The sequence below is a fragment of the Gymnoscopelus microlampas genome (genome assembly GCF_963454915.1).
Source record: "Gymnoscopelus microlampas genome assembly, chromosome: 6".
NCBI lineage: Eukaryota > Metazoa > Chordata > Actinopteri > Myctophiformes > Myctophidae > Gymnoscopelus > Gymnoscopelus microlampas.
This window is the reverse complement of record NC_139943.1, coordinates 27,610,393-27,682,481: the sequence shown is the minus strand read 5'-3', so window position 1 is coordinate 27,682,481 and position 72,089 is coordinate 27,610,393. Positions and strand designations below refer to the sequence as shown.

At 40.3% G+C, this 72,089-nt stretch overlaps 2 protein-coding genes across 4 annotated transcripts in view; both read right to left on the bottom strand.

The window, feature by feature from the left end:
* Positions 1-34,490: 34,490 nt before the first annotated feature.
* On the bottom strand, positions 34,491-62,662 carry lonp2 (lon peptidase 2, peroxisomal). Its single transcript, XM_084061094.1, has 17 exons — positions 62,341-62,662; positions 60,899-61,034; positions 57,101-57,208; positions 54,949-55,080; positions 54,734-54,856; positions 52,723-52,886; positions 52,106-52,200; positions 49,726-49,844; positions 49,429-49,568; positions 46,388-46,529; positions 45,627-45,777; positions 44,147-44,273; positions 42,742-42,884; positions 39,013-39,098; positions 37,940-38,147; positions 36,926-37,116; positions 34,491-36,648 (listed from the first exon to the last, which is right to left on the bottom strand). The coding sequence occupies exons 1-17, from the start codon at positions 62,571-62,573 to the stop codon at positions 36,418-36,420; spliced, it is 2,529 nt and encodes an 842-aa protein (XP_083917220.1). The 5' UTR covers positions 62,574-62,662; the 3' UTR covers positions 34,491-36,417.
* Positions 62,663-68,156: 5,494 nt separating this feature from the next.
* il34 (interleukin 34) overlaps positions 68,157-72,089 on the bottom strand; it is a 27,924-nt gene continuing 23,991 nt past the window's right edge. For all 3 annotated transcript variants that reach the window (XM_084059963.1, XM_084059964.1, XM_084059965.1), the window contains 3 exons: positions 71,848-71,955; positions 70,949-71,132; positions 68,157-69,829 (listed from right to left, as the gene is read on the bottom strand). In XM_084059963.1, the coding sequence (XP_083916089.1) occupies positions 69,771-69,829; positions 70,949-71,132; positions 71,848-71,955 (351 nt within the window). In that variant the 3' untranslated portion in view covers positions 68,157-69,770. The remainder of the gene's footprint in view (positions 69,830-70,948; positions 71,133-71,847; positions 71,956-72,089) is intronic.

The window sequence follows — 72,089 nt, the reverse complement described above, 5'->3', positions numbered from 1 at the left end:
AACGTACTCCTAACAGGTTTTTGAGGGAACATTTTTTTTTCCGTTTCGGTAGTGTCACTAACGAAACGGAAAAAAAATGCTGGTGACGAAAAATGACGAAAAATGCTGGTGACGAAAAAATGCTGGTGACGAAAAATGACGAAAAATGCTGGTGACGAAAAAATGCTGGTGACAAAAAATGACGAAAAAATGCTGGTGACGAAAAAATGCTGGTGACGAAAAATGACGAAAAATGCTGGTGACGAAAAAATGCTGGTGACGAAAAATGACGAAAAATGCTGGTGACGAAAAATGACAAAAAATGCTGGTGACGAAAAATGACGAAAAATGCTGGTGACGAAAAAATGCTGGTGACGAAAAATGACGAAAAATGCTGGTGACGAAAAAATGCTGGTGACGAAAAATGACAAAAAATGCTGGTGACGAAAAAATGCTGGTGACGAAAAATGACGAAAAAATGCTGGTGACGAAAAAATGCTGGTGACGAAAAATGACAAAAAATGCTGGTGACGAAAAATGACAAAAAATGCTGGTGACGAAAAAATGCTGGTGACGAAAAATGACAAAAAATGCTGGTGACGAAAAAATGCTGGTGACGAAAAATGACGAAAAATGCTGGTGACGAAAAAATGCTGGTGACGAAAAATGACGAAAAAATGCTGGTGATGAAAAAATGCTGGTGACGAAAAAATGCTGGTGACGAAAAAATGCTGGTGACGAAAAAAATTTGGTGACGAAAAATGACGAAAAATGCTGGTGACGAAAAATGACGAAAAATGTCCAGAGCTCGATGAATGTTAGGGACCAAAAAAAAAGTCACTACCAATCAACTTTAAATTGCCTGAAACGTACTCCTAACAGGTTTTTGGGGGAACAATTTTTTTTTCGTTTCGGTAGTATCATTACCGAAACGGAAAAAAAATTACTAAGTCCAGAGCTCGATGAATGTTAGTGACCAAAAATAAAGTCACTACCAATCAACTTTAAATTTGCTGAAACGTACTCCTAACAGGTTTTTGAGGGAACATTTTTTTTTCCGTTTCGGTAGTGTCACTACCGAAACGGAAAAAAAATGCTGGTGACGAAAAATGACGAAAAATGCTGGTGACGAAAAAATGCTGGTGACGAAAAATGACGAAAGATGCTGGTGACGAAAAAATGCTGGTGACGAAAAATGACGAAAAAATGCTGGTGACGAAAAAATGCTGGTGACGAAAAATGACAAAAAATGCTGGTGACGAAAAATGACAAAAAATGCTGGTGACGAAAAAATGCTGGTGACGAAAAATGACAAAAAATGCTGGTGACGAAAAAATGCTGGTGACGAAAAATGACAAAAAATGCTGGTGACGAAAAAATGCTGGTGACGAAAAAATGCTGGTGACGAAAAATGACGAAAAATGCTGGTGACGAAAAATGACGAAAAATGCTGGTGACGAAAAAATGCTGGTGACGAAAAAATGCTGGTGACGAAAAAATGCTGGTGACGAAAAATGACGAAAAATGCTTCTGACGAAAAAATGCTGGTGACGAAAAATGACGAAAAATGCTGGTGACGAAAAATGACAAAAAATGCTGGTGACAAAAAATGACGAAAAATGCTGGTGACGAAAAAATGCTGGTGACGAAAAATGACGAAAAATGCTGGTGACGAAAAAATGCTGGTGACGAAAAATGACAAAAAATGCTGGTGACGAAAAAATGCTGGTGACGAAAAATGACGAAAAAATGCTGGTGACGAAAAAATGCTGGTGACGAAAAATGACAAAAAATGCTGGTGACGAAAAATGACAAAAAATGCTGGTGACGAAAAAATGCTGGTGACGAAAAATGACAAAAAATGCTGGTGACGAAAAAATGCTGGTGACGAAAAATGACGAAAAATGCTGGTGACAAAAAAATGCTGGTGACGAAAAATGACGAAAAAATGCTGGTGACGAAAAAATGCTGGTGACGAAAAAAATTTGGTGACGAAAAATGACGAAAAATGCTGGTGACGAAAAATGACGAAAAATGTCCAGAGCTCGATGAATGTTAGGGACCAAAAAAAAAGTCACTACCAATCAACTTTAAATTGCCTGAAACGTACTCCTAACAGGTTTTTGGGGGAACAATTTTTTTTTCGTTTCGGTAGTATCATTACCGAAACGGAAAAAAAATTACTAAGTCCAGAGCTCGATGAATGTTAGTGACCAAAAATAAAGTCACTACCAATCAACTTTAAATTTGCTGAAACGTACTCCTAACAGGTTTTTGAGGGAACATTTTTTTTTCCGTTTCGGTAGTGTCACTACCGAAACGGAAAAAAAATGCTGGTGACGAAAAATGACGAAAAATGCTGGTGACGAAAAAATGCTGGTGACGAAAAATGACGAAAGATGCTGGTGACGAAAAAATGCTGGTGACGAAAAATGACGAAAAAATGCTGGTGACGAAAAAATGCTGGTGACGAAAAATGACAAAAAATGCTGGTGACGAAAAATGACAAAAAATGCTGGTGACGAAAAAATGCTGGTGACGAAAAATGACAAAAAATGCTGGTGACGAAAAAATGCTGGTGACGAAAAATGACAAAAAATGCTGGTGACGAAAAAATGCTGGTGACGAAAAAATGCTGGTGACGAAAAATGACGAAAAATGCTGGTGACGAAAAATGACGAAAAATGCTGGTGACGAAAAAATGCTGGTGACGAAAAAATGCTGGTGACGAAAAAATGCTGGTGACGAAAAATGACGAAAAATGCTTCTGACGAAAAAATGCTGGTGACGAAAAATGACGAAAAATGCTGGTGACGAAAAATGACAAAAAATGCTGGTGACAAAAAATGACGAAAAATGCTGGTGACGAAAAAATGCTGGTGACGAAAAATGACGAAAAATGCTGGTGACGAAAAAATGCTGGTGACGAAAAATGACAAAAAATGCTGGTGACGAAAAAATGCTGGTGACGAAAAATGACGAAAAAATGCTGGTGACGAAAAAATGCTGGTGACGAAAAATGACAAAAAATGCTGGTGACGAAAAATGACAAAAAATGCTGGTGACGAAAAAATGCTGGTGACGAAAAATGACAAAAAATGCTGGTGACGAAAAAATGCTGGTGACGAAAAATGACGAAAAATGCTGGTGACAAAAAAATGCTGGTGACGAAAAATGACGAAAAAATGCTGGTGACGAAAAAATGCTGGTGACGAAAAAATTTTGGTGACGAAAAATGACGAAAAATGCTGGTGACGAAAAATGACGAAAAATGTCCAGAGCTCGATGAATGTTAGGGACCAAAAAAAAAGTCACTACCAATCAACTTTAAATTGCCTGAAACGTACTCCTAACAGGTTTTTGGGGGAACAATTTTTTTTTCGTTTCGGTAGTATCATTACCGAAACGGAAAAAAAATTACTAAGTCCAGAGCTCGATGAATGTTAGTGACCAAAAATAAAGTCACTACCAATCAACTTTAAATTGCCTGAAACGTACTCCTAACAGGTTTTTGAGGGAACATTTTTTTTTCCGTTTCGGTAGTGTCACTACCGAAACGGAAAAAAAATGCTGGTGACGAAAAATGACGAAAAATGCTGGTGACGAAAAAATGCTGGTGACGAAAAATGACGAAAAATGCTGGTGACGAAAAAATGCTGGTGACGAAAAATGACGAAAAAATGCTGGTGACGAAAAAATGCTGGTGACGAAAAATGACAAAAAATGCTGGTGACGAAAAATGACAAAAAATGCTGGTGACGAAAAAATGCTGGTGACGAAAAAATGCTGGTGACGAAAAATGACAAAAAATGCTGGTGACGAAAAAATGCTGGTGACGAAAAATGACAAAAAATGCTGGTGACGAAAAAATGCTGGTGACGAAAAATGACGAAAAATGCTGGTGACGAAAAATGACGAAAAAATGCTGGTGACGAAAAAATGCTGGTGACGAAAAAATGCTAGTGACGAAAAATGACGAAAAATGCTGGTGACGAAAAAATGCTGGTGACGTAAAATGACGAAAAATGCTGGTGACGAAAAATGACGAAAAATGCTGGTGACGAAAAAATGCTGGTGACGAAAAAATGCTGGTGACGAAAAAATGCTGGTGACGAAAAATGACGAAAAATGCTGGTGACGAAAAATGACAAAAAATGCTGGTGACGAAAAAATGCTGGTGACGAAAAATGACGAAAAATGCTGGTGACGAAAAAATGCTGTTGACGAAAAATGACAAAAAATGCTGGTGACGAAAAAATGCTGGTGACGAAAAATGACGAAAAATGCTGGTGACGAAAAAATGCTGTTGACGAAAAATGACGAAAAATGCTGGTGACAAAAAAATGCTGGTGACGAAAAATGACGAAAAATGCTGATGACGAAAAAATGCTGGTGACCAAAAATGACGAAAAAATGCTGGTGACGAAAAATGACGAAAAATGCTGGTGACGAAAAATGACGAAAAATGCTGGTGACGAAAAAATGCTGGTGACGAAAAAATGCTGGTGACGAAAAAATTTTGGTGACGAAAAATGACGAAAAATGCTGGTGACGAAAAATGACGAAAAAGGTCCAGAGCTCGATGAATGTTAGGGACCAAAAAAAAAGTCACTACCAATCAACTTTAAATTGCCTGAAACGTACTCCTAACAGGTTTTTGGGGGAACATTTTTTTTTTCGTTTCGGTAGTATCATTACCGAAACGGAAAAAAAATTACTAAGTCCAGAGCTCGATGAATGTTAGTGACCAAAAATAAAGTCACTACCAATCAACTTTAAATTGCCTGAAACGTACTCCTAACAGGTTTTTGAGGGAACATTTTTTTTTTCGTTTCGGTAGTGTCACTACCGAAACGGAAAAAAAATGCTGGTGACGAAAAATGACGAAAAATGCTGGTGACGAAAAATGACAAAAAATGCTGGTGACGAAAAATGACGAAAAATGCTGGTGACGAAAAAATGCTGGTGACGAAAAATGACGAAAAATGCTGGTGACGAAAAAATGCTGGTGACGAAAAATGACGAAAAATGCTGGTGACGAAAAAATGCTGGTGACGAAAAATGACGAAAAAATGCTGGTGACGAAAAAATGCTGGTGACGAAAAATGACAAAAAATGCTGGTGACGAAAAATGACAAAAAATGCTGGTGACGAAAAAATGCTGGTGACGAAAAATGACCAAAAATGCTGGTGACGAAAAAATGCTGGTGACGAAAAATGACGAAAAATGCTGGTGACGAAAAAATGCTGGTGACGAAAAATGACGAAAAAATGCTGGTGACGAAAAAATGCTGGTGACGAAAAAATGCTGGTGACGAAAAATGACAAAAAATGCTGGTGACGAAAAATGACGAAAAATGCTGGTGACGAAAAATGACGAAAAATGCTGGTGACGAAAAAATGCTGGTGACGAAAAAATGCTGGTGACGAAAAATGACGAAAAATGCTGGTGACGAAAAATTACGAAAAATGCTGGTGACGAAAAAATGCTGGTGACGAAAAATGACGAAAAATGCTGGTGACGAAAAATGACAAAAAATGCTGGTGACGAAAAAATGCTGGTGACGAAAAATGACGAAAAATGCTGGTGACGAAAAAATGCTGGTGACGAAAAATGACGAAAAATGCTGGTGACGAAAAAATGCTGGTGACGAAAAATGACGAAAAAATGCTGGTGACGAAAAATGACGAAAAATGCTGGTGACGAAAAATGACGAAAAAGGCTGGTGACGAAAAAATGCTGGTGACGAAAAAATGCTGGTGACGAAAAAATGCTGGTGACGAAAAATGCTGGTGACGAAAAATGACGAAAAATGTCCAGAGCTCGATGAATGTTAGGGACCAAAAAAAAAGTCACTACCAATCAACTTTAAATTGCCTGAAACGTATTCCTAACAGGTTTTTGGGGGAACAATTTTTTTTTTCGTTTCGGTAGTGTCACTACCGAAACGGAAAAAAAATTACTAAGTCCAGAGCTCGATGAATGTTAGGGACCAAAAAAAAAGTCACTACCAATCAACTTTAAATTGCCTGAAACGTACTCCTAACAGGTTTTTGGGGGAACATTTATTTTTTCGTTTCGGTAGTGTCACTACCGAAACGGAAAAAAAATGACTAAGTCCAGAGCTCGATGAATGTTAGGGACCAAAAAAAAAGTCACTACCAATCAACTTTAAATTGCCTGAAACGTACTCCTAACAGGTTTTTGGGGGAACAATTTTTTTTCTCGTTTCGGTAGTGTCACTACCGAAACGGAAAAAAAATGACTAAGTCCAGAGCTCGATGAATGTTAGGGACCAAAAAAAAAGTCACTACCAATCAACTTTAAATTGCCTGAAACGTACTCCTAACAGGTTTTTGGGGGAACAATTTTTTTTTCGTTTCGGTAGTATCATTACCGAAACGGAAAAAAAATTACTAAGTCCAGAGCTCGATGAATGTTAGTGACCAAAAATAAAGTCACTACCAATCAACTTTAAATTGCCTGAAACGTACTCCTAATAGGTTTTTGGGGGAACAATTTTCTTTTCGTTTCGGTAGTGTCACTACCGAAATGGAAAAAAAAAATCACAAAAAAGTCACTACCAATCAACTTTAAATTGCCTGAAACGTACTCCTAACAGGTTTTTGGGGGAACATTTTTTTTTTTCGTTTCGGTAGTGTCACTACCGAAACGGAAAAAAAAAATCACAAAAGTCACTACCAATCAACTTTAAATTGCCTGAAACGTACTCCTAACAGGTTTTTGGGGGAACATTTTTTTTTTCGTTTCGGTAGTGTCACTACCGAAACGGAAAAAAAAATTCACAAAAAAGTCACTACCAATCAACTTTAAATTGCCTGAAACGTACTCCCAACAGGTTTTTGGGGGAACATTTTTTTTTTGTTTCGGTAGTGTCACTACCGAAACGGAAAAAAAAAATCACAAAAAAGTCACTACCAATCAACTTTAAATTGCCTGAAACGTACTCCTAACAGGTTTTTGGGGGAACATTTTTTTTTTTGTTTCGGTAGTGTCACTACCGAAACGAAAAAAAAAGCTTAGCTATGTATAAAGTAAGTTTGAATCAGGCATAAATCCATTTAAATAAAATGAATTTCACTGGTGGAAAAAGTACTCAAATGTTTGACTTAAGTCAATACTGCAATGTAGAAGTTTACTTGAGTAAAAATGCAAAAGTATTGGTATCAAAATGTGCTTAAAGTACCAAAAGTTAAAGTACTAAAATGTTTGAAAATAGCAGATCTAAAAGCTCACAACGCGTCGCATCGGCACTCCCCTCTAACCTAGTGTTACTAGCATAACATTACTGCATTTGGAAAGGACCCCATCATTGCATGTAAAAAAAACCTGAACATTCTGAACACAGAACAGACTGTAGGTCTGAACAAGTGTTTCAGGACATGGTGATGGAAGGTGCAGTGCGAGGCTTCATAGCTGAATGGAGAGAGAATCCACCTGGAGAGTTCATCGGAGTGTGTCATCGTGTCTATGAGCAAGGCATTGGACCCCTAACTGTGGTAAACCATCAGCTGGGTAAAGCTGGAAACTGAGTCTACGCCACAGGATCAAATAGGTCAAATTATTATTATTAGGGTGATGTAATGGTATTTTTTATTCCCCTAAATTCACAGGACAGCAGTTTGTCTGGTTTCCTCCTCTCTGTAAATTAAAGACACACACACACACACACACACACACACACACACACACACACACACACACACACACACACACACACACACACACACGTCACACACGATATGTTGGGGTCTTGTAGATCGCTTATTTCTGCTACTTTTGACACTGAGTTTTAACTGACCATGATACTGACCATGTTACTGACATATGTCATTGAGTGAGTGAAAGTGTGAGGAGGGATATACACTTTTATGAGTATGAATTTATCTTGATTTTGTTCACCTGTGTGATACTCATAGCTGCACGTTATTATATGGGCATACCTAACAATAGATGCCCAAAACAAATTAAACTAATTTTTGTGTATTTTTGTATCAAAAGTCCCTTAAAAAACAATCTTAATTACTCAATCTTAAAAACGTGCTCCTTGTCAGAATGTAGTTGTATAAAAATATCAGAAAATGTCATTGCACCGGACCTTTAAGATTCAAACCCCCAATCATCAGATTTGTGAAGCATCTCCACCTTATCTTGTGCAGCCAGGCCTTTCACATCGATGAGATGTTTAAGGGCATATTTGAGGTTGAAGGGGGAGGTCAAAAGATGGTTTGTGTGGATCGGCAGATTCGTCACTCCGCTAAATAATTCAAGATGTAAACTCCCGACAATGGCGTTGAGTGATGCTAGCGGCGGCGATGATATTTTGACTGCAATTGATGTTCTCTTTCTGTAATCAAACTGGGGAGGTTGTGGCTTCATGTGGTGTTGCTTTTACACTATGGAAACATCCAACGTAGTATGACAGCATATACTTTCTTTTACAACATAATATAGTCTTGACTTACTTGACTTAAGTGTCCTCCATTTCACTCGGTTCTTAGCGGTTCTTTCAAGATCTCCCCAGTTGAGCCCACTCTCTAGTATGGAGCCTTTCTTTACACTCACATACACAATGCACTTTGCAATGCTTTTTTAACACATGTTTTCACCTCTTTCTTTCATCTTCGCTTTTATGTGTATGCTTTTTACAACGCTGCCTTTTCCCCATGCTAATTCACACCCTTTCTATTGCGCATGTACGATTGTCTTTACAACGGATGCACGTTCTTTTGCCTCTATTTCATGCCTCTTCACATTCATGCCATAACATGTTTACAAAGCACCACAGCACACACCACTTTCACACAACGCCACTACAAATGTTTCTCATGCTATCACGCCTTCACAAACCAACAATGTAATGTGTAATGCCTTTTTAACACTCATGTTTTCACCTCTTTCTTTCATCTTCCCATCTTATCTCCATGCTTTTCACAACCTCGCATTTTCTCCATGCTAATTCACACTCTTTCTATGCACATGTATGATTGTTTTCTAAACGGATGCTGCTTTTTTCCCCTGTATTTCATGACTGCTAACATTAATGCCATAACATGTTTACAAACCACCTCAGCACACTGCTCTTTAACACACTGCCACTACAAATGTTTCACATGCTATCACGCCTTCACATACCAACAATGTAATGTCATCTCATGCCAAGGCAGTACATCATTCAATACAACATCTTCACACACAAAACTATACTAAGGAGCCGTTGCGCACCACAACTGCCACCATGTCTCCATCTAACTGAATCACAACAACGCCATACACACCCATCACCTCACACGCTGTCTGTGGCCCCACTTACTGCACGTGTGTTTCTAAGCACACGCCGACACTTCTTCCTTCACTCTAGCACTCAGTTCCATTCCTCTCTTCCCACTCTCTATGTTCTAATTCATCTCTTCACTCTTTGCCTCACTGCCTGTTATGTTGTCTTGGACCCATTACTTTCAAGACATTGTTTTCTTCGGCCCTCTTTTACGTTGTCAATCCTATTGTGCCTTTTGCTGCTTCTCGTTGGCCACAGCACTTTGCACAGCATGTCTATGAGGAACGCAGCTGTATTGTACACACCGTTATTACATTTTCATTTGCCCTCACAAGGTGTCACACCACACTTACACTGCCTCACAATGTTCCCTACTTCACAGTTTACCTACAACCACCCCACTCCTGCTTGGGACCGTCACATTGTCTGGCAGTCATGAAAAGGAAAAGGCCTGCATTGGCTAGACGACGCAAGCGGCCACACTTGCCACACACATCAGGTAATGCAGTACTTCCATTTCACCACCTTCTCTGTACGTCTCTTTCACTATGCAGTCCCCTCCATTGCATGTCCTTAGCTCTTCCCTTGCGCATATCATTACACATCATGCCACAGCCACTATGTATACATATGTGTGTGTGTCACCACACATGCAGTCAATCCTATTCAACACCTATTAACATGCATACCTCACTTCTCAGCTAACAAGCACGAAGTGAGTCCACATCACCAGCCCTACCTCCCACACCTTCACCGCAGCAGCCTGACAGCCAAGGTAATGACTTCTGTTGTCCTCATCCCTTCCATGCAGTCTTTCCACTCTACACTATTTCCCACCTATAATCTCTCATCACCAACATATGCTCTGCCCAGCACAACAACACACCACCACTTCTTTTGTCTCACTGATTCACATATATCGCATTACTGCTCATTACTGGCGCACACTTTCCCATCATGACTACACTCACCTTCTCGCACATTCTATGTCCACCCAAAGCACGCCACGTCTCCCACCTGCACTTAATCCTTTTCATCCAATGTGTACCTCATATACTGTACATGCCACATCACTTCTCAGATGCCGGTCATGATGCCACACCACAACGCCAGCTTCACACCCCTTCATTGCAGCTGCCTGACAGCCAAGGTAGACTTCACTGCATTCCCAAACTTCCAGCCATTCTCTTCGCAAAAGCATATGTACAACCTTTTCCCTCACATCACCAACATGCACACAGAGGAACACTGCCAGTCTGTGTGTCTGTCTATGTGCGTGGCCCTTTATCGTCTGCAACACGCAGCCGTCCTTGCAATAATCACATCCACATGCCATTACTGCTCATTCCACTACCTCATCTCTAACTATCTTCACTTCCCAGCTCAACTCCTCGCAAAGGACACACACCCGCACGACCAGCAACAGCCGCCAGACACACGGACACGCACATTCACCCAGCCCCATGCCACAGGTGATGAGATGACTCATGCTATTACATTGACCTCCAACACATTCTCTTCACTTCAGGGACCTCTTAATTTCACATCCTCACCACATCACCCTCACCTACTTCTCTTCCACAGTACACCTACCGTGTCAAAAACACATTGCTCATTGATGCCTTTACTTGCCTTTCCAATGCAACAAATATATCCACCTCAACTGTCTTCCATTATTAGGTGCAGACCATCAACCCAATCGCCTCAGCACGCACCTGCCTACTGGCACAGAACAACAACACCATCAACACAGTCACCACACACCGGAGCACGCTGCACACACAGCAGGCCCTTCCTTGCAGCTGCCTCACAAGCAAGGTACTGCCTAATGCAATTCTCATTACTTCCACTCATGCAGTCCACTGTCATCCATGTACTACCTACTCTTTCACATCACCACCATGCACACACAACTACAGCCTGTGTGTCTGTGTGCGTGTGCGCGTGCGTGTGTGTGTGTGTGTGTGTGTGTGTGTGTGTGTGTGTGTGTGTGTGTGTCTGTGTCTCTCTGTCACACAGAGTGTCTGTGTTTCACTCTATTGTCTGCATGACACAGACGTCCTTGCGCACATCTGTTGTCCTCAGGTGGACGTCCTCTGCTGTTGCATTGGCCTTCACATCACACTCTTTGCCCTCATTGCCTTTCACCTTCACATTGCTTCACCTCCACAAACTGCACCACACACTATATACACCGCAACATACATGTGTGTGCAATTCTTTCCGTCTCCACCCCACATTCCTATGTACATCTTCACACTGAACACTAGCTACCTACTACACCAGCCCCCAATATCTATCACTTACATCACACAGACTGCCTTACTGCCAATTCACGCACCTCTCATCCACACTGCATAATTGCTCCTCACACTTCTTCATAGCCAACTGTCTTCACTTCTCAGCTCAACTCCTCGCAAAGAACACACGCTGCCAGCAGCACCAACCGCAGCCCAACACACAGAGACGCTCCTTGAGACTTTTGCGCCAGGCTGCAGCCACAACACAACCTTCCTTGCAGCTGTCTCCCAAACAAGGTAATGACTTATGCTCTTCTCCACTCTTGCACACATTCTCTCCACTGCACTGTCATACACCCTATACTCACACACCACATACATGCACACAGTCTGGGTATGTGTCTCCCTGTGCATTGCGTGTGTGCGTGTGCATGTTCTGTCTGCAACACACAGCCCTTTTTGCCCTTATCTCTGCTCCTTAGTTGCCCCTCCTCTGCACTTCCATGCACTTCACATTCCACATGACGGCAGAGTCATTTCACACATGCCCTATAACTAATACACTGCTTCCCCCTCCACAAACAGCACACCACACTACATACACACCAACATGCAACGCCTGCATGTACTACTCTCTACACCCACACCCCTATCTACATTTGCCTGCCAAAGGGCATGACCGTGCAATGGTATCTGCTGAAGCGGATGGCGTCCAACCGGCACGTGATGAGATTCGCGAGTATGTGGACATGCGTTCAGTTGGATCCAGTGAGGCCTGCTGGAAACTCTTCTCCTTCAACATATCAAAGAACCACCCTCCTGTCAAAGCCCTCCGCCTGCATCTGAAAGAGCAGCAGCAAGTCTATTTTGCCCATGGTCATGAGGAGACTGTGGTGCAGCAGGAGAGGGCCACAGAGTTGACTGCTTTCTTCGACAACAATGACAAACAGAAAGCCCTCGCAGGTCCACACTTCGACCCTACAACCATGCCGCGCTATGTTGACATGCCTCAGAAATACACCTACCTACCACAAACCAAAAAAGGGAAGCTCAGAAAAAAAAAGGCAGTCCCGCCACATCATCACCCTCAAGCCTGGAATGCCCTTGATGCTACTCCGCAACATCAGCCCTAAAGACGGACTGTGCAATGGCACCAAACTCTTCTTCCAGAGGTCCCTCAACAACAAGCTCCTGCTGTGCACAATCGCAGCCACACAACAGGAAGTCTTGATCCCTCGCATCAAGTTCCTTCCTGAAGCTGGACAGTTCCCTTTTGACTGGGCCAGACGACAGTTTCCGATCCGCACTGCTTTTGCCACCACCATCAACAAGTCCCAAGGGCAGACCCTCAGAAGAGTGGGAGTCTGGCTACAGTCCCCTGTCTTCAGCCACGGACAGCTTTATGTTACCAGTTCAAGGACGGGTGACCCAGCAGCCCTGACGTTTGCCATACCGCACCAAACAGACCACACTGAAAATGTGGTTTTCAAACAAGTGCTTCTTCCACATTGAGGTAAAAGTCTTGCATTCTTCCATGTGCCATTTGTAATTGCTCTACATAATTGACAATACCTACCGCACAAATCACTGTCTTCACTGTCACATGATCCATGGTGGACGTCTCACATTGTGTGCTTCCTTCCCGCCTTCTCCATTTCTCCCATTCTGCAGCCTCTGTCATGGATGACTATCTGTGTAACCTCAGCCTGTTGCAACTTCCCTTCATGGTCAAGTGCTCCTTCACAAAGAGGTACGTCTGCTGCATTGTCACGTGTGCCATTTCTCATTCATCTACATAAGTGCTGCTGACAATGACGCAAATTACCACTTCACAGACATTTCACTGCCTTGCCCGCACACCAGCGCCCGTTCCACAGACCATCTCACAGCAGTCCTCCACCACCTGCAGTGGCCCCCCGTCAAACAAACAATCCACTACTATTACTACAGTTTTCCCCCCTAATCAACGTGACGATGAGCTGACCAATTGGTGGTTGCCAAAGTCGTTGTGATACAGGGATACACTTTTATCCCGTACTGTTCCAACAACTTCTGGCACCACATAGGTCACAACCCCCTTCTGCTTATCACACAGCACCACAACCGCTGTCATCAAAGTCACCGCTGCCATTCAGCCATTCTGCAGAGCCTCTCATGACAACCCGCGCCACCTGCCGGCCTTGCTGCTTCTTTCCTGGACTACTGCTTCGTCCCCCTTGAGGCAAGGTTCATGCATTGTTACATTCCTTTCTCATAAATCCACATAACTAATAGTGCTGCTGCTTAACACTTCACACACATATCACTGCCTTTCCTTTCACATAATCCCTCTTCAACATGTCACATTGTGTGGTTGATTCCTGGCTGCTCTTTCACTCCCATTCTGCAGGCCCTGCGTTGCCAATCTCTGGAACCTGATGACGTGCCAACTTCCTTACATCATGGACATCTGCTTCTTCCCCATTGAGGTAAATCTGTTGCATTCTTCCATGTGTCATTTATGCTTGCACTACATAATTGTCAAGGCCTACCACTTCACACAAAAGACGCTTCCTTACACTGTTACATCTTTTCAAAATATCCATTCCTATGCAAGGCCCAGTAGCAAACAAAAAAGCACACAACCCCGCAAGCTATTCCGCCCTACGTACACACAACACTCACTCACACGATCAGGTGGCAATAAGGTGAGTCTGCAATGAGACAATATTCACAACGCCTCTTTGCAAACAACAGAATCCCACGATCCACCTCCCTTAAAGGAGCATACATCCCATCTTAATGCCCACTCTGTGCTACAGCGACACAAACACAAAGACAGACACACGTAGACACCAGCGAACGCAAAGCCCCGCGCAACGGCTGGGGTCTCGGGGGGCGTAGTCCCCCGAGACTCTAGTAAATGGATAAAGTGGTTAAAATGTTTATGATGCTACCTTAACTACTCTAGCTGGGAACCCCCTGAAATCCCCCCAAGGACCCCTGGGGGTCCCCGGACCCCACTTTGAGACAGGCTAAGAGCTTGTAGCTGCGTTAGCATTTGGAACCGTATCCATCACACTAAGAGCTGGTGTGTGGACTTCACGTCTGATAAACCATTACAATACCAGTGGTCTTCGAACTTTTACGTTTCAAGGACCACCATAACGGGTCCATTTGGTTCCATTTGTACACTAAAGAGTTACAGACCTGTAATGGTCCATTTGGTCATCAACAATTATAATGATAATGAAGGATCCCAACCCTACACAATGAACATAAAGAATAAAACAAACCATGTAAGGGTAAATACAACACAATGAACATAAAGAATAAAACCGTAAAGGGTAAATACAACACTATGAACATAAATAAAACAGACCATATAAAATGGTAAATACAACACTATGAGTAGGGCACTGCAGGGAATTGAACCCCATCCCGGTAAACCAGGAGAACCACACCAGAGCCTTTGTTTTTATGTTGTTATTTACAAATCACATGGTAACATTCACTCATTTACATTTCAACAGTAAAGTCACTTCACAATTTTCAATGTAGATATTCATCTATAGTCTTTGTCCAGAGTGACTCACAATAAACAAGGTAAACACATACATAGAATACCATCACATTCAAATACAGTAAATGGAAGTTAAAACAAAACATACATTACAACTGAAATATTTTTTGTGAAAATATTACATAATTTCCAATGATATTATCCATCAAGACTAATGCTATTATGTAATTTTGACAAGCCTATGAAGTCATGACGACCAAGAAGAAAACAGGAAAACAATAACCCAAAATACATGTCAATAATTAACATTACAACAATAAAAAAGGAGACCAGCTACAGTCAGTAAATATTCCTCTTTTTCCTTTTAGTTTCCTACAATAAAAAAAAAGAAAGAAATGTACAGAAATAAAACGTTATTTTTCAAAGGAACCTCATATATTTAAGGAAACATGGAACAAAATGGACCCTTGTCCACTGTTTCCCAAGTTATGGGTCGGGACTCAATAATGGGTCGTGGACACATTTTCTTGGGTCATGAGTAAATAACCCCCCCCGACCTGTTAATTAAGTATTCAATCAAAGCTTCCAGCAGGTTATTGGCCTGTGGATTACGGTTCATTGAACATTGTAATGTATTAAATACATTTGAGATGACATTGGTTTGTTCTGAATGGATTAGATATGACATATTGGAATATTGTTGATGTCCAAAAAACATTATAAAAAGTGAAAATAGCCGATCTACAAGATCAATGTCACAAAAATAAAGAAAAACATTCAAAACTAGACCATACCCGGTCGGCGCAGCGCAGCCGTGGGGGGATATGCGCACATGATCTGGCAACCCGGGAGGCAGTTCGTCCCATAGCTGGGCAGACCCGTAACCATGGCGATAGTGTTCGACACAAAAACGCTAATAAGAAGCTGAGATTTGATGAAATTGAAAAACGGGCTTCACAGTTGTGTTCAGATGGTAATGGTCAATGGCTGTGTGCAAAATCAGAGCAATTGGTCCAGCCAGTGAGGAGAACCGGGTAGCTTCACGTACTCACCACTACAGAGGTTACTAGAATTATAGTAGGATAATGCCATTTAAGAAAATGCTAAATAAGAAATTCCATAAAGAAAAGAAAATAATGAAAATCTACAAGAGTGAAGATCTACAAGCTCAAACTAATTTCATAAAGTAAATTAAAAAAAGAAAAGCAATTCCATAAAGTAGGGGAATCATTTGTTTAACATACAACTTACATTTAGTTGAAATTTAAACCAGTGGTTCTCCTCCTAAATATTTGGCAAAAACATTAAGATTTAATATAAAAAAGTTATACTAAATAAATAATTTATACTAAGTTAGTACCAATGGATTGATTGGTCTTTAAACCATGCTCTGAAAAGGCCCACCCATCTGTCCACTTAACACGGCTGCCATGTTAAGTGGTCAGATCCAGAATAAGGTTGAGAACCACTGATTTACACATTTCAAAGATCTACAACTACAGCAGAAATGAACATTTAATTAAAGATCTACAACTACGGCAGATGAAAACCTAACCCTATGGATTAAGTACATGAGCAACATGTAATTAAGTTTCACAATTAAGATTGACATTTTTAGAGGAACTTCATTTTATTTAACACATTTTTAAAGCTCTGTGGACATTGTTTTAATAAAAACCTGATAATGCTTTTAATCGGGTAAATGACATATAGATCATATTTGTTATCAAAAAACAAAAATGTCCACAAAACTTACAAGTGTGAAATAAAATCTTGACTCCTCTAACCAATTTTATATTTTTGAAAATTGTAATGTAATCATTTACAGACCATAAATGGGTAGCTATGTTAACATCTTTATAAAAAATAAAAAACGGTTGAAGAAAAGACTCAGTCCACAAAAAACTTATGGAAAACTCCTTAGACAAAGACTAAGTAAATATATTAGTGTTTTAATTTTTTATGCTCATAAAGAGCTCCAAGTGCTAAAAGTGAAAAGTGCAGCAGCAAACGTTTGGGTCAAAGGACCATCGTCAGTGCATCGCCTACTGACCGCTGTGAATAATGAAGCTTTACCCACAAATGACAACACATAAATCCACATCACATATAGCGCCTATGGTCATATGTGATGTGGACTGACGTGATGAAGACTTACCTGCAAATGACTTATAAGTGACGTGAAATGATAAGACGAGACGCAAATCAAATTACGAGACATAAATCCACATCACATACTACACTACACTACACTACACCAGACATACACTATGGTCATTATGTGATGTGGATTGACGTAATGAAGCTTTAACCGCAAATGATTAGATCTGATGATATAGCACTGACGATGGTCCTATGACCTAAATGTGTGTTGCTGCACTTTTCACTTTGAGCACTTGGATCACTTTATGATCATGAAACAAATAAAACAAAAATAGATTTTCTTAATCTCTGTCTATCAATCTCTTTTTCCTTTTAGTTTCCTACATTTTTTTAAAATAAAACACTTACAGAAATAAAAAGTTCTCATATTTCAAAAGAACCTCATACATTTAAGGCAACAAATGAACCCTGGTCCGCTGTTTCCCAAGTTATGGGTCGGGACTCAATGGTGGGTCGTGGACACATTTTCTTGGGTCATGAGTAAATACCACCCTCCCCCCCCCAAACCTGTTAATAAAGTATTCAATCAAATCAAAGATCTACAACATCAAAACATAACCCTATCGATTAACGCTCTGTACATGCGCAAAATGTAGTTCACAATTAAGATTGTTTTTAAAGGAAAAACTATTTTATTCAACACTTTTTAAAGCTCTGTGGATTTTTTGTTTTACTTTTTTTTTAAATGACAACCTGATAATGCATTTAATCATCAGGTAAACAATACATCATATTTTTATCAAAAAAACAAAGCAAAAATATCCACAGAACTTACAAGTGTGAAATACAATCTTGACTCTTCCAAACAAAAACATTTAGAAATTTGTAATAATTTAATCATTACAGACCATAAATGTGAAGCCATGTTAACATCTTTATACAAAAGGAAAACCGGTTGAAGAAAAGACTCACTCCACAAAAACCTTAAGAAAAACACCTTAGACCGAGACTAAAAAAATATATTAGTGTTTTATTTGTTCATGCTCATAAAGAGCTCCAAGTGCTAAAAGTGAAAAGTGCAGCAGCAAACGTTTGGGTCAAAGGACCATCGTCAGTGCCTCGCCTATTGACCGGCATGAATAATGAAGCTTTACCCACAAATGACAACACAGAAATCCACATCACATACTACACTACACTACACTACACTACACTACACTACGGTCATTATGTGATGTGGACTGACGTGATGAAGCTTTAATTGCACTGACGATGGTCCTACGACCTAAATGTGTGTTGCTGCACTTTTCACTTTGAGCACTTGGAGCACTTGATGACCATAGAAAAAATAAAATAAAAATATATGTTCTTAGTCTCTGTCTATGGAGTTTTCCTTAAGGTTTTTATGGAGTGAGTCTTTATTTCTGCCAGTTTTCATTTGTTTTTGAGATCAGTCAGTAAATATTCCTCTTTCCTTTTAGTATCCTACATTTGTTTTACATGAATAAAATAACATATTTAGAGTAGTAAAACGTTCTTATGTTTCAAAAGAACCCGATACATTTAAAAACAAAAATCAAAGAAATTCCATTTAAAATATTAAAATAAGAGTAATGAAAATAGCAGATCTACAAGCTCGGCTTGTAGATCTGCTATTCTCACTAGGTCCCAGGGAGACATCACATTTCTCTTTTGGGTCTCGAGCTAAAACGTTATGAAAATCTTTACGCTGAAATGTTTACATTCCAGTGTGTTTTTGCCATGGCTTGTTTATTGATAATTTCAGATCCAGATTCAAACAGTGACTATTTTTCCTGGGGTCAAATAGTAAAATTAAAATGAATTAAAAGCACATACAAGAAGCAAACAAAATAGAACATGTGCTATTTCGTGAAAACAACAAATCTAAGCAATAAATTAGAAAAGAAAAAAAAAGAGGTTGTGAAAATAGATTTACATGCTCGTTGTGAGCTTGCAAATCTATTATCTTCACTAGTTTGGGCCCTGGGCTAAAAGGTTTGGGAACCTCTGCAGTGGCACAATGCCTGGTAGCTGTTAAATATAGAGCTTACACATTTTGAATGACATCAGTTATGACTGTAATGTTTAGAATGCAATCACACAGTTATGACTAATGTTTATTTTATTTTCCGGGAGTAATACAGTCTACAATGACTTAACTGCCTCTTACACAGTGTCACAGTGGCTGCTAGCTGATGCCTATGAGTTCAATTCAAAGTTTACAATTTTAAATGGTGCATTTATCTATAGTACCTTTAACCAAAGCACTTTGTAATGTGCATTACATTCACCAACATACTTACCAGGGGGAGAGATAGAGAGATGAGGGATAGAGAGACAGAGAGAGAGATAGAGAGACTCGTATAATTTACATCATTTGTGTACGATTGACATAAATTATACGAGGCGCATATGACGCAATGGCAGCAGCATTCTTTGCTTCATGTTCTCTGCATCAGTCTCAGTCCAGCATCAGTCCATTTTCTTCATTATTCTCCTGCCAAATGACGAGCATTGTACGCAACCAACGTGAAACGAAGTCCACATCACATACTGGTCATATGTATCGTTTATATTATTATTATTATTATTATTATTATTATTATTATTATGATGTGATGTGGATTGACGTGATGAAGCTTTACTCGCAAATGACGGCACAAATAACGAGTAACTATACGTGATGCACATGCCGACATCCGTCAAACACCTTCACATCACATACTGGTCATATGTGATGTGGATTGGCGTGATTAAGCTTTAACGCAAATGACGCAACGCAAAATCAATTGTGCCAATATTTGTCAGCAATACAGCAACAGCATGAGTGACATTAGTACACAACATACAACACTATGAATGACATTAGTAAACATACAACACTATGAATAACATTAATACACAACATACAACTGGTTATTCCTGTTGCTTGTGTTGTATCATACAACACAAGCAACAGGAATAACCAAAGTCATTAAATGCATATGATATGAATGATGGCCCTACATCTCTCCCTGTTCTGACCTACTGTAAACAACGGCGTGTACCTCGCCTAAAAGAAAAAATTGCCGACCGATGTGAATGACGAGCTATCCGCAAATGTCGTGAAATAATCACAATATCACATAAATCCACATCACATAAGACCAGTAATGTGATGTTATTATTATTATCATTATGTGATGTGGATTGACGTGATGAAGCTTTACTCGTAAATAGCCTGAAACGGTACAACGGCAATTAAATTACGCGAAACGACACACGACGTAAAGGACGACATGCATCACATACCTCCACATATGTTCATATGTGACGTGGACTAACGTGATGATGTTTTACCCGCATATGTTGTGAAATGACACAACACAACACATACATCACATCAATGCACATCACATACGGCCCCCCTGTACGGTCATATGTGATGTGGGCTGACGTGATGAAGACTTACCTGCATATGACGGAAGCGACGTGAAATCAAATGTAATTTTTACCCGCATGTGTTGTGAAATGACAACACATACATCACATCAATCCACATCAAATACTACACTACACTACACCATGGACTTATGTGATGTGGGCTGACGTGATGAAGACTTACCTGCACGGATGTGACGTGAAATCCTGAGACGCGACGCAAATCAAATTACTTAACGCAAAATGCTACGAGACATAAAATCACACAAACGCTGGCCGTGACCCAATAATAAAAAACACTGGTCCAGTCCCTTCTTACTTATTCTTCAAGAATGACGGGCATTGAACGCAAACGACGCAAACCGCTGGCCCGCCACCCGTTAAATGACGCAACTTAAGCGGCGCTACACGAACGACGCTGATAGTGCAAATTTTACGGTTAAAGCTAAAAAAATGTTTAGTTGATACTCAGACAGGGCAAAAAAAGCTATATTTTTTACTTTATCAAAAATAGATAAAGCACAAATAGGTTTAACTATGCGAGTTTGCTATGTGACCAAGAGCCACATATACTATACCCTGTCACTATATTATACAACCTAGTATACATATACTGTACCCCGTCACTATATTATACAGCTTAGCGTAGGCCTACACTGTACCCTGTCATTACATAAACAGCCTGGTATACGTATACTGTCAGTACTACAAATGGAACCAAATGGACCAGTGACGGGTCCATTTGGTTCCATTTGTACACACAAAAACCACAAGACAGACGGAAACAAAAAGGTTATAACTTTATTCAAGCAAATAATGAAGAGAAAAGAGGGGAAGTTAAAGTATGGAGGTCAGGCAGAAACCGTGTATGTCCAAAATTGTTACTTTTTAAAATGGACACAAAATAACCTGTGTTCCAATTGATCCAATGTAATTATCATGATCTTTGCGTTGTGAGCTTGTAGATCGGCTGTTTGTACTGCTTTAGTGTGTGACACTGTCACACGGTATGACCAAGTAAAGAAATGTATTTAAGACAATATACATATATATATATACTGTATATAGATACAAGGTTTCTGCCCGACAACCAATGATAGACCGTGTCACTACTATCACTTACCTTGAACAGCAGCCACGACTCAAACAGCAAATGAAATTAAAAAACACTAAGAAAGAAGCAAATGACACATCGCACATCATTTGTCTTCTCTTTTAGTTTGCACAGACCTACAGCATAGATGACTGTAAACACGGTGTTAATGGGGCTACATGCTACCATAATGATACCAGACATAAATCACATAGCTCCACATCACATACATTTGTACACACAAACCACTAGTGAAGAACTAGTGCAATAGACAGGCAAGAAGAAAGAAATGTGTTTGTGAAAAGAAAGATAGACAAAAACAAAAAATCGATCAAATAACTCGGACACAAAAGTAAATAAAAACAAATAATTTTGTTATTGCTTTATTAAAGCAAAGAATAGAGAAAAAGAGGAGAAGTTACGACCACATATGGTCGTATGGGATGTGGACCGATGTGATCAAAGCTTTGGGCGCAAATGACGTGAAACAATAAATAAAATCACATAAATCCACATCACAGAAAGGCACATGGTCCTATGTGATGTGGACCGACGTGATGAAGCTTTACCCACAAATGACGCGATGCAAATGACGTGAAACGATAGACGGCGCAAATGACCACATACATGGTATGGTAGCATGTAGCCCCCTTAACAAGCAGCAGATGCAATCAAAAGGTTCCTACCTTCCTGCCATCTTCACTTACGGACGTCTTCTTCTTGTCATCTTCGTGTTCTGTAAAGACACAAAAAAGAAAACAAAAACGTTGAGTTGAGCAGGCCTTACAGGGTGACATTTTGGAAGCCAAGAAGATGGTCTGTAGAGCCATAAGCTGGTCACTGACAGGGCTGTGCCACCATTATGGCATTTTACTTGAGTAATTGTCACAAATAATTGCGATTAAGGATTTAATTGTATTGTACATGAACATTGAACATGTTTGAAAATAAATCAACATTTTGGTAACCAGAAGAGTGGGCACCCGGGAAAAGTGAGCACTTCAACGTGTAATTGGCCATTTCTATTCCTCAAAGTAAGTAATTAAGTAACTTAAAGGAGTAGTTCACCCACAAAATGACTTATTTTCTATCAATTGCACACGCCATGAAGCCTTGAATTCATGGATTTGTTTTTGTCACATTCCTATGCCAATAATTAGATTCCCGTCTCCTAGCGGCTAATGTATCCGGTACCGGAAATACACCCGGTCATCAAATTATTGGCTTAGTAATGAGACAAACTAAAACAAAATCATGAATTCAAGGCTTCATGGGGTGTGCAATTTATAGAAAATAAGTAATTTTTGGGGTGAACTACTCCTTTAAGTACATGATTTGAAGATGCTTGACTGGCCTACAGCCACTGTGGGCATAAAACAATACGTTTTAGGTCTGATAATGATGTACACACCCGCACATGTTCACATCATGTATACTTTACATTACTTAAAAAGGGATAGTTCACCCAAAAACGTACTTCTTTTCTATCGATTAGTCACCCCATGGAGCCTTGAATTATGGACCGGTAGGCAGCGGTTCCGGTAGGAGACACAAAGGAGACTCTTTGTGTCTCCTACCGGAAACCGCTGCCGGTTATCAAATTATTGGTTTAGGAATGAGACAAAAACTAAAACATATCCATGAATTCAAGTCTCCATGAGGTGACTAATCCATAGGAAAAAGTGTTTTAAACTATCCCTTTAAGACAGGGGTCTTCAACGTTTTCAGGCCAAGGACCCCCTAGCTGAGAGAGAGATGAAGCAGGGACCCCCTCTATATTGTATGAAATTGTGTGAGATAAACTTTTGCTGCTCTTTTTTCCCTCTACACCTATAACTCTTTGCTAAAAATAGCCGATCTACAAGCTCACTACGCCTTGCAGCGCGAGGCGTAGTTAGCTTGTAGATCTGCTATTTCTTGGCTTAAGTTCTCCTCAGCAAAGGGATGCTAGGGTTCAAGTGGTTAATGTAAAAAATATTTGGCGGACCCCCTGTAGTAACCCCTGTTGAAGGCCCCTGCTTTAAGAACATTTAGCAAATTCGTCATTTGTTTTACATTTTGGGAGAAACATTGCCAATTTAGCAAAGAGGTGCCGTCTGTTCCTGTATCAAACACCAAGTAAAGTCTACAATGCTTATCATTTCATCAAGTTCAAGAAACAACTAAAGACGGTGGCTCTCAAAAGTTTCATATCAAGGACCCCCAAATGAATATGCATTTGGCCAAGGATTGGGCCTCTTCCTTACTTCCTTCACATGTGTTACCCATGATACTAATGAAGGCTCTGTTCTATTTAGTGTAGCACAGTGGTTCTCAAAGGACACCCATAACTCTGAGTGTACAAATGGAACCACATGGACCTGTGATTTGTTTACATCTGTACACTCAAGAGTTACACACCCCGTAAGGGTCCGTTTGGAACAGAGCCTTCATTAGCACCATTGGTAACACCTGTGAAGGGAAGTGAGGAAGAGGCCCAATTTATTTCGAATATGGCCGCTGATTCCAAAACTCCAGTTTGTGCCTCCTACCTCCAGCATGGTGTTGTGTTACGGTGAAATTGGTGACCTTCAGAAAACATGCGACCATCTCGTGGACTTCACAAAAACATCACCATGTCCAAATGTAAATAACAACCGTTTGTTTGTTTATGAACAGAGCAACTCTGTTCATAAACTAACAGCGATTGACTTTGGATGTTTGACATGTGAAGTCCACAAGATGGACACATCTTTTGTCAGGTCACCAATTTCTCCATAACACTGGTGGAGGCAGAATGTTGAGGGTTGGGATTCGGCTTGAAAATAAAACCACAGGCGTCTTGGTTCAGCTCTCAGCCGCTAGACCAGTGGCTCTCATAGTGTGGTCTGATACCAGTCATCAGTTACCATGAGTATAAACTCATATATATAGCTAATCCCACTATGAATGTATTTTTTTGTAATTAAATAATGTATATTATTTGTCATATCTGCCTTGTGCAACTTTTATTTACGAAGCCCTAAAAGCCAAAAATAAATTACATTTGTATTCATAATGTTCCAATGATCAACGACTAACACAGTTAAATCTTTGATCGCAATCATTTATGTGACAATGAATCGTCAACTTACATTTTGTAATGGTGACACAGCCCTGGTTTATAATGGCCAGCAGTGGTGGAAAAATACTGATTTGTTTTTACTTAAGTAAAAGTATCACTACTGCCATGTAGAAATACTCTGTTACAAGTAAAAGTCCGGAATTCAAAATTCACTTGAGTAAAAGTACAAAGGTACTGGTATCAAAATGTACTTAAAGTACCAAAAATAAAAAGTACTCATTATGTATATCCCGTTTCACAAGTTTTCAAAATATATTAAAATCTTTTGAAAATAGCAGATCTACAAGCTCACAATGCGTTGCATCGCAACGCATTGTGAGCTTGTAGATCGGCTATCGGCCGAAATGTATATAGGGCTGAAGTGGTTAATAAATTTTTTGGTAATTATAATCCAAATCTACAAAGTAACTAGTAACTAGAAAAACTAGTTTTCAAATAAATGTAGTGAAGTAAAAAGTACAATATTTGGATCCGAGATGTAGTGGAGTAAAAGTAAAAGTATTGAAATACTCAAGGAAAGTACAAATCCCTTGAAATTGTACTTTATACAGTGCGCAAGTAAATGCACCTAGTTACTTTCCACCACTGCTGGCCAGGTGTGATCCAGGTACGTACCGTGTGGGGTCTCCCGCCGCTCGGTTGAAGATAGCTGGTATTAATAGAGCCGCGTAGGTTGTATGGCACCACGTCCCGAGCACCGTACGCCTTGTATCTCCAACGGAGAACGTTCGTTGGCACCGTTATACGTTTCAGCTCTCAGGGCTCGTTGCTGCATTGTCGAGGTTCCATCTTCCTGCCCCTTGTCCTGAGTTACAGACACTCTATTACCAGCTATCTCCTGATGACTCCATCCATCCTTTGAACCTTCCCTGAAGCATTCATACAGCGAGTCAAAAGCTGAGTCATAGCTAGAAGCCATGACTCAGCGTTTTCAACTCACTGTATGAAGTAGATTTAGTCCACTCTGCAGAAGGTCACCACATGATTAACCTGCAAGACACAGATATACACCAACATTACATTTAATATATTTTATAATAATAAAAACAATAATAGAAAATCGAGTTTTTAAGTAGGCTATAGTGCAGGGGTGATGCAACTTTGATGATGTAGACTAGAGGGCCACTATATTTCCAGACTCACTCCAGAGGGACACATTGCATACTGTTACTGTCGGACAGAAAAAAAAATAGCTGATCTACAAGCTCAGAGCTTGTAGATCTGCTATTTTTGCTATTTCGGAATCCTTAATAATTTTTTGGTATTTTTTAATTGGAATCCTGAAACGTATATTTTTTTATTTAATTTCAAATACATTTAGTTATACTTAAGTTAACTTTATGAACTTAAATACAAATACATTGGACAGTCATTAAACTAATAATATCAGACTGAAGTAATTAAAGCGGGTCATGATTGCATGTTTGGAATTGGAACAGCTGAAATCAATAATATATCACTATTAACTTGCGGCCGCACTAAGTGAAGGTGAGGGCCGCCAGTTGCCCATGTATGCTATAGTGTTAACCCTTTAAGACCGGGAACGAATCAGTGTAACCACTTTAACCATTATCTTACACTTTGGCTATTCAAAAATAGCAGATCTACAAGCTCATAGTGAGGCACCGAGTGCCGCGCTATGAGCTTGTAGATCTGCTATTTTTTGAAAAATCATGAAAATGTGCATATTTATTTTATTCAAATATTTGCTTCTGGGGGGTCCCTGGAACAACATTTTGAGATGGGGTCCGCAGCCAAATACATATCATTTTGGGTGGTCCTTGTCCTTGACATGAAAAAGTTTGATTATAGCAACATAAGTTCTTCTCAAAAAACTGTTATGATTTAGAAGACATTTGTAGAATCCCCCCAGAAGCAAATATTAGAGTTAAAAATGTAAATCTTTAAAACATATTTTGAAAAATGTGCAAAAATGTTCATGATTTTTTTTTAAATAGCAGATCTACAAGCTTGTAGATCTGCTATTTTTTGAATGGCCCAAAGCATAAGATAATGGTTAAAGTGGTTCAACCTCTCGTCCTACTTTATTATACTACAGCGTCGCATAAAAGCATCCACAGTAGCAGATCTACAAGCTTGAAACGCACAAAACACGGTTTGAGCTTGTAGATCTGCTACTTTTGCCATTTTTGAATCCTGAAAAGTAACAGTTTTGAACATTCTGAGGTTTCCTGCCGATAAAGACTATATTATAGTTTCATTTTAGCATTGGATCAAGACTCAAATTTCTTCTTATCGATATTTAGTTTAGATTACTTATTCTCCTGCCTGAGTGTTATGTTATGTTACAACTTAGCTCCGTTATCTATCCTATCCTTAGGCTTTTACATTTGTTTTGTTCTAGATATTTTATGACAAGTATGAAATGTGAAAAGTGCTGCACAAATAAAACATTATTATTATTATGATCTCATCTATGACATTCTTGAACTCTCCAAAATGGTGTTTGTAGTTAGTTCCATGTTAAAGTCTCAAACATCTCCATAAATGTATCAATTCTAAATATAAAGTGTTTATCTCAAAGGCACAGATGTTATCCCACCATACGGACCCTTTATGTTCAGTAATATTCCGTATTATTCAATGAATAAATGTTTCAATCTGGTCTGTCTGAACATCACTGTAGCTGTTGCAGCAGGTGAACGCCGGTATTACACCCCATGTAATCCAGGAAATACAATGACGTTCATCCACATACGGGATTAAAACACTTCTTTATTAAACTATACTGAATATTAACTGAACACTAACAGCCCGTGTGTAAGGATAACATCTGTGGCTTTCAGATAATTACTTTATATTTACACTGCATACATAAATGTAGACGCACGAGCCTTAAACACAGAACCACAAAATATTTGGTAAAGTGTGGCTGTTGCAGCAGGTGAACGCAGGTATTACACTCCATGTAAATTTGGAAATAGAACTGCGTTCCGACCATAGAGGTATAGGTTCCGACACACGGGATTGAAACGCGTCTTTATTCAACCTTACGTAATATTACGGAACACAACAGACCCGTATGGACGAGTTACATCCGTGTCTTTGTTTAAACACTTTATGTGTTGGATTGGGTTCATTTATGGGGATTTATGAGCCGTTAAAAACTACTAACAAACATCAGACTCGATCACCATCAATAAAATCCCTGACCGTCTTCCAAGGCTAAAATAGATTATAATTTATAAACGCACATTAATGTATATATGGCGGGGTTAGATCTACAAACCTCACAGTGAGTGTGGTTTAACGTTTAAACTTGTGATCATTTGGAACAAATATGTATGTTTGATGCTATATCCTTGAATCAAGACTAATAGATGAATTAATCGATTTAGACATTTGCATATTATATCTATGAAGTAAAAGTCAAGACTCGATAAAAATGACTAGTTTGATGCATTTTCTCCCTCGGTTATAAAACACAATATTTCTTATAGGCCTATTTGTCCATGTTTGGTGTCATAATAATTCACAGTCCTACAACACCTCGAATACTTAAATAATAATTGTGTTAAATATTAGTGTATAAAAACGTGTCATGTTGATATAAATCAAACATTAGTTACCTTCTACACAGTGGCACAGTTCACACCAAACTTTTCGAATCAAGCAGGCGTTGAGCGCCTGCGTCCAATTTAAACACCTATTCACATCCGGTCCAAAGCCCCGCCTACTGGATCCGATGCGCTGAACAAGACATAGACGCATCATTTCCGTTTCCGTTTTCTGACCGGATGTTGATCCCCAGACTGCTATCAGTCATCATCAACACTAAACCATCTACACCTGTGTAGTCAGAAAGCTCCACATTTTATACTTTGGCTTTTCAAAAATAGCAGATCTACAAGCTCACAGCGTCAATTCGTGGCTTGCTGTGAGCTTGTAGATCTGCAATTTTTGAAATGTTTTGAAAAATCTCGAAAATGTTTGGAAAAGTTTGAATAATGTTGAATTTCTTAACATAAATCTTCTCTTCTGGGGTCCCTGGCACAACATATTCTCAGATGGGGGTCCGTGGCCAAATGCATACATTAATGTGGGGGTCCTTGACATGAAGAAGTTTGAGAACTGATTTATAGATCCATAATAATCTCCATACACATGTAGTGTCTGATGATGGACACTAGATGGCGTCCAAACAGCAGTTTTCCAGTCTGTCCATGATGACAAGTCACTGTTTTTTATAAAAATTCAAGCGGGTGTTATTTATTTTGCCATAACACCCACTTTTACTGTGTGGAAACAACGCCCCCACTGTACTGAGTACATCCATGAGTATTGGCTTCGGTGCCGGTGCTAGGCTGGACTTGAACTTGTGGCCTTGCTTGCAGATATGGGAATTGAACCTGTGGCCCTGGTCGCCATGTGGCTTTCTGTGCAAAAGCCCACAGAGGTGTCCACCAACTATCCACTGCCTTAACGGCACCTCGACACATTTAAGTGTGGTTCCTGGATGTCAGTGTTCTTATAGGCCTAGTGTTACTCTGAAACACATGCTTCAGAGTAAAGATGCAGGAGGAGGATTCGAACCCACAAGCTTTGGATTATGTAGACAGTGTCCTATCACCGTGAGCCACCCTGACCCATTAAGACCGGGAACACACCTGTGTCATTTTTAGATTTATTTGGCCCCTGGAACAACATATTTTACAAATGTTTGCTTTAAAAAATGTATATTCAAAGATGGTCATAATTTTTCAAAATAGCAGATCTACAAGCTCATAGCCATGCTATGAGCTTGTAGATCTTCTATTTTTGAATAGCCAAAGACATCTAAAAATGACACACATGCGTTCCCGGTCTTAATGGCTAACAACAAACTAAATATATCAAGATATGCAGTTAATTTTTTTATTTTTGTTTTTGTTTTTTGTTTATATGCTTGAATATGGAGACAGCACTATGGAAACAAGCTTCTATAGGCTTTTTTGTGTGTGTGATTAATCTATTTGGCTTTAGACACACAGCAAGCACAATAGCTCACTGTGTTTAGATGCTCTCTAGTCTCTACATGTCCAAAGGTCCTGTGTTCAAACTCCATAGATAACAGATCATTATTTTAAAGTTTTAAACACAAATCCTTCTCATGGATTTGATTGGATCAAATCGACAGGAAGTGATGCCCACAACGCCCTTGTGGATAGTAAAACTTAAACTTAAACGTTATTTAGGTCAATTATTTCCCCCCTTCATTAATACCAATTGGAATTGCATTTTATATCGTTGGAATTTCTTTTACAATATAGACACCTATATCATCATCATCATAGCCTTTATTTCAGCTTGGAGTACAGTTGAGGGGCAGGCCATCATTTTCAATGTAGCCGAGATACAGAACACAGTAATTAACAGGAATGGACATTCATTTCACATACAGCAACATAAAAAATATGAATAATGAATCAGAATACAGAAGCACTCAAAAAACTAAAAGAGAGAACTAGAACAGATATGCAAAAATTAAATAAATAAATAAAGCAGTTACAATTCTGAACAAAAATATTGGAAACCATTTCTCTGAAATAACCTATAAGGATTTAAGTGATTTGATTTTCAAGGACCTCTGGAGCTCATTCCAGGCAGATGGAGCACTGACAGAAAATGCTGTCTTGCCTAACTCTGTCTGCGCAAAAGGAGGAGATCACTCGAGCAGGTCTGGTATGTAGTAGGGTTCTGATCCAACATAGAACAAAAAGGGGGGAGCATTCCTGAGATAAATATATACTAATATAAACATCACAAAACCCAGTTATGTCAGATAACTCACGAATAGATTGAACCAATATTATAGACCGAATATAATAGAATGAGAATACAAGTGTGGATGTAATATTTTATTTTGGCGTTCAGGCTCTGCTATATTCTTTCTCCCTGCTCAGCACAATCATACAACCATCATTAACCATTAAGAGCAGGGAGATAGATATACATAACAACCCCCCCTGGACAACAGAACCAATAGCAGTGCCCACTGGTGGTGCTGGGGTGGTGGTGGGAGCAAACGCTGCATGACAACACCTATGAAACACAAAGCAGACAGAACACAGATGAAGTGAGCTTAAATAACCCGCCCGATTGGACAGCTGACTGGTGTGACTGCCACGTCAGAGTATGACGTACTGTATGGGTCTGCATGACGCTTTAACCAGCCCCATAGAATGAGCAATGCATGTAACCTCTCGAGTGTATGCTGCCAGAACTAACTCGCAGGCTACGTATAATTAATCTTAATTTGTTTTTTTAAAGTCAACTTCCTGCTGATTTTGATTGATTGATTGATTGATTGATTGATGTACTTTATTTAGTAGGACATGAGAACAACAGTACATAGAAGTACAAATTCACAATACAAGGTCTACTAAACTGGAAGACTCATTAAGCACTGAGCTTGTTTAAGATGAGATCCCCATGCACACAAACGACGCCTTGGTTTGATTGATTTATTGAATACTTTGTTTGGCAGTTTGCAAAAAAAGCACAGAAAGTACAGTTAAATACAAATACAATGCTAACTAGACGCGTCGCAATTCAGGGCAATTGCAAAGTGTGGTTGCGCCGACGCCGGTCGCGGGCTGCGGCCGCCGGGACTCGAGGAATACGCTGGGAGGAATACTGTCGGAGGCTGCGCCAATTACGTTGTCACGTCTCTCATGAGATCACTTGCGTTTCATTTTGAGAGGATCGATCCACCCCGAAATAATGTTTTTGCATCAAACGGTTACATTTTGCGCATTTGTGGCGCCCCCTATGGATCAAAGTGGAAATGCTTTTGGGGATCCGTTGAGTAAACCACCCTTGACATGTGATTCAAATTTGGGATTGACTGGAGGTTTCGTTTGTGATTTTTGGCCTTGTTTGTAAAACGGGCCCCTCCCGCTAACTTTGGAAGCCATTTAAGGACGAACCGTAAGGACTATCAAAATTCTGCTTGGAGATGTTTATCGCATGGGTCCAGAGATAATGTGTACCGATTTTTGTGAGATTTGGACAAAATATGTGGGAGGAGGAGCTAAAAGTGTGTTTTGAAGAAAATTCAAAATGTCGGAAAATCTATACTTTAATGGGAATTGCAAAAACTCCCATTCAAGTATTTTTTTTCTCGGAAACCGTAAGGGCTACAGTTACAAGGCTTGGAGGGGAGGTTCATAATTTATTGCAAAATTATTTAAAAAAATAATCACACCAGTCGGCCACATGGTGGCGCTATAACAGCCCACTTTACGTTTTGGCTTATAACTCATGAATCGTAGGTCGTAAAATCTAAATTTATTTTTCCCTGGATTCCTTGGGTCATGACGCAACTCCTTATATAGACCACGCCCATTTGCGTCAGGATAGATTTTCAGCCATTTTGAATTTTCTGCAAAACACACTTTTAGCTCCTCCTCCCATGCGGTAAACATATCCAAATGGCATTTTGATAGTCCTTACCGTTCGTCCGTAAATGGCTTCCAAAGTTAGCGGAAGGGGCCCGTTTTACAAAAAAGGCCAGAAATCCCGAACGAAACATCCAGTCAATCCCAAATTTGAATCACATGTCAAGGGTGGTTTACTCAACAAATCCCCAAAAGCATTTCCACTTTGATCCATAGGGGGTGCCACAAATGCTCAAAATGTAACCGTTTGATTCAAAAACCTTATTTTGGGGGATCAATCCTCTCAAAATGAAACGCAAGTGATCTCAGGAGTTACGTGACAATGTAATTGGCGCAGCCTCCTACGGTATTCCTCCCAGCGTATTCCTCGAGTCCCGGCGGCAGCGACCCGCGACTCGCGTCGGCGCAACCACACTTTGCAATTGCCCTGAATTGCGACGCGTCTAGTTCATCTTACTGTGGACACAAATGCTTGAACTTTTTACTTTGAAATGTTTTGTAGTTTTTGAGATATTTAACTTTAAGCGCCCTAATGCATTGTCAATGGCAATGGATATAGAGCACCGAAGTGTGACGTCACTGCCAGTAGAGGGCCAGTAGAGGGCCCAAGACTCAAGACCCAAAAGAGTCTTGAGTCGAACCTGTTAGATCCAGGGAGACATCAAATTTCTCTTTTGGGCCTTAAGTCCCAAGACTCAAGGCCCAAAAGAGAAATTTGTCTCCGCGGGAGTAATTGGTTCGACTCAAGACCTTGAGTCTTGGGACTCAAGGCCCAAAAGAGAAATTTGATGTCTCTTATAGGCTGTAACCATCAAAAAGTCAGAACTCGTTACAAAATTATTATCACTATTATTATTATTCATGAGTAACATGACTATCAAGTATATTGGTCTCATGTTGACATAATTTGCTCAATTACTGTATTCCCCCCCCACTGATATAATAATAGTATTCTGTATTTTCTGTGATATAGTGTAGTGTAGTAGCCTACAGTGGTTCTCAAACTTTTTTATTTTTTAATATATATTATCAAGGACCCCCGAATTAATGTATTTGGCCGTGGACCTCAATACAGGATTTGTGTTGACTAATTATGGGTCCTGATCCTACCCAAAAGTTAGCATATTGGGGTGCCTGCTGGCCTAGCGGTCCAGGTGCATGTCACATATGCTGGTGATCCAGCTTGACTGCGTGTCATGGGTTCAGCTCCCGATCCGATCCCACCGACCTTTCCAATAGGAGATCTTTTCCCAAGGGGGGGGGGGGGTTCTTGACCACGCTGGGGGTCCCCCCCAGGACATTTTTAACAGAGTAGATGTAATTCCCAGTATTCTGGTGGATTTTGGGAGTTTGACATTTTTATCAGGCTTTACTTACATAGGATCCATTAAAAAGTTAAAAGTAGCAATAAAAGTGCCATATTTAATAATACCATTTCGCTGGGGACCCCCTCTATATTGTATACAATTGTTTTTCAGATTAACCTTTATATTTTACTTGCTCAGCTCTTTTTTCCCTCTACACCTATACCTCTTTGCCAAAAATAGCAGATCTACAAGCTCACAACGCCTTACTCTTTTTGTTACTCTTTTACTATCGCTTTGTGTAAACTCCAGTCCAATGCAATTTTAAAGAGACATTTTTAAATAATCAGGCTAGTGGTTATTATTAAATATGGCTCTTTTATTGATACTTTTAACTTTTTAATGGATCCTATGTAAGTAAAGGCTGATAAAAGTGTCAAACTCCCAAAATCGGGTGTGGTCAAGAGCCCCCCCCCCCCACCACCGGGAAAAAAAATCTCCTTTTATCGGACGGTCTGAGGTTGGCAGGTATGGTGTAGATTGAGGTTCAGATTCTATGATATTCTGTTCTGTTGGAGTTTTCACTCCAGCGCTACCGCTACGCCATCTAGCGGTGATGTAAAATAAAGGAGGGGTTTCAAAGTCTTTCATGCTGTTTTATGGATCATAATAGTCATGGATCATATTAATAACAATAAACCTCTGTCCCCTCAGAGGACAGAGGTTTATGATGATGATTATTATTATTAATATTATTATAGAACACAATGATAGTACACACTCTTCATTTTGTGATTTCAAGTCTTTAAGACTGGGAACGAGGCTGCTATGTAGTAGTATGTATGTACCAGCGTGAATATGAGAGTGACGACACTAGCGTTGACTCCCATTGTTTGATTGATTGATTGAATACTTTATTTAGAAGTTTGCAGAAAAAAGCACATGAAAGTACAGTTCAAATACAAGGTTAACTAAATAGGATTTTTTTTTTAAAGTATTCTTCCTTTGTTCTCAATCCATAGTGACATTATTGTGTGACGAATTCAACCAGCTTCTTTATGCCAAATCTGGGTTGGACGTGATCAGTGGACCTACCGCTGGTGTTGTGATTATGGACTCAAAATTGGAACAACAATCTCAATGATTTTAAACATTTTTAATTTACGGTATATTAAATCAACTTGACAGTCAAATAAAACAGTGGGTTATCTTACATTTTGCATCTTAACATGTAATCACAGGAAAAATCATTGTAATATAAAGAATGTTTGAGATTAAATTACACCTATACTGGATTTAGAATAGAAGAACATCCAAGATAGGACGGTTTTGTAGGTTAATTACATGTTCCTGGTTGCCATGTGCTATGGGTCAGTCAGTTGTCTAGCAATACTTCATGGATTCGGTCAAGAAGCCTTTCCTTTAGTCTTCCTAACATGTGCATGGCCTAAGCACTGATGAATTAAAGTAAAATATGTGCCGTGTACAGTTTCAATTCCAGTTGTGCAAACTCATGCCAGTTGAAGCATCAATCAAACAAACTAACCTCACACATGGTGAAACAGATTCATGTGATGAGCGCGAGTTGTCAAATGAGGTCCTACCAGTAAGACTCCCTAATCGGGAGATAAGCGACCGTAGGTCACATGTATACAGAAGAGGGCTGTAACGGCGATTGGTTCCTAGTTGTGTGGGCAATGTATAGTTTTGTTTGGTGGTCTAAGAAATGTGGTGGCAGGCATGTTGATGACATGAGTGTACACATACTGTGTAGTGTGTAGCAATTTGCGTGTTTTTAGGGGCCAAACTGTAGGAGTAGTGGGCAAAAATGTGTTGTGAAAAGCGGCCTGAAGGTGGCGCTAGAAGAGGGCCATGTGAGAAATTAGGGGTGGGGTGTCCGCGTTGCCTTGGCGGACGAATAGGTACCGGCCGCGGCTCTCCCGGACGCTCCTAGCCCGAGTTACGGCATTTTATGTGAGCTGCAGTGGCAGGGGGTCCTCCACTGGGGGCGCCACCACTTTTGCATCCGTTCTGGCGCACCAGGAGTGGGTGGTCCCCGGGAATGCCCCGTGAGCAGCCCCGTTGGGGTGGTCATTTGGTAATTTGTCCACATGTGCTCATTTTTTACACTTGGGGGTCCCCGAGGCAGCTGGGGGTCCCTGGAGCTCCGGGGGTCCTTGGAGGGTGTAGTTTGGCAGGTAAGGAGTGTGTGTGCAAAATCTGGCATGGATCGGGGCAACGGGTGCGGAGATATGAGCAGGGCAAAAGTGTGACGGGACGTGTGTGACGGAGTGACGGGACGTGTGTGACGGAGGGACGGGGTGACGGACGGACACCTGGAGCAGGTTTCTATAGTAAATGCGACCTACGGTCGCAATTACTCTATCAACATGTACTTACAGCACTCAATGCTGTATTATATGCTGACATGAGGTTTTCACCATCTTCATCTTCAGGAGTGGAAGTCTCACCCCCACTCCTTTCACAACACTCAATGAATGTTCTATTAGTTGATACTTGGCTTAATGACTCATTACACACAAATCAAGATAAACAAGTTGTGCTTGTCAATGCATGCCAGGCCACTGACAAAGGGAGAATCGTGAGTATGACTAGTGACACCACATGGACTAGTGATCAGTATCGGACACCTTAATATACACAGTATTATACTTTTAACACCATATTCCAGTGCAAACGTGTTGTTGCTGCACACCATGAACATACCAACAGAATATTGATGAAATACAATTAGCTGAGGAAGATGAAGAATCTGAAGTCTCTGTCTTCTATTTTGGACTCTGTCAAGGCCACCACAGTGGTGTGAACACTGCATGAAAGTTAAATGCGTACATACTATGCGTATATACACTGTATTTGTAGGTATGTGTTTATTTGTTTTTATTTTTTTGCCATAGCAACCAGCTTGTCGTCCTGGGGGTCCAGCTTTATTTCACAGCTTGCTGGTCAGCTGCGTGTGTGTTTGTGTGTTGGCTGTCCCGGGGAACCCTCCGTCAAAGGCTGCGTTCAACACCTCTTCCAGGTTGCTTGCGGTTATGAAGTCAAGTTCTGCTCGAACATTGGCCGGTATCTCGTCTAGATCCTTCTCGTTGCGCTTTGGAAGAATAATGCGCTTCACTCCTGCCCTATGAGCTGCTAGAACTTTGTCCTTGATCCCGCCCACCTGAGAACAGACCAATGCAATCACTCAACAAAAATAATGTATTTTTCACATTCATTTCACAAGCCTCAGATTGACCTTCTTGTGGTGCTGTTTTACTATAATATCAACTACTAGATGTACATACACCATACTGTTTTACTATAATATCAACTACTAGATGTACATACACCATACTGTTTTACTATAATATCAACTACTAGATGTACATACACCATACTGCTTTACTATAATATCAACTACTAGATGTACATACACCATACTGCGTTTGAAAACTTACTGGTAGCACCAATCCACGGAGCGTTATCTCTCCTGTCATGGCAACGTCTGATCTGACCAATCGACCGCTGAACAGTGATGCCAGGCAGGTGACAATGGTGACTCCGGCAGAGGGGCCATCTTTGGTGACAGCGCCCGCAGGGAAATGGAGATGGATGTCTGTCCCTTCCAATGGGTCACTACCCCCCACCACTATACACACACACACACACACACACACACACACACACACACACACACACACACACACACACACACACACACACACACACACACACACAGAAATATACAATGTATACTGTATGTGTATTTGAATTAAGGTAGTAAAAGTTTCATAATGCATTTTTGTGATTGCATGAATCCAAATTATGTCACTACCAACTGATTCAGTTCAGTTGGTAGTATTATATCTTAGTTAGCTAATAGACAAATGAGCATGCACAAGGGGTGTGTTCATATGATTATTTATACAAGGGGACTGGTGATTAAAAACGTTTTAAGACTCTGCCTCTAGTTTGAGGGCAGTAAAGCAGCACATTACTAGCAGCACAGTATTTTCCCTGAGTTTTATGCAGGCACAAATGAAGAATCCTGTCACCGCTGAAATTCCCAAGTGCTGTGAGCCTAAACAAAATGACTTTGAACGAGACAGTCATGTTGTATTTACCATACATATACAAGTAGATACTATGCCATATGTTCACACAGACTTACTTAGCTGGGGGTACCTGATAATAGTAGATATTATATCTGCTATATAACCAATGCATCTATCAAACAAATGCATCACAGAGGCCCTCATGGATTGATTATTTCCTCCTCTGTGTTTAGAAATGTCCATTCTATACATGTATTTCTATGTTTTTTACACTAGTCTCTAAAAAGTATTGGAATTTTCCAATCGGTCCTCATACATGTATGTGTATCAGTATTCCTATGTAGTGTGCTTGCCTCTTCTGTATCAATCCATGTGTGTGTATGTGTTAATTGCTGTATGAGACGAGTTTCCACACACCGCTTGTCAGCTGATAGTTCTTGGCATTAGCTCTAAGCCAGGTGATAGCCAGTTGAGCTGACTCCTTCATCACGTCTCCTAGCTGGCCAGTCAGAGTGAGTTGGCCCTCTCCCTCCATTCGACTGGCCTCCACAAACATGATCTCCCCTCCTAGAGGAGTCCAGGCCAGCCCCAGGGCTACGCCAGGCAGGGTGAGGTGCTCAGACACCTACGAACACACACATATTACTACATACAAGGCTTTACACTGCATGATGGGTGGAAAACTGTATTGTGTTAGACTGTATTTCACAGCACATGATAATAATACTAACTTGACCAGCATTCCGGTATTTTCTGTTTTATTTAAAGGTAGGGTAAGTGATTTTCTTTGGTTAAAATAAGTGTTAAATAGCTCTATATTCTGATAGTACTCATTGGTATAGAGTGTTTGTTCAGTAAAAGGAGTCTCCTTGTCTCTCCTGCTCTTTATAAAACAGAAAATGCATGTTAGTTGCAGTTTCAGTTTCATTTCCAATTTTATCCAATCAGGATAGATAACTCAATCAGGATATAGATTAAACAAGTGAAATTGGAAGTGATGACACTAAGAAATGAGCAGGCAAAATTTGACCTGGAATACTATAAAAATGAAGCTTAAAAATGGGTACTTTCTCCTGATTGGCTGAGATTTTGACACCTACTGGAAAATGTATTTTCTGTTTATTAAAGAGCTGGAGAGACGGGGAGACTCCTGTTACTGAACAAACACTCTATAGCAATGATTACTATCAGAATATAGTGCTTTAACCTTTAACAAAATACTTTTTGTTTTAACCAAAAAATATCACTTACCCTACCTTAAACTTATGCACACTTAGCAGAACATCTGCCGACAACAATCACAGCCAACAGTACTGTATATTCAACACTCAGTGGAAGACCTAGATACAAGCTCACAATGCGTCGCATCCATGACGTGTTGTGAACTTGTACTGTAGGTCGGCTATTTTCACCGTGCGATGAAGTATGAATTGAGCATAAGTCTCCATGTTCCACTCCTGCCCAGTGACTTTCCTTTCTTATCTCCTCACCTCCATTTCAAACAGCGGTGGTCCCAGGATGTCTTTCAGGGCGACATGATCAATCACTATCGGCATCTCTGGGGGTGCTGCCATGTCTGCAGTCATGCATCCACGCACGCGCACACACACACACACACACACACACACACACACACACACACACACACACACACACACACACACACACACACACACACACACACACACACACACACACACACACACACACACACACACACACACACACACACACACACACACGAAATAGTAACTTAGACAAATTGTAAAAAAAAAATGCATGCTAGTGAGCAACTCCTGGTTATGGTTGCATAAACTTTTGGTTTGATGATTCTTGAACATTACAGATCCACAAAGAGAAGGTGGCAGAAGGTGGGCGTGAGTGTTCTTCCATTGTCTTTGTGTATGTATGTGATGATCTGTAGGTGGGTACCAGCTTGGCCATCAAATAAGACAGACAGACAGACAGACAGACAGACAGATAGGAAACGAGGGCAGGACAGACAGATGGAAGGGGCGTGGCTGGAGGGCAACAGCTGCCGACCTGGTCGTGACATCTATCCCCAACAGAGACTAGAGGAACAGCTGGTGCACACACATCACATACAGTGAACATAGAAGGACATAACAGAAGCACACCAAATACCTACCGCAAATGCAGTATTACACACACACACAAACTCACTCAAACATCATCTGTTTTTCCTGCATGCCACTAATACCAGTTACCTGGCAACAGAGAGGCCTTAACACAGAAAAAAGCAGGGCATTTTAACAGTGAATACTGTTTTTTGTTTTCACTTTCTCTTATTTAGTGTGGTTGCCCGAAAGGGCAACTACAATACTTGGGCGACTTTATTTATTCTAGATAAACTTTATTTTGCCGTGCTACTTCTCCCAGTTTTTGCGGCACACACTCGAGCCATACGTAAAATCGCATGGCTCCATCGGGAATCTTGTGCTATCGTTTTGCTAAGCGATATGTTGTATACTTTAATTGATATTAATTTATTAGTGAATTAAGTTTCCCCATTTACTTATAATAGGAAAATGCAAAGACTCCCATTCAATATTTTTCTCTTGGAAACCGTAAGGGCTACAGTTAGAACACTTAGAGTGGAGGTTCATAGTCCAGTGGCCTAAATACAAAAAAAATATTACACCAGTCGGCCTAATGGTGGGGCTATAACAGCCCGCTTTATGTTTCGGCCTATAACTCTTGAACCGTAGGTCGTAGAATCAAAATGTATTTAACCCTGGATTCCTTGGGTCATGAGTCATGACCCAAGGAATCCAGGGTAAATACATTTTGAAAGTGACCAGAGAGAGAGGAGTGATGATAGGTTAACAGGGGGTAAAATGTCAGCCTAAGCCAATCAGAGACAGAGTTGGGCGGGTCTTTGCCATACACAGACCCTCCCTTGCTAACACACACACACACACACACACACACACACACACACACACACACAGTGTCTCAGCTGACAGCGCAGCGTTAGTTTGCAGCTTGGAAATATAACCATTATTTAGAATTTGTGGGGATAAAGGGCGCTAAAGACATTGCAGTGACAGAGAACATTGTCCACATCGAGTAACAGCAATGCTAATCTCCTGAAGCACCTAACTAAAGTACATGGGGTTATAAAACTAGTCGCCAAAGAAGACCCCTCCGTCTCCACCGGCAGTTATCTAGATAGCTACTCCATCCATCTAAACACCCAAAAAACGTTTTTTTTTAAATCGCCACAGCATGCCACCCAGACTCAACTAAACAGATTGATTGCCAGGTATGTTGTCGAGGAGGACATGCTTCCCATCGCAACGGTTGAGTTTGTTGCCTTCAGAGAACTAGTCAGCAAAATAGCAGTGAAAGCAGCAGGGCCACTACTACAGTGCAGAAAGAAGTTTAATTGTTCCACTACATTTCATAATGACTACAATGGTCTTTTCTCTCACTGTGCCACAGAGCAACACTAAAACTGTGTGTGTGTGCGTGTGCGTGTGCGTGTGCGTGTGCGTGCGTGCGTGCGTGCTTGTGTGCGTGCGTGCGTGCGTGCGTGCGTGCGTGCGTGCGTGCGTAATACAGTACACTGGCATAAGTGTGAGAGGTTTTTTATTTTGAAATTAAAAAAAAAGTTTGTCAGTTAAATTAAGGCCACTCACATCTATATGCAAATGATCAAATTCATTCAAACTGATAACTGACTGGGAGTGTGGGAGATAGGTGGGTTATTGTATTGCTCATTGTATTGCTCTGAGTATAATGATAATTACATTAGTGGTGTCAAAAATAATCGAAAAATCGATTCATCGAATGCGGACATGGACAATTATGAATCGATTCACAAATGTCAATAATCTTTTAATCGAATAATCAATTTTGAAAAAGAAAATATGTTTTTTTTATTACATTTATTTAATTTTATTTTTTTAATCAATTGCACAGAGAAGCAGGCAAATGTATATGTCGTTCAGTATATCTGACTGCTTGTATTGACTGATGAAAAGGTTTCCATGTTGTACAATAATATAGAAAAGTGTGATGCATCGCGATGCATCGTCGAATCGAATCGAATCGAATTATTACAAGGTTAATTGTAATCGAATCGAATCGTTACCTGGTGAATTGTAATCGAATTGAATCGTGAGGGCAGTGCCAATGCACACCTCTAAATTACATCCTGATGAGAAAGAAAATATTTCTAAAGAAGAAGAAACAAATAAACGTTTTTATGTATAGCCTATCAAAATCATTTGGAAATAATATATTTTATTTTATTGTATAAATTTTTTCTTCTTTTAAAAAAAAAGTAAAGTAAAGTAACTAGTTACTAGTTACTTTCATAATTTAGTAACTACCGTAAGTAAAGTAACTAATTACGTTTTTGGAGCAGTAACTAAGTAAAGTAACTAGTTACTTTTTAAAAGTAACTTGCCCAACACTGGTCATGACGCAACTCACACCCATTTGCGTCTGTATAGATTTCCACCATTTTGAATTTTCTTCAAAACACACTTTTTGCTCCTCCTCCAACAGATTTTGTCCTGATCTCACAAAAATTGGTACACACAATCTCTGGACCTATGCGATAAAACATATACAGGCGGAATTTTGATAGTCCCTACCGTTCAGACTATTGTACAGATCGTCACTGTCAGGCAGAAACCTTGTATGTCCAAAACTGTTACTTTTCAGGAAATGGAAAAAAGTTGCTACCTTTGAATGACAGTATGACAAAAAACAAACATAACACGTTGAAATATGGAGATAGAAGGTTTCTGCAAGATGGGATCTAATAACGGCGTGGCTTCCCTGTTGATCTCGGACATCATGCAGCCAGTGTATGACATTTGACATCTACGGTGTCATACTATGATATCAGTAATCTCCATATTTGAGCAACTTTCAGCAAAAGTCAGCATCTGTTATGAATAATATAAAATCAGTAAAAACATGTATTCACAATATGTAAAAAAAAAATCTGGGTTGTATTTCCTTGGCCTACTGACAGCGTGCTCTGGGAATTCAGTGCACACACACGCACCCTTTCTAGGGTACAAATCTACCCAAATGGACACATTTGCACACTCCGTGTTCTGTGGATTTTACTGTGTAAATAAATACATAGAAAATTAAAATATGGAGATACAAGGTTTCTGCCCGACAGCAACGTGTTCCTGCGGTGACATTGAAAATGCCCACACAGCTGAGACTCTTACCCCCCTGTTCCTGCCCTGAGCCCTCAAGGGTCGCACCCTCAGCCTTTGGGACTTTCTGACCTTCAGCGACTTTGACAGCCACAGCCCGGCAGATTGCTCCGATCTTCCTCTCCAGGGAGCGCACGCCTGCCTCCCGGGTGTAACTGCAGGGACAATAGACACACACACAGGTTAATTTATTAATTTGTAGTCTTTAATGTTGCGTAATCAGTGTAATCCTGGGCGCTACTCTCCCTCTGCCAGCCTGGGGAGAGCCCCGAACTCAGCTCATGCTTCCTTCAACGCATGAGGAGTTAGCAGACCGCTAACTGTTATCACCTGACAGGGGGGGGGGGTTTCACCGGTTGGACATAGCGCACGAAAGGAACACGTTATTCCAACCAGTTCCTTTCCCCTCCATCAGGCGCCCCGGCTGACCAGGGGGAGGCAGTATAGAGACCAGGACTACTGCATGTTTTTAGTGAGGGTACCTACCCTGGGGGACACGCTAGGGTACCTTTTCGCCAACCCCACCTAGGGTATGGGCTATATTAGTACTTGGTATTAGTGTTCCTGCTTACCAACTAGCCAATGTAATTTCATAGCGTGGACCTTATTTGGGAAGGCAATGGCAGCATGGAATAGCCAGATTCATAGTACAAAATCACTGTCGAGTCATAAGCGCTCAGCTGCTGAAGCCCTACAATACTCTAGGGTCCAATTTTGTGCTTTACAGTAATATAATGCTTAGGTTTGAAACCAAACACCCGTGCCCACTTCGACAGTCGATGACACTGACATAGCCGGATGTGGAACACTTACATTTCACCTATTAGCTGACAGTAGGCCAAGAGTTCTACTCTCCCCTGTCAGACCTTTGGATAGCCTCTCAGCTCCTATTACTAGCAGCGTCTCAGTGGCGTCATCTAGTAACATCATGCAGACTGCAGAGTGCACCATGGGGCCACCATGGGGCCAGTAGGAGAGTCGTGTGGTTTAGTAATGATCTTTAAACATTTAAAAGAGCTTGATGTGTATACCTGATGATCACATCAACACTGATACAATCAGTGTTGATGTGATTACCTGGTGATCGTATCCAGCGTATTGATGTATTTACCTGGTGATCGTATCCAGTGTATTGATGTATTTACCTGGTGATCGTATCCAGTGTATTGATGTATTTACCTAGTGATCGTATCCAGTGTATTGATGTGATTACCTTGTGATCGTATCCAGTGTATTGATGTATTTACCTGGTGATCGTATCCAGTGTATTGATGTATTTACCTAGTGATCGTATCCAGTGTATTGATGTATTTACCTAGTGATCGTATCCAGTGTATTGATGTGATTACCTTGTGATCGTATCCAGTGTAGTGATGTATTTACCTAGTGATCGTATCCAGTGTATTGATGTGATTACCTGGTGATCGTGTCCAATGTGGTGTCATGAGGTATCTGTAATTGCTGAGGTGTTAAACCATGCTGATCTAGCTGGTGAGGGATCAGATGACGGTGGGCAATCTCAACCTTCTCTTCTTGGGTATAGCCTGGAACGCGTGCATGTGTACACACACACACACACACACACACACGGCAGAGATTATGCTTTCGCCCGTTTCGTTGTGTCTGTCCGTCCGTCTATGCGCAGTTAATGTTGTAAACAACTGGATCAACTGGCGTCAAAGTTTGCACACACACACACACACACACACACACACACACACACACACACACACAGAAGAGCAGAGAGTTCTTTTTATTAACAGATTGTCAAGTTGCAACTTGACCACAGGTGTTGTGGCTATTGCACCCTGACCGTTTCAATTGTTCAAATAAGTAAGGGAACTGAAACAACGGCAATAAATATTGAAGGTGAATGTAAAATGTGTGAACATTTTTGATTTGCTGACAGGAAATAACATGTGAACTCCTGTCAGACAGGTACTGTAAAACCACCATAAGCAAGTTACTTTTTTTTTTTCAATTTAGTTTGATTTAGTCTAATTTATTTTAGTCCTGATGGAATTAGTATTACTGTAATGTCAATCTGGGAACCATTAAATGGGTTCCCAGATTGACCAGATTGATTATATTTTTACCAAATTTTGGTAAAAAATATAATATATATATTTTTCCCCCTTTGCTTTTGCCTCTGGAGGCACCACGTCCTTTTTAATGTAGAAACAGAAACTCGGTTTGCCTCCTCCCCTTTCTCAGTCCACTTCCTCCCAGGTGCTTCTGTGTTTATTCCTACTAACAACAACATTACATTTTTGGGGCAGTGGTGCTGACAGATTCTGCAGAATCTGTCTTGAGACATTACTGTGTGTTTTCCTAGGATGAACCTATTACTGTACCCATAAAAATTACTGAGGGAGTTTCACTCCTGCTATTATGGGTGACAACGTCAGCTGTCAACACAACCCACCACGAGGGTGCATGTCAAGTCGTTTGGTTTGGCACTAAACACATTGGACACGTGTGGAGACCGTACTGTAACCACCATTTCTGTTTGGGAAGAACAGTGTTTTTTGCCACATTTGAACAGTTGATAGATACATAACTACGTATAATATCTAGAAGGAAATGTATGAGGCAGTTTACAGAATTAGACTCTGCAAAGTATTAGGCGACAGTCGATCTGGATGTTAACTCAAAGTGGACATGGAGTTTGCTTAACAACAGAAAAAGTATTGTATTCCTCCAGTAACCATTATTCCTGTGGTGACGCACACCCTCAAATAATCACAACCCTGCATGATACCAAAATCACCAAATTATGCTGGTGAAAATGAATTCACCCAGTTACACTACACTGAAGCCGCTTTTCCATTGCATGGTACTGCTCAACTCGACTTCAGAAATTAAGTAATTAACAGACATCATCAAGTAGCACTCACCTGGTACTTGAAGCAGCTCCATCCTGTCCAATAGGGCGGGGGGGATGGTTGCCGTGGAGTTTGCAGTGGCGATGAAGATCACCTGGGAGAGGTCAAACGCCACGTTGAGGTAGTGGTCTGTGAAGCTGTGGTTCTGCTCTGGGTCCAGCACCTACGTAGGACAATACAGACAGGGTGTGCACATGTAAGTGTGCATGAGTGTGTGTGTGTGTGTGTGTGTGTGTGCTGAAGTACACATACAAAGCCATGAATGAGAATTTAATGAGTACAATGCAAAAGCAGCACATGTTTGTTGTATTTAATCAATGTATGTGAAATATAAATATAAAAAGAAATATAAAAAATCACACCCTGTGTGAAGGCAGCGGCGCCTTTGATACATTTTGTCATCGATATGTGTTTATAATGTGTTTATAGCCATGTCTGTGTCACGTGAAGCTTGACCAATCACTTTGTTGACGGGTCTGACCAATCACTTTGTTGACGGGTCTGACCAATCAGAACGTTGACGGGTCTGACCAATCAGAACGTTGACGGGTCTGACCAATCAGAACGTTGACGGGTCTGACCAATCAGAACGTTGACGGGTCTGACCAATCAGAACGTTGACGGTTCTGACCAATCAGAACGTTGACGGGTCTGACCAATCAGAACGTTGACGGTGAACACGGACAAAGTCAGGTATAGAGCAGGATCCGCTCGATACCTAAAGGTATAGAGCGGCTAGCGCCGCTAAAAACTGTGTGTGTGTGTGTGTGTACCTCCAGCAGTGCAGCTGCGGGGTCTCCCTGCAGGCTCTTCCCAAGCTTGTCCACCTCGTCCAAAAGGAACACAGGATTGTTGACACCAACAGTCTTCAACCCATTGATGATGCGACCGGGCATGCTCCCTACATACGTTCGTCTGTCAGAAAACCAGAGACAGAGAAATGAAGACAGGTGTCTCCAAAATATAATCTTCAATAGATTAGGGTGCTACACCAACTTATATAAAACATCTGTTCTATGTGGGATCACAGGAACTATGTTTTAAAGCACAATGACACTTTGATAGAGGTTTAGGTTGTGTAGTCAGTGAACGACCGACCCCCACCACCCCATCATTGTGACTTGCAGAGAAGCATCGGGACCCTTCTGTTAATGGGAAACACGTTCGATATAGTTGCGGAAATTAATTTCAACTAGTCTTTAGATTTACCTGGCACTGTGGCTAGATAAAATAAGTTAGTTTCCTCTGACAAATCTATCCTTACAATTCACTAACTTTTACTATTGCCATTAGTATTCTCGATACATGTTTTTCATCTTGCCAAGAGAATGTGCTCCAGCCATGTGTCGGTATTCCTTTAAAATGCCAAAGCCAGTATGACCAGTCTGCAACCTGAGATGAACTGTGATACCTTGCTCTCTGTATGCACACCGACAGTACACAAACTCTCTCACACTCTCACACCTATTGACTCCTTCTGATTACATACCTTCATCCAACCTGAAGCCATCTCTCAATATAAACACATCCAATATGTACCACATATGTAAGCTCACACACACACACACACACACACACACGTTTGTCATGCATGTGATTGCGTGTATGCAGACAAACACATGCATGAGTTAGCGAGTCTAACCCGTTTGTGTGAGGAAGCTGAGGCAAACGGAGCCCATACATGCCTGAGGCGGTTTGCATGGTAACAGATCAAAGTGAGATAGTGATGACATAATTGTCTCAACTCTTGGCAAGACTCAGGAGGTTAACGAGGGCATTGTGTATTTGCAGCCATGTGAATGTGTCTGTGTAATCTTTTTGGATACTTGTGCATGTGTACTGTGTATTCTGTGTGCGTGTGTATCATGTGTGTGGTATGTATGCACTGTGCCAACTATTGCTATGTGTAAAAAAAATAGACCTGTTGCAAATTATTTAATTTAATCAATTATTAACAGAACTATACATTTTAATTACCAAAAAATGTACACCAATCAAATGAATATCATTATGTCAATACGTTACGCATTGTTTTTTTAAAAGATATGTTTTGTGCTTCTGCCTTTATTGATAGTACAGTAGAGTATTGACAGGAAACAGGGAAAGAGTCGGGGAGTGACACGCAGCAAAGGTCCGTCAGGCTCAGGGATCGAGCGACTCACTGTCAGGCTGTATCAGAGCCTATATTAACCTATAGTACGCGCCTTAACCACTAGGCCATCAGCGCCCCATACATTATGCATTGCTAACTATTTACAGAGAGCTCCAAGTTACGTAATTGTTTTGGCTTCATAGCCTCTGGATGACTAATTTCTTTGTATTTACCAGCTGTTACCCCCTCCTGCGTATAGACAGGAAGTGAAACAGCTGGCTAATGCAATGATCTCAGCATCATGGCAAGTTTCTCTTGAGTACGTAGAGGAAGTGACAAAGCTGGCTAATGTGAATAACATAGCAGAGCAGTACTGCATACGTCCATCAACACTCTGCAACGGTCAAGATATCCAAATTCAACCTTGGATATGAGTTATTATGTATTGCCTTTGACCTTCATTATTGATCTTGACCTTGTCCTTTGACCTCTTTGGGGCAGCTTACAGATCACACCCAACAAATGGCAAGAAACATGGACATTTCAAACAAGATTACATTACATTTTATTAATGCAAGAACAATGGCCACTATTTCAGCATGGCAACTTTCTAGGAAGAGAAAGGCTGTAGTTTTCTAGACCCCCCGGGATTCTGCGATTGTGGGAATTACCTCAGATTTCTCGTCCGTCCGCGTGATACAAGGCGCGGTGCAGAAAACAAGCAGAATGACGGAGAATTGTTGTCGTTTTCATCCCGGTTGTGGTCAAATAGACGGGGATCGTGTGCAACGTGCGTGCATGTACTGTATTGTGTGTGTGTGTGTGTGTGTGTGTGTGTGTGTGTGTGTGTGTGTGTGTGTGTGTGTGTGTGTGTGTGTGTGTGTGTGTGTGTGTGTGTGTGTGTGTGTGTGTGTGTGTGTGTGTGTGTGTGTGTGTGTGTGTGTGTGTGTGTGTGTGTGTGTGTGTGTGTGTGTGTGTGTGTGTGTGTGTGTGTGTGTGTGTGTGTGTGTGTGGATATAGTTTAGGAGAAGGTGGGTTCTAAAGCGGATGGCGCTGATTTAAAATGGAAAGGCTTTTAAAGTGTTTTAGAACGAATTTCATAAAGGATTTTCACTAACAAAATAAAGTTTGTAAACTAACCCTAACCGGTAATTTTAGGTTGTTTTTTAATGACCGCGGAATAGGGCCGCAATGGAAACAAGCTGTACGTTCTTTTTGCGTTATCCTGTTGATTATGGTGGGTCAGATGTGTATTACAGTTGTGACATATGATTTCATTTCATGATCAATAAAAACATCAATCAATATTAACTATCAAGTCGCAGAATCAGGATTGTTTTCCGCGGAATCAAGACCTTCTCTCCGCGTAATCCCGGGGGGACAAACTAGCTTGGATTCTCAATTGATGGTGTCATTGGTAGGCAAGTTTCTGAACTGCCCATAGCCCACCAATGAGATGCAGAGTGAGTAGACGGAAACTGTGCCATCTTAAAACGAGCATTAGTAAGGACCAATTATATGAAGATAAGGTTGAAAATAGGTGAAGTACTCCTTTAAAGGTAATCAGTAAAATCTTAAAAGGCAGACCGGTAAGCAGTGTAGGGAAGTTCAAATAGGATTATTATGTTATCTTCTCCTGGTTATAGTAACAAATCTAGCAACAACATTCTGTACAATTTGTAGTAAGAAAAACAAAAACAAAAAAAAAGTACACATTCATACCTGTGTCCTCGTATATCTGACTGGTCACAGACCCCTCCCAGTGCAATGCGGTGAAATTCTCGGCCAAGAGTCCTGGCTATGGACCGTCCAACACTGGTCTTGCCGACTCCTGGGGGCCCCACAAAGCACAGGATGGGGCCCTGATAAGAATTACATGACAGCTCTGACTCACTGTTCTTGCATATTATTATTTTTAGACAGTTATATACATTGGACTTGGCTGCAAGTTCTCAAATTCACCTGCTATGCAACGTTTTTATGATGTGATTGAGCGATAAATGTATTTTTAAAAAGTACCTTCAGGGAGGTCTTAAGTTGTCTCACTGCCAGGTACTCCAACACACGTCTCTTCAGTTTGTCCATAGCATAGTGGTCATTGTCCAGGACTACACGAGCTGCCCGGATATCCAGGCAGTCTGAAGTTAGAGTGTGTGTGTGTGTGTGTAGGAGATGGTAGTTGTGGAAAACAAGGTAGGTAATATAAGAGGGAAGGATTCATGCCATTTATGGTGGGGAAAGGTAGGAGAAGGTAAGGTAAGGTAAAGGAGATATGAAAAGTGTAGCAGAAGAAGAGGATAAAAGCAAATAATTAGAAAAAAACCTGAATGCAAAAATAATCATATTATTAAGTGAATCATATAGAAATTGTTCCATGACATTGTGGGATAAGATCATAGCTCATCTGAGCCAGAGTACCCAGGGACCCTAAGACAGGGTCGAAAGGCAATTAGCGGGTCCATGACATGAAAAAGTTTGGAGGAAAAAAAAACATCTGAGAAACAGCAGTCTTGAGACACTCTGGTGTGCCCCCTGGTGGACATCCTCAGAACTATTAATGAGAAAACCATACATTTTGGATGGACAAAACAGGCACTTCCTGGCCAGGTCATACTGCTTGCTCCAGCACCAGCAAAGTATCCAACATCTTTTAACTACTGTAAAATGACCTGTAAAACAGTCCTGTGTAAATCAGTGTAGAGAAGGTCAAATCTGCTGGCTAATGTGTATAACATAGCACAGACTGCAACAGTATGCCATTTCTCAAATGCTTCAGTTGTGAAATTTGACTGCATGCAGCACTGCAGTGCACTCATGACATCAGAGGTGCAGATCAATAAAACCCTAATTTATAGCTTTTGGTGGGTAATAATTGGGTCTGAAACTGCCAGATCAGTAATATTTACTGCTGCCGATACAGGGGCAGCAAAGTATCCCAACGTCTTTTAACTACTGTAAATTGGCCTGCAAAACAGTGCCGTACAAATGTATATTTATTTGTGGGAAAAGCGCTTTCCCGCAGTTCCTTTATCTCTCGAATTTATACAGCGATCTAACATTTCAGGTGTCCTGTGATAACAATTAACTTTATAGTATGTTGTCCTGACAGCTTATCCCATGCGAATAAGACTTCATGACATCTAAGTGGTGGACCTGCCAGCTACTGTCGTCAGTCACCACAAATTAAGACTCTTATTGTCTCCACCAGGCCGAATGTGTGGCCGAGACTATGTTTTGGCCTCTGTCCGTCCGTTTGTCCGTGTGTTGGCTTAGATTGGCTTCCAAAGTTTGCAGGAGTGGCCCGTTTTGAACAAAATACCTCAAATCAATGACCCAGCGTCCGATTGCCATGAAACTTTGCACGCACATTCCCACTAGGCAGAGGAAGAAATGCCACCCTTTTCATATTGGCCTGTTATAGCGCCACCAGGAGGCCGATATTTGCAAAACATATATGTATTACTCCTACAGAATTTGTACAAACATCAGGCAAATCGGTACACATTATCTCTGTAGTCATGTCATCAAGACAGACCTGTCCAATTTTTCATTTCATACGGACTGATTGGCTAAGATTGACTTCTACTACCTGGCTTGGTGGAGACCTGTGCTCCAAGGAGCAAATCTTTCTAGTACTGGTAATAATATTTGGCACAACTAAGATCACTGCCTTTCATTTTGTGTACATGTTTTTTCATGTATGCATTATATGTGTGGACACTATATTCAACTTACAAAAGTGTAATGTTCTACCCAACTACCATCTAAGTGGACATGGAAAGCCCACACAGGAGGTCATTGCCGGCTCTCAAGTGGTAGAATTATAAACGTGACAGTCACACCATATAGCAGGGTTAGTATTTTACAACATGACATAAAATCGGTCGAGGGGCCTACATGTGATAGTTGCTTACACAACAGCAGCGCATACTGTACATAAGCTGTAATACTAACTGACCTGGGTCATGGAGGGGGGACGAACCAAAGCCAATTTTAGTCCTGGCTGAAAAGGTCGAAGAACCCTGGTTGTACAGATTATGCCGAGTAATCCTCATTTTCAGTATAAAGGTACTATAATTTCCCCTTTTTGATGATGATGGCTTAGAGCTGAAACACATTAATTTCTGCCCTCAATAAATAGAAGATTATGGATCCATGAGATCTGGTATTGAGTATATTTTGATAATTCCCCATTTATTCACAATAATGAATCTCTATTTTATATGTTGTTTACTATGCATACTGTTTTATCCTTTTTGGTTTATTCAGTTCATTCAGTTTTCTTTATTTATTCTTACCTACCCATCATCTGTGCACTTTCCTTTAATGTGAGGCTCAATGTATTAGCATTTTAATGTATAAAATACGCTACTATATAGTTAGATTTCATTTGAATTACCCTTGGTACTCTTGCTCCAAGGCAGCTCAACCATCAAGTCCAAATAGTTCCTGGTCAGGGCATACTCAGGCATGGACTGAGGCATCTTCTTTAATCTGAATGCAAAAATAACAACAAATCATTTTTTAAATAATATAAAAGGGACAAGAGAACTGAAAAAACACAAATATCTGTATGTCTGTCTGTGGATCTGCGGAGGACGCACCGACTCTGTTTGTTTGGGGGGATTATGCGAGGCCTCTACCTATGTATAACATACGTAGTGTGTGCGTGTGTGTGTGTGTGTGTGTTCAAAAATATACAATTTACAACATAGCTGACACACATACGTAAAGTACCATAACATACTGCAAACAAATAAATAATAGGGAAACAAAACAACCATTAAAAAAAAAAATTATAATACCACCCAATGATCATGATTTAGGGGGAATCGGGACCATGGCACTCCATCTTTAACCATTTTCAACCTGGTGTCCCTATTTTGGCATTATAGGTGAAAATTTGGGAAAATGTATAAACTTGTGAACCATTTTCTAACTTTTTAAAACATATGGAAAATAGTTGATTCCCAGTGAGAGAGGACAGTACAGTTAGGAGTGGATAATAAAATGTACCTCTTGAGCTCTTTGAGGCAGACTTTATGGGCTGCCTCGGGCATGTTGGCCCCATGCACCTTCCTCTCCAGAGCCATGGTGTCATCTCCATCATCCTCCTCAGTTTCGTCCTCCAGAGAGAACTGGCGGCCCGGGAACACCCCCCCTTTACGCACCGATAACACCTGGAAGACAAACAGAGATTCAAAGGAAGGGAGAAAGGAAGAGAGACAGTGGGAAGGAGGGAGTTTGAATGAGGTTTGAGTCTGAATGTTCAGACTGGCAGCCCGATGCAATTTTTGAACTATCCTGATTGGAATTAGGGTGGTTCTATTAAGTCTGAACAGCAAAAACAAAAAACACACATGTAAACTGAGGTTTGGGATTCAGATGTAAACCACCTTCCTAGATGGTTTGGAATGTGATTCAAATCTGACACTGAAAACATATTTATATGTATACGCTCCCCTAAAATAGCTTATCTTGTTACATTATTGTCTCAATCATAGACCGTAAAAGAATATGGACAGCATCACGCCATTGGCTTCTACAGACCGTAAATGAAGCGTATTTTGCAGCGATTTCAAATCCGCCATCTTTCTATATCCGGTTGATATCCAGTCCGGAATGCAAACGAAAATGAATGCTATTCGCTCTCGCTGTGGCTGAAACCACAGCCACAGCATATCATGGTGATTGAAAGAAGACTTTAAACAAATGACTGGAAGCATATAGTATTTATGACAATGTTTAAGGTAATAAAATAAAGTTTGGTCAAAACCCCATCCGCTTGAATAGAGCCTACTTGCTTCTGCAACCAACAGCTGTGAAACAGCGAGACTACAGGCCATTCATATGAACTGTCACACTTCCTATATAGCCTCAATTTACAAACCGGATGCTAGCCCCTTGGTCTCAATACACAAATCTGATCACTTGCAAAAAACAGTGTGGAGACTGTGGACAACAAATCGGATTTGCCTGAATGACAGGAAAGAAAGAAAAAGGCCCCCATTTAATTCACATCAACAGCACCGTACTAGAGAGTGAGCAGGTTCAAGTTCCTGAGCGTTCACATCAACAAGGCCATGAAGAAGAGCTGTTTCTTCCTCTGCGGGCTTAAAAAGTTGGCAAGGATTCCAGGAGACAATGCAACTTCTACAAGTGCACGACTGAGAGTATCCTGACTGGCTGCCTCACTGCCTGGTACAGAATGACTCTGACCATGAGGATGGTTAAAACAGCACAGCACACCACCAGAACTGAGCTGCCATGGGACCTCTATATGCAGAAGTATGGTGAAATGCTCATCAGGGACCCCAGTCACCCCAGTAAAGGACTGTTCACTCTGTTTATGTCTGGCAAACCGTACCATAGCATTGTGGCCCGATGTAGCAGTTTTAGGGGCAGTTTCTTTCCCCAGGCCATAAGACTCCAGTGATGTGAACTTCATGGACAGACACCATTGAACATACAGTACATACTGCATCCATAGCATTTAGTATTCAGTCCTACACTGCACTGTTCACTTTACTGTCACCCCTGCAGCCACTAATGTGACTTACTGTAAACTACTTATTTATTTATATATCAGAGGTCGTGCTGTGATTTCAAACTAAAAGTCACAATGCCTGGAATGATTACAGTTTACCGAACATCTGATATAAAATACAGCCACCCAAACGCATGAACGACAAGCAGGAACAAAATACAGACTTACTCACGACTTACTTAAAAGCGTGTCTGTGAGTGTGTGTGTGCTGACATATGTGAGAAACCTTAGAAGACTGTGAAGCTGGGTGGAACATCCATCTTGTTAAGGAGTAAATCTGTAACATCTGGTGTAGGGAGCTCGACAAGACGTGTTGTGTGTGTGTGTGTGTGTGTGTGTGTGTGTGTGTGTGTGTGTGTGTGTGTGTGTGTGTGTGTGTGTGTGTGTGTGTCTGTGTCTGTGTGTCTGTGTGTCTGTGTGTCTGTGTGTCTGTGTGTGTGTGTGTGTGTGTGTGTGTGTGTGTGTGTGTGAGCATGTTACCCTTTTGTCATCATCAGGCCTTGGCTTCCTCGTTTTCTGCAGCAGCTTCAGCCCCTCTATCTGCCTGGTCAACATGGGCAGAGTCCTTTTAAAACGTTCTTCCAAGCTCACTGCATCCAGGACCTACAGTACACACAAATCCATGGATATGGTACTGTACACTGTGCTACATGATTTTAACCAATAAAACAGATGTGTGGCATGCATAACTATACCTGAAGTTTCTCCTTGTTTGAAGTACGGATCATGGAAGCTAGAACATCAGGCAGGGTCTCCTTGGGCAGGCTGTCCAATAGACGCCTCAACTTGGCCACCACTGGAACAGACATGTCTAACATACCTACCAACTACACACAGAGGGAAAGATGATCTAAATTAGGTCCTGCTTGTACAACATGATACCAACCATGTATCTGAATTGTGCTATATTGTGTTTAATTTCAATAGATGTATTTTAACATTTTTTATCCACATTGCCATTTACATATCTCTGCTGTCCGGCAGAAACCAGCTAACTCCAAAATGTTCATTTTTCAGGAAATGACAAAAACAAAACAAAAAGTGGAGTTGGAAGGTTTTGTTCATAATTGATAAGAGCAGCTGAATGGACATCCAAGCTCACAATGAGGTTGGAGGTCAAAAGGGGCTGGAGCCTGGAGTCAGCGAAACCAGTTAACTCCACCCCCTTTGGTGGAGTTAGCTGGTTTAGCAGAAAGTTTGAGGATCCAATGGAGTTAGCTGGTTTTGTCAGAAGCGTGTTTTAATACTTTTCATTGGTTTAATATTTTTTTAATCAACACACAGACATAAAGGGTGTTCAATAGCACTGATTTATGTGGGGAAAAATGCAAAAGCGGAAAAATTGAGTTTACTCCATTTTTCCAATGCTGGTTTCTGCCGGACAGCCACGATATACTGTAGTTGTGTCTGAACAGAAGGAACACTGAAACATTTTCCAAATTCAGTTAAGTGATGAAATTAGTTGGGTTTCATTAAATATTGTGGTATTTACTCTTTTTACTATACATACTGACCCTAGGGTAAAAAACAAACAATATATCTTTTCACTGCTTTGCCGACGACATCCAAATTTACCTGCCCCTTAAGCCAAATGATAATAACCCAGACTATAATCCCCTACAGCTACTACAGGACTGCCTGGCAGACATCAAATCTTGGATGAGCTAAAATGTTCTTTAGTGATAGCTGATGCAGCCCTGTCTTTTCCCTGACTGGTGCTAATGTTTGTTTGTTTTATTTGCGCTTATTTATTTTGTATGCTATTGTCTGTTTATATTGCATTGTTTTCCCTTTGTTGTGTTTTTTACCTGTACAGCACTTTGGTTGACTTTGTCATGTTAGATGTGCTATATAAATAAACTTTGATTTGATTTATTTGTATATTATGGTATATGGACTGTGTACAACAGGGTCTGTCTGTATTTAGCCTATGTATTGTACAGTATCTGCCCCTCAAAAGTAGACCAATCACAGCAAGTGCCACTACAGATGAACCCTGTGTTGTTGTGGCTTACAGCCACGCCATCTACAACAGGGATTATGCATGTACAGTACATCATCGCTGGCAGAAACCTCCCATCTCCATATTCTAACTGTGTTTTTTCGTAAATTAATACCCTACTTGATCATACTACGGCGTCACAAAAGCATCAAAAGTAGCAGTATCTACAAGCTCGAGACACGGCGTAAATCAGCGCGTTTTGAGATTGTAGATCTGCTACTTTTTTAATTTGAATCCTAAAAAGTAACAGTTTTGGACATATGAGGTTTCCATCCAACAGACACGATATACTGTATGTATGTATGGATGGATGTCTGCCCCTTAAACATAGACCAATCACAGCTCATGCCACTACAGCACATGCATGTTGTAGTAAAACAGAAGCACCTCTAGCCATGAAAGCTTGAAGTGCCAGATGAAGCAAAAGTGAAAATGAAACTTAAGAGCATGAAAATTGAATAGAGCACTTACTGAATTTAATAGAGCACTTACTGAGATTCAATGTTTTACTTTGTCAGCCATTGTTTATGTTTGGTTTGCAGTTTCTCTCTTAGAATGTAGAATCAAATTGTAATCAGTCATACAAACTTTTGCATTCGGGAATCCAGCATTTACTCACCACAATTCTGCACAATGACACCAACTATATGGATAAATAATATGACACTTTCCCCAATGAAGCCCAGGAAATGCATAATTGCCCATTTATCAAGGTTTTCTATTATGGTAGAAACATTTCAATTCCACAAGAGCATGCATTATACCTTGATTGCTCCATACATGTAATCCCTCTCAAACACCAACGTCACACTATCTCACACACACACACACACACACACACACACCTGTACAGCAGCTTGATAGAACTTTTGAGACAGCTCTCCCAGCTCTCCATCCTGTGCTGTGTTGTCGTCTGTGGCTGTATACTGCTCCAGTTGATCCAACTGTTCCACCTTCAATTTACAAATCACAAATATATAACTATACAGACAGACACGCATGCACACGCACACACACACACACACACACACACACACACACACACACACACACACACACACACACACACACACACACACACACACACACACACACACACACACACACACACACACACACACACACACACACACACACACACACACACACACACACACACACAATCATAACTGAGCTCACATTCCTATACTCAATGATTTGTGTTGGTTTACAAATAAGATTATAGTCATTAAATGCCATTTAAAGTTTGTTTTATTATTTGTTAAAATAAGTGTTAAATAGCTCTATGTTCCCATAGTAATCATTGCTATAGGGTGTTTGTAACAGGGGTCTCCCCATATCTCTTTAGTACACACACAAATTCACTTTGGGAAACTTTACACACTAACATATGTCTGAGCCATAGTGTCTTTGTCAGAGTACCAGTTGTACCTGTCTGTCTGTGTCCCTTGTATGCCCATATATGGAGATATCTGTATCTGTCAGTACCATAGAGTTATAATATATCTATAATATATCTGCCCCGCCCCCAGCTATTCATTTCAAATTTGGGTGTCCAAATGCAGAAGTCTTGAAAAGCAGGCGCACAAGGGTTTCAAACTGTAGAAGAATGCGCAGTGGCGTTTTAAAAGCGGAAGTATTGCAATCCCAGATCTCCATATATATGCCTACAAATTTCATCATGTTAGTTTCATCATGTGTCTTCATCACGTCCTGCAGAGCTTAGCCTATGGCGTGTTTTCCACAGCATGGCGTCACAGCAAAAGACACATTTTCACGACGCCTTTTATAGCGCCACCAGGAGAACACAAAATGTAAAAGTGGTCTTTAAAATGAAATCTCAGCCATTCCAATGCAACCAAAATAACTCAACAGAGAGGTTCATCGGTTGGCTACCAATATAAAGGATGTGTGTGTGTGTGTGTGTGTGTGTGTGTGTGTGTGTGTGTGTGTGTGTGTGTGTGTGTGTGTGTGTGTGTGTGTGTGTGTCGCAATGTACTTGTGTGAAAGTACAATAGTATTGGTATCAAAATGTACGTAAAGTTCCAAAAGTGAAAGTACTAAAATGTTTGAAAATAGCAGATCTACAAGTAGGTATTATACTTGTAGGTGTGAAATAGGGCTAAAGTGTTAAATGTATGTTTTATAATGTAATGCACAATATTTGCCTCTGAGATGTAGTTGAGTAGAAGTAAATTCAATTTGTATCAGCAACAAAAATAGTTAGCCTAGCCTACTTATGCTTAGGCTATGAAAGTAAAGTGCAACCCTAATCCTAAGTGAAACCACCTTTCAGGGTGAAAATGGCGCAGCCTCGCTTCTCCATCTAAACGTGAAATACAGGGGAATCCGCAAAAGTGTGATGTTATGTGTCACGTAGGCTGACTAGGCTCTCTTGCATGAGTGAAATAAGCAGTCAGTTCTATGAAAACAAAGCCAAAAGAAGCGACTAGGCTACATGAGCAGTAGCACAGACTAGTACATTGGCTATTTGAAAATAGCAGATCTACATGCTCGCAAAGTGTTGCATTCACAACGCTTTTTGAGCTTGTAGATCGGCTATTTGCAAAAAGATCTTGAAAAGAAAAAGTTAAATAATATTTGGAATATGTATATATATGTATATATATATATATATATATATATATATATATATATATATATATATATATATATATATATATATATATATATATATATATATATATATATATTCTGTCAGTCATTGTACGTATATTGTAATGAATTGATTACTGCAACAAAGTAAGGATACAGCACTATTGTTACAACTTGTGCAACTTATTTCAACTTAACCACAACAACAATATCATTATGTGCATGCAAATATGCACTGAAGGGCAGGGCAGATCACTCACTCCAGACCGTTCTTTGCGATCCGGGGCGACCGTGTTTAGGGGCGAGGCAGAACGGCACTGGTCGCTCACCCCAGACCGTTGCGATCAGGGGCGACCGTGTTTAGGGGCGAGAGATAGTGAGTTGTGGCTCGTTGAGTTTTTCGGAGCCTCAACACGTATGTTCGTCTGTTAAGAGGTGTAAAGTAACTAAGTACATTTACTCCAGTAAAGTACAATGATTGTGAGCTTGTAGATCGGCTGTTTTCAGAGTATTTCAGACAGTATGCGCGTGTGTGAGTACTCTGTGTGACAGTGATTGAAACACACGTTTCCTTTGTGCTAATGCACGCAACTGTTGCGCCAGGTTGTATTGTTGTTGTTTCGCATAAAAGCGTGCATCTGTTGCCAGTGGGGTGCTCCTTCCATTCCGACATCTCACCACTCCGACTAGTGGCTTCCGCGTGCGGTTAAGGTTAGGGTTAGGTATAGGGTTAGTCAACGTCGGAAAGGCGACATGTCGGAAAGGAGAAATGCACCCGTTGTCAACAACACAGCCAGGCTCTCCCCAACTCCTTTCGCGTCTCTACTGGTTTGGGTGCCTCGGAGGCGAAAGGAAAACTCGCGTGCTCAAACATGTTCATGGACCCCCAGATTAATATGTATTTGTCAACAGCCCCCCCCCCCATCTGTTTTGAGCCAGGGAACCCCCTTCCCTGCGGGGACGGGCGATGTGAAGTCGTCGAAAAATAAATGTTCTAAGTAACTAAGTACATTTACTCAAGTACTGTATAAGCGTGCATCCGTTGTTTGGCCGCTATTAGACCTTTGCAGTCAGAGGTAAGGGGGGGTGGGAGGACAACTGCCCGGCGTGCCTGCGCCGCGGTGCTGCGAGGGGAGGCGGGTGCTGTAAACGACGGCCGTCCATTGGCTAGGACGGCCGTCCATTGGCTTTAAAGTAGTGTCTCCCCATTGGCTGTGAAGTAGTGAAGGACAGCCAGGACAGCCAATAGCAAAAAAAGTGTCGAATACATGTCGGAAATCTGTCGGGTCAGAGTCAGAGTGAATACAGAGCCGCGCTTTCAGCTGGCGGCTAAAAATAAAAATAAAGGCTACATCCAGAAACTGCTTCGATATAAAGTGCTGGCATAAAGTGCTTGTTCGTGCACCGTTATCAGGCAAAATAAAAGCTCTGTCCAGAAAAGTGCTATGATATAAAGTGCTGGCATAAAGTGCTTAGTTATACACCATCATCATCATCATCATCATCATCATCATCATCAACAACAACATTATATCATTCTTTACCTGTTCCTAGCAGCGTTGTCTGCATGAATTGAGGCAGGTACAAAAGAGTGCTTATACCTGTTGTTTCTAGCACCAGAGGCCTCTAGACGGCGGCCAGATGGCAACATCCTATACTCTGCCTTTAGTGGATGAGCACTGTCATGGCTGTGACAGTAATATACATACAGTAGCTCTGAGTAGCTCGTGAAATCAGTGGTGAATGTGGCTGTGTTTGAGACTCGGCAGCAGAGTGAATGGTGCAGGCAGGCAGCACACGGCAAACTCAAAACAGGAAATGTCGCAACACGGCTATGAGCAAATATCTGCACATATTGCTGCTGTTCAAACAATAACAAAAACAGATTTGGCCTGTAAATACGTATCGTATTATGACATCACACAGACCCACGATAATATCGAGACATTTTGGTTATGGATATCACAAATTTGACGATTTTGTTACATCCCTATATTCAAGCAAATAAACCTTGTGGAGAAGTTTACCTCAGCCAGTGGGAACGGGCGCTCCTTCAGCAGACCTGACACACGAAACCGGCACACCCCAGTGATGAGGAGGGTGTAGTGGGGCTTTGGCCAGTTGCTGCCCACCACCTGCACTGCCATCCCTGCTGTACCAATACTAATGAAAGAATTACAAGAGAGAAAGAGAGAAAGTTGGATGAACATTTGGAAAGACAAATAGAAATAAAGAGAGATGGAAAATAAAAGCACACACTTAACAGGTGTAAGGTCTACTGGAAACGTCTATTGAAATATTGGTGTAATTTGATTTAACCATGCAAATAATCTGTCAAAATGTCAGTATGATGCATCCCTAGCATCTATTACCTATTATAAAATAGTTAATAGAATATATTTAAATTTCTCTGATCCTGTTATCAGCCACTGACACCATAAGTTTAAATTTACATAACCTTGCTGTTTAGTAACAAGGCCCAACTGTTAGAGATGGTGAGCTGATCAAAGGTTCAAGTCCATGTCAGTCTCAATCCTTCTTGCTGTCGATCTGTCTGACAACAACCTTTCTAGAACAAATTGTACACTTTGACTGGTTTACGAATTAAGTATTCTCAGATGAAAGAAGAGTAAATATTAGCATAGCCTTCATTTTGGAATATTACAATGTGACAGTTTTTACATGCACTTCATTTTCATGTCATTGCATGAATTTGCTCGAGTCCAAATACTAAATGCAAGACAAATACAGTGTCACTGTCACCATATCAAGGGTACAATCCTAGCCTTGGATCAAGACTATCATAGATGTATTTTATTTTATACATAAGAGTCTGACTTTTACTTTCGCATCTATGATAGTCTTGGGCTTTACCCACCAACTGTCACTGGACATCTGCGCGGAAAGCCCGTACTTATCCGTACAAGTACAATAAAAACATATAAAGTGCTGACCCTGCAGCCCCGGATGTTAATTCGACATTAGGAACCAGTGTGCACTGTATTAGTCCATATTATATTTTTCAATAGATACGTGTTTTAATCCCGTCTGTGTCGGATTCTGTCGGAAGTTCCCTGTATTCCTCAATGGGCGGTAGTGACGGGCGCATCCGGTGAAAGACAGTATAACACTCAATTATACAAGAAGTAAACGAGGGGGGAAATGGCGTTCAGGCACAGACGGGATTAAAACACACATCTATTGAAAAATATGGACTAATACATTGCACAAAGATTCCGAATGACGAGTTAACATTTGAGACAACCAGGTAATACCTTATATTTTGCATTTATTTTGTACATGTTGGGGAAAATACGGGATTTACTGGTGAAAGTCCAGGGGACTCTGGGGGTGCAGCCCAAGACTATCGTAGATATAATCGATAAAACACATCTATGATAGTCTTGAATCCAAGGCTAGTAAAATCCCAACACTCGTTTTCAGCAACAACTTGAACTTTGAATCGTACCTATGCAAAGTAGGAAGATCCTCCGTGTCGTGTTCTGGGTCTCTAGTGTTGGGGATCACTCCTATGATGGTGCTTTTTAGCGAAGTCCCCTTCAACAATCTGCTCTTGACAAGCTGCATATTTCGTGGCGTGTCAACGCTGATCCTCATGGTCGAGCCAGGTAAAAGCACCCCTTCGTGAGTCAACAGCAACGGCAGCCGACCTGGGATCTGGATCCCACCGTTAGAAAACATGTTTGGGGTGACTTCAGAACCCTGTAGGGTTGTTACAACAACTCAACATGAACGAAATGTACTTTCTCTGTTCTCAATGTCGGCTGACAGCTCCATGCAAAGAGAAAAACATTGCAAACTACGGCTAGAAGCGAGGGACAAACTGTGCAGGAGACGCCAAAAAATATCGCCTATTTGAAACGGTAACCGGAAGACTCGCCCCAAAACACGCTCACCCCCATTTTTCGGGCGGACCAGCGGTTCTTGTATTATTCTATTTGTTTTACTGAGGATAAGGTAAGAAATAGGTTTAGGGGTAAAGGTTAGGTTTTGCCTCCATTTTACTGAGGTTACGTTTAGGAAATAAGGTTAGGTTTAAATTTAGGCATAGTTCACTGAGGTTACATTTAGGAATACCATGTGAATACCGCCGGATTTTCCCCGGGGTGACTGTGTTTTGGGGCGACTGTTTTGGTATTCGTTGAAACCTGGTTGAAACGCTGATTCGGGAGGTAAAGTTACCCTGATTATCAGCCTGAAGCTCAGAGAGTGGGCGGGGTCTATGGTCTGAAACCAGGCTAAACGTTACTCATAGCCAGCCTAGTTTACAATGGTTCTCAACCTGTGGGTCGGGATCCCCAGGGGGGGTCCCCACATGATTTTGGGGGGGTCCCCAGATGACGGTAAAGTGACAATTTAAGGACTTGTAAGACCATTTTAATACTTTAAAAAATGAAATGATAAAAGACCATTAATGCATCAAAAGTAATCAACAAACTACACAATAAAAACTGGTCAAACATTGGTAAAATTCAATAATTGTCAAATAATATAAGAAATGTATCTGTGGAACCGACTCAAACTAAATGAAATGCCTCAACAACTACATTCCAAGTGCTTGTCAGGGTGGGGGGTGGGGTCCCCAGTTCAAATATGATTATTTTGGGGGGCCACAGCCTGAAAAGGTTGAGAACCAACCAATAGCCTAGTAGAAGAGAAACATGTTTTGGTTTGGTCTCCTTGAATCAATAAACACAATTAAAGCTAGAATCAACTTGTGCTGCATAAATGAATACCTAACGAACTAACTAACTAAATAAATAACTAAATAATAAATACATTTATATTGAGACATGCTTGAAGTTTAGTTAAGTGATTGGTTTAATCTGTCTTCATTGATCAATATAATTGGGTATGATCTGCAACGCAAAATTAAAATATATGGAGTGTTTGCAGCATACTGTATAACTTGGTGAATAGTATTGGTACAAGCACAGAACCTTGTGGAACAGACGACTGCCTACCTAGAGCCAGGTTCTGCAAGGTTTCTTACCTTTGAAATAGATTTTACTTACCTTGCCACTGTTGCCAAGTGCTTGCTCGTGTCATGGGGGTCTGTAAGAGTATGGTCTTGGTCTGCTCTGTATGTCAAGTGTCTTGAGACAACTTGTTTACTTGATTGATTGATTTATTGATTGAGTGATTGATTGAATTAATGTGTTAATCATTATACTAATACTTTATAACTAAGATTCATAATACCAAAATAATACTTCTTCATAGAAGAAGCTGAGTAAGAAAAGGTGGTATAGAAATGAATGGACTCTGTACAAACCTTGTTTATAAAAAGAGGCATTTAATATTTTTTTATACTTTTTTTTAATAAAAAGCCTTGTCACATAGCATTATATATTTCCAAAAATAAATAATATCAATATTTGTGTATAAAAATCTGTTCATAAAATCTATCTTCAGACCGTAGTCAGACAACATAGCCACCTTTTAGTTTGCTGCAATTATTATCTTATGATTGTTCTCCTGTCAACTTTGAGAAATAGCATATTATGTCCAAAATAAGAATTCAAATATTCCCTAAAATGCTGTCCTTATGTTTCTAATAAAAAACATGCATACATGAATACTATTATAGAATAACAATACATGTATGCACATTGACATTACTTAAATTATCAGCATTATCACTTCAGAGCTTTTGCAAGATACATGTGGGTTGAGCCTCAGAAGATTAATAACATTTGTTAAAAGTTAATTTCAAGAGAGATTTACATGTACTGAGAAGAAGAGAAAATAATTTAGCTTAAAGGCTAGGCTAAATCCATGTCTGTAAATCCGTCGCATTGCTGTATATTCCACAAACTAATTCAACATCATCCTTACAGAAGAGTGGCACAACTTGGCTTCCAAGCCTGGAGCATAATAACCCTGCCAACACTCCTGATTTTAGCAGGAGACTCCTGAATTTCTACCCTGTTTCCTTCTTGGCTGCTGAATTGAAATCTATCCTGAAATGCTCCTGATTTTTTTGGTTTGTGATGGATGTAATTACAAAATATAGACATATTCTCAGATGCTAGTAAAACCTGATAAAAGTATCAAACATCCTGTTAAAATGCACCAGAATACAGGAAATTACATTTGCTATTTTATAAGGTTGTGAGTAGCTCACTTAAGTGAGTATGAATTATTACTTTGATGAATAACTATAACTTTTTTTAAATCTGGTGATATTGCATTTCCAGTAACAGTACAATATTGAAGACAGACAAATAGAAATGGAAAGGGGAAAATAAAAGTGCACCTAATGTCTCAGTGTTCCCCTCAGCATTTGGCCTCTAGAACAGGGTCATGGGCCCATCACTATGAGTTTCCTCTGTATTAGAAAATGAATAGAAACTTTAACAGATGTGTTCATGACCATGCTACAGGACAAGAGGTTAACTATCTCCTTTTGGGGAGTTAGAAATATTATTGCATTACAGAAATCTACTAATAGAACAGATTAGAATAACCTCTGATGCTCATGTGTTGTAAGCCATTTCCAACCACAAGTCAAATTTACATAACCTTGCTCTTTAGTAAAAAGGCCTGTCTGTTAGCTAGTTTAGAGAACTCGTGAATGGTTCAAGTCCATCTGTCTGTCTGTGAATCATCTGTCTAGCTGTCTACAGTATCTGCCTGACTGGGCCATGGGCATATAAAGCGAATGACCTTCCTAGAACAAATCATACACAATGGACTTTGAATTAAGTATGTTCAGTGTAAAAAAATATATATATAAAAATGTGATTAAATGATTTTCCACTGAGCCACTTTGTTTTGGACACAATATTACAGTTGTACATGCACATACTTTTCACGTCATTGTTTGAGTCAAACATGTTGCAAGACAAATAGTCACCACATCAAGCTATAACAGGGAAAGGTCCTAACACTCGTTCTCAGAAAAACTTCCAGGCAGGAAACAAACCCCAAAACTATTTTAGTACCTATGCAAAGTAGGGATATGCTCAGTGTCGTGTTCTGGGTCTCTAATTTTTGGAATCACTCCTATGATGATTTCAATCAAGTAAACTTCAACAATATTGCTGTTGGAGTGTTGCATAATGTGTAATAAAATAGGTTTACTTAATTGATGTTATTGCTACTTCCTGTTGAAGGACTATTCATCTTCTCAACAGTTCCTATGTCCTAATTGGGAAAAGAGAAGTAGCCCAGCTGTACTCCTTAACAATGTAAAACTGGATGGTTAATTTCTTTTGAAGTAATTTTGGTGTTAGTAAAAACAACATAAAATGACTTTCCTTTCAAGTAAATCTGCACTGTAACATTATTGTGAGTGATATGTTGGATATTCGATATGACCACATTTTGGAAGAAATTTCGACCAACTCTGATCTCCATTGTGCGAGAACGAGAAGCCTATGAAAGTTCACATTCAGTAGCTTTTTTATCGTTAACTTCATTTAGTGCTTAGTCCAAAAGTTATAAAGGTATTATAGAGTGTAGTTTTACTTTCACAAACTGACTAAACCAGCAAGTCAGCTACAACTAGTTGCAGGCATTGAACAAGGTGCAGGATTATGGCAGGCTTCCAAACTGGGGAATTGTACTGTATTGGCCATGGGGACCAAAGAAAGAACCTATGACTTATATTGTACATGAGGAAGTAATAAAACATGATCTTCAACACTGTTATTCTCATAACTGGCTCAGTGTATTCTGAAAGACAGAAATGCATTGTGTGTTTGGTTGCTTCCAATCAGAATCTGTCTTGAGAGATTAGGTTGCTTCAAAAACGCTATAAAGCAACTACAAGTCGATTTTAAGGGTTTCTACCCTTTCTTGGTGAGGTATATCCACCTTCTTCCATAAATAGCCTGGTGTGCGCAAAGCATGCAAGCTAGTGTGACATATGATCCTTCCAGCCCGACAGTGCAACACACTATTTCTGGACATTGCTCACCAAAATGTTTTAGTAGATGTTTGTCCCAGGCACACTTTAAGTTTAAGGTGAAGGAACTGATAGAAAATATTCTGTTCTGACATTCAGATAAACTCACAAGGCCAAACAGATGTTATAGTTCACAGAGATCCTGAATCTGAACAGTTATTATGCAATAGCCCTTAGTTGTTATTGTTTTTCAGAAAACTGAAAATCAATAAATGAATGGCTTCATAGATTACTTAATGTACAGTATTCATTTTCCCAGTGTCGTGATGGATATTGCAAAACAGTTATTCCCAAGTGGTATTCCCAGTAGTCTAGTTTTCATTTGCCAAATGGCAGTCCATTTCTTCAGAGATTTCCATCTCCTCCATGAAAACTGACACTTCAATGTCCAAAAAATATATTCCTGGAGAATTCCTGAAAGTCCAATGCGCCTCCAAAGCAGAAACATGGACATCTGTCAGTCAGCCAAACTGTAAAGTCCTGTATCCATAAGAGATGCACTTGACTTCGGCTACATAAGCCTACTGTCCCATGGGATAGGTGGTCATCGACCTCTCAAAGATTAGTCCAGTTTCTCATTACCCACTTCCCAAGAATCTTGTTATGATAAAGCCCACATGGGATTCATCTTCTATATACCAGCAATCAACCTTTGAGCTTAAGCAAATACTGGTGACTCCCAGATTAATGTGGTCAATCCATCACATACCAGTCAGGACTTCCTAATTTTATATATATATACATATGCATATGCATATACATATACATATACAAACCTATATATATATAAACCTATATATATATATATATATACATATATATATATATATATACATATATATATATATATATATATATATATATATATATATATATACATATATATATACATATATATATATACATATATATATATACATATATATATATATATATATATATATATATATATATATATATATATATATATATATATATATATATATATATATATATATATATATATATATATATATATATATATATATATATATATATATATAAATATATATGCTGATACCCTTGCCTTGGTCTTGGTATGTGGGTATGCAGAACTACAGTGCAAAGTAGAATTGACAGAATATAAAAGCAGAGATGTCACATAACTTATACTGTACATATGCAAAAACGTTACACATTTTCCCTTTGCCAATCTTAGCCTATTTCTTGGAAATCTGCCAGGTGAGCTTCAAGGCTCCAGAAGTAATCAGATGCCTTACAAAAATGCATGGTCATGGTCAGCCTCATAAGAAATTGAGGCTGTTTTTCTTAACCCCATCTTTCTTTACACGTGAGCTTATAGATTGATTATGTTTGGTGAAGGGATTTGGTGTAGAGGGAAAAACGGATTGGAACAGGTATAGACAGGTATAGACCCCAGGAGGACCCCAGTCAACAAAGTATTAGGTTTAAGTGGTCAAGTTACTATAATAAAAGTTTGACATGAACTGATTTGGGGTGGATTCCATACACAGGGACAAAGGCTTGATGTCACATTAGTGTACAATGCAAAAGCAAGCCTTGGTTTTCCATATTGCTGAACACTTTTGAACTCATTACTTAAGCATTCTATAACTATGGTTTCTATTGCTGCTCTAAAGCTAACGCAATTGTTACCACCTGGATTTGAACAAGGGTCTCCCGCAAGGCCCAGTCAAAGGGGAATCCTCCTGTGGCCCAGGGTAGGTCTACTCTGCTACATTCAACTACCCCCCCTTTCCGGTTTCCCAGACAGCCGCTGTTCTGCTACAGAATATAAGGTGTAGAGTCAGACCTTGTGCAGTGTAACCAGAGATAGTACAACATCATCTAGCTGCTTACAGAGTGCAGGTAACTGACTAGCCATGTTGCCAGTCTCTCTTAAAGGCCAGAGACAGACAAATAAATTATATAGAGGTCATGGTCGTGACTGGCTGAAAAAATAGAAAATAGGATATGTAGTTTGAATAGAAACCTATCAGAGGGTGAGGATTGTGTTTAGCTATGGCCCGGAACAGGGAGATTCAGGAAAATTCAGGCAGATTCAAACAAGAACGTTCAAAACTCTGGGCTCACCACACTGTAAAACAAACACTTCGTATGTGGCCTATAGACGGCAGTGCATTACATGCATAGCTGTTATTGGTGTAAAAAGGTTGAACCTATGCTAAAGAAAGAAGGTTTAGTTGAATTTAGATAAAGTCAATAACCACTGTAGGAAAATAAGTCAACAGTTACCTCGGTTTGCCATTAGGTGACATGAAATTGTGTACATGTTTTTTTCTTTTCTTTTTTTGCACTAGATCAGTAATTTCAATAAAAAGTACTCAAAATTAATTCTGGTCCCTGAACTTCACGATGACATCATTGTCTAGTCCTTCTCTCTTTGGTCCTTGGGGGTGAACCATCCTGGTTCCATTGGAGCACTGCAGGTTTCTGGGTAGTGAAGGAGCAAAGTAACATTCCCACTCCCCAGAAAGTCTTGAGCCTAGGAATCAGCTTCCCCCACACACCGTGTTATAGTACTTAACTGTAAAGTCAGAATCTGTTAACAGAAACTGAATCGATTTCTGTTAACCTTAGCTGAAATCAAGAGACATAACCTGGCTTTGTGGATATCATAATAGTTGTTTCAGCGTTTACATCCAAATGCCATCCAATTTCATTATAGTGGTTAAAAGGAAACCACTATTAAAGGAAAATAGTAGCCACAAAGTGGTCCTCTCTCTGGCAATAGGCAGTGTCAGGATTTGTGTCTTGAAGACAACTTAGATTTTTGTAGCTGTGGGAGAAGCTGGTTACATTTTCAGAAACCTAGACTTAACTGTCAAATATTGTGTGAAATTTTGTTTTAGGGTGGACTGTCCGTTTATCCCTTTAGATTTTTGGGAAATTATAAAACTAATCCCTAATGAGTTCAATACGGACAACTACACCCTTCTGAGTTCTCAGCTTTCCGGCTGTAAGTCTTTCTTCCTGCCTTTCCTCCAATGGGAGACACCACAGTCTGAAAAGGAGGAGAGACAACATTGTTTCAAAATACATTTCATTGTGCAAGTACAATAAAAGTACAATAAAAAAAACATCAATAAAATTCAATGACGTGAACATTGTCGTAAACCAACATATGTTTATTGTTTAAAACGAAGCAGTCCAGCGAACTGAACATGGTCTGCCTTATATAGTCCAGTGCATTTTAAGCATATTCAGAGAGTACAGACCCATTTCATAGACATTTCTCATGGACAGGTCACACGGACATGTACACATTAATAAATGACTGCTGCGCAGACCTCTTTGGAGTGGCCATTGCTCATTGGGTAGCATCCCGGCTGTGTTGAAGTGCCCCTGAGCCCACTCAACCCCTAACTATTGCCCCGAGTGCTCATAAGGATAAGGATAAATCCTTTTAACAGGTTGTTCATGAAAGTCCTTGCGGTCTTGTTTCCAATGAGAACCTGTGAGCAATTAGGGGTTAAGAGTCTTGCTCAGGGACAAATTTAATTTCATCAACACATATGTTGGGCTGGCCTGGAATCAAACCTGGGGCAACGAGGGCCTCTGGCTCCCTAAGCGGGCTCACTAACCACTCAGCTATGCCCGCCCCACTAATCATACCGTTCTAAGCAGCTATCAGTTGGCTGAAAATGAATTTCCCCTACTGAGGACAATCCCAGATCGGCATATGGTGAACTTCATCATGGAGATGCTGCCAAACCCCAGCTTCATCGTACAGACCAGCGATGGCCAGCGAAGCAGGCTTAGAAGACTGAGAAACTAGGTTAATAGCTACGTACATCTATTCCAGAGATAACATCCCGAAAATGCTGTTCTTTGCCCGGACGGTTAGCCGGTTAGCGAGGAGCATCCTTGGTCGTATGTCTCCCGTTTCTAAGCAGGCAGGGCCGCGCTAAAACAAAAAATAGCGCTCCTCTTTCTGCTTTTCCTGTATGGGTTTCCTTCATGGACTCATGGACATATATTTCTTCATGGACTCATGGACATATATATAGAACATTCTGTAGATCTTGTCAAAAGCATTCTGATAGAACTTCAGACCAAGTGGATAAACGGTTTCAGACATTACTCCCCCATCCTTACTAACTGCACTAACTGCTATACTCACAGTCATGTTGTGGGTCTGTGCTTGGGAAGCATTCACTGAAGAGACAGTGCATGGTACGGTGGAAGTTGTCCAGCAGGAACTTGGGAGAAGCAAACCGCCAGCTAGACTCAGGTACTTTCTCAGGCTCCTCTGTCAATTTGTCCCAGAAGTCCTGGATATGCTCAGGAAGTTCCTTCTCTAATACCTGGATACAGATGCACACATTATCCACATATATAGACACAAGCGGACACACACACACGCACACGCACACGCACACGCACACGCACACACTCACACTCACTCTGCAGATAGATTTTTGAAGAGAATTCAAGTCCAGTACTGCTTTACAGTCAGCTGTGTGCACACTATTTGCTGATAGAATGCTGATGGAGATTCATTTCATGACAACATGCCTGAAAATATGCAATGATTTTGTTTTATTTCATGGTTGTTTATTGTGATGTTACCATTACTTGTTATGGTGAATGTGTGATGATGTTTTATCTTATAATATTCAAACCATTATTTACGTTATATAGCTTAAATGGTCTCTTTTTCTGTTGCATGGCACTTTGTTGGAGACACTTTCCTATACTGTTAGGGGGATGTGGGATTTCAGCCTAATTAAAGTGGCCACCCACGCTGTCTGCATGTTTTGTGCATAGATAGATGTAATATAGCCTACTGTATTCAGCATAGGGTAATAACATTTTCAAATAAATCAAATTTAAATAAATAATAATAATTGTAAATAGAAGGCAGAGGAGTCGGTTTTTACAAAATCATGTGAAAGCAATTCATCAGTCTTCAACACTTGAAACTTCACATGGTGATAGTAAATGAATCGGTATGGGAGCATTCTCTAAGGTGCATACTTTACTTTTCTTTTCAAAGCAGTCTAGATCACAGTAGCCTACCTCAGATGGTTGCGACTGTACGAAGACTCCTTCGGTGTCCATGAATCGGCTCTCCAGCTCTGCAGTGTATCGACGGGATGGGTGTCTATCTGACATAACCCTCAGAACCTTAGATGTGCATTCAGTAATCAGTGCCCATTCTCATTAATCAAAAGTATACAGAACACAGAATACTTACTGTCACAGTAGTTCATTTTATGTTTTTGATCGCTTATTAACAACTTGTCTGCTAGAAACTTGAG

What these genes read in the sequence shown, in the direction of transcription:
- lonp2 (XM_084061094.1), bottom strand. Translation starts at nt 62,573, where the DNA reads ATGTTTTCTAACGGTGGGATCCAGATCCCAGGTCGGCTGCCGTTGCTG. An exon ending in TCTATCAAGCTGCTGTACAG is followed by an intron (nt 55,081 to 57,100) that starts GTGTGTGTGTGT and finishes CTCTGTGTGTAG; the next exon opens with TTGGTAGGTATGTTAGACAT. An exon ending in GGAGCTGCTTCAAGTACCAG is followed by an intron (nt 44,274 to 45,626) that starts GTGAGTGCTACT and finishes CACGCGTTCCAG; the next exon opens with GCTATACCCAAGAAGAGAAG.